We start from the raw sequence: 72,089 nt of genomic DNA, 5'->3' as shown, positions 1-72,089 counted from the left end.
TTTGTACCATTCCTGTGACACTAGTTATAGATTCAGGTGCTTCACTTCAGGTTTAATGTATACCTCTGACCTTCTTATTGACGATGAAACACAGATATTGCGTCGGAACTAAATACAAAAGGCACAATGACGACTTAAGTACAAGAAAACTGAATCTTCTTACTGTCTATGTTTTGAACCATTCCTGTGCCACTAGTTATAGATTCCGATGCTTCAATTCTGCTTTACCGTATTCCTCTGACCTTCTTAGTGACGATGAAACACAGAAACTGCATCGGAATTAAATACAAAAAGCACAATGCCGACTTAAGTACAAGAAAACTGACTCTTCTAACTGTCTATGTTTTGAACCATTCATGTGACACTAGTTATAGATTCCGATGCTTCACTTCAGGTTCACTGTATCCCTCTGACCTTCTTATTGACGATGAAACACAGAAATTGCATCGGAATTAAATACAAAAGGCACAATGCCGGCTTAAGTACAAGAAAACTGACTCTTCTTACTGTTTAAGTTTTGAACCATTCCTGTGACACTAGTTATAGATTCCGATGCTTCACTTCTGGTTTACTGTATCCCTCTGACCTTCTTATTGACGATGAAACACAGAAATTGCATCGGAATTAAATACAAGAGGCACAATGCCGACTTAAGTACAAGAAAACTGACTCTTCTTACTGTCTATGATTTAAACCATTCATGTGACACTAGTTATAGATTCCGATGCTTTACTCAAGCTTTACTGTTTCCCTCAGACCTTCTTATTGACGATGAAACACAGAAATTGCATCGGAATTAAATACAAAAGGCACAATGCCGGCTTAAGTACAAGAAAACTGTCTCTTCTTACTGTCTATGTTTTGAACAATTTCTGTGACACTAGTTATAGATTCCGATGCTTCACTTCTGGTTTACTGTATACCTCTGACCTTCTTATTGACGATGAAACACAGAAATTGCATCGGAATTAAATACAAAAGGCACAATGCCGACTTAAGTACAAGAAAACTGACTCTTCTAACTGTCTATGGTTTGTACCATTCCTGTGACACTAGTAATAGATTCCGATGCTTCACTTCAGGTTTACTGTATCCCTCTGACCTTCTTATTGACGATGAAACACTGAAATTGCATCGGAATTAAATACAAAAAGCACAATGCCGACTTAAGTACAAGAAAACTGACTCTTCTTTCTGTCTTTGCTTTGAACCATTCCTGTGACACTAGCTATAGATTCCGATGCTTTACTCCAGGTTTACTGTATCCCTCTGACCTTCTTATTGACGATGAATCACAGAAATTGCTTCGGAATTAAATACAAATGTCACAATCCTGACTTAAGTACAAGAAAACTGACTCTTCTTACTGTCTACGTTTGGATCCATTCCTGTGACACTAGTTATAGATTCCGATTTTTCACTTCAGGTGTACTGTATCCCTCTGACCTTCTCATTGACGATGAAACATAGAAATTGAATCGGAATTAAATAGAAAAGGAACAATGCCGACTTCAGTACAAGAAAACTGACTCTTCTCACTGTCTGTGTTTCGAACCATTCCTGTGACACTAAATATAGATTCCGATGCTTCACTTCAGGTTTACTGTATCCCTCTGACCTTCTTATTGACGATGAAACACAGAAACTGCATCGGAATAAATACAAAAAGCACAATGCCGACTTAAGTACAAGAAAACTAACTCTTCTAACTGTCTATGTTTTGAACCATTCATGTGACACTAGTTATAGATTCCGATGCTTCACTTCAGGTTCACTGTATCCCTCTGACCTTCTTATTGACGATGAAACACAGAAATTGCATCGGAATTTAATACAAAAAGCACAATGCCGGCATAAGTACAAGAAAACTGACTCTTCTTACTGTTTAAGTTTTGAACCATTCCTGTGACACTAGTTATAGATTCCGATGCTTCACTTCAGGTTTACTGTATCCCTCTGACCTTCGTATTGACGATGAAACACAGAAATTGCATCGGAATTCAATACAAGAGGCACAATGCCGACTTAAGTACAAGAAAACTGACTCTTCTTACTGTCTATGATTTAAACCATTCATGTGACACTAGTTATAGATTCCGATGCTTTACTCCAGCTTTACTGTATCCCTCTGACCTTCTTATTGACGATGAATCACAGATATTGCTTCGGAATTAAATACAAATGTCACAATGCCGACTTAAGTACAAGAAAACTGACTCTTCTTACTGTCTATGTTTTGATCCATTCCTGTGACACTAGTTATAGATTCCGATGCTTCACTTCAGGTGTTCTGTGTCCTTCTGACCTTCTCAATGACGATGAATAATAGAAATTGCATCGGAATTAAATAGAAAAAAAACAATGCCGACTTAAGTACAAGAAACCTGACTCTTCTAACTGTCTATGTTTTGAACCATTCCTGTGACACTAGTTATAGATTCCGATGCTTCACTTCAGGTTTACTGTATCCTTCTGACCCTCTTATTGACGATGAAACACAGAAATTGCATCGGAATTAAATAGAAAAGGCACAATGCCGACTTAAGTACAAGAAAACTGACTCTTCTCACTGTCTATGTTTTGAACCATTCCTGTGACACTAAATATAGATTACGATGCTTCACTTCAGGTTTACTGTATCCCTCTGAGCTTCTTATTGACGATGAAACACAGAAATTGCATCGGAATTAAATACAAAGAGCACAATGCCGACTTAAGTACAAGAAAACTGACTCTTCTGACTGTCTATGTTTTGAACCATTCCTGTGACACTAGTTATAGATTCCGATGCTTCACTTCAGGTTTACTATATCCCTCTGACCTTCTTTTTGACGATGAAACATAGAAATTGCATCGGAATTATATAGAAAAGGAACAATGCCGACTTAAGTACAAGAATACTAACTCTTCTTACTGTCTGTGTTTTGAACCATTCCTGTGACACTAAATATTGATCCCGATGCTTCACTTCAGGTATACTGTATCCCCCTGAGCTTCTTATTGACGATGAAACACAGAAATTGCATCGGAATTAAATACAAAAGGCACAATGCCGACTTATGTACAAGAAAACAGACTCTTCTTACTCTCTTTGTTTTGAACCATTCATGTGACACTAATTATGGATTCCGATGCTTCACTTCAGGTTTACTGTAACCCTCTGACCTTCGTATAGACGATGAAACACAGAAATTGCATCGGAATTAAATAGAAAAGGCCCAATGCCGACTTATGTACAAGAAAACTGACTCTTCTTACTGTCTATGTTTGAACCATTCATGTGACACTAGTTATAGATTCCGACGCTTCACTTCAGGTTTACTGTATCCCTCTGACCCGCTTATTGACGATGAAACACAGAAATTGCATCGGAATTAAATACAAAAGGCACAATGCCGACTTAAGTACAAGAAAACTGACTCTTCTAACTGTCTATGGTTTGTACCATTCCTGTGACACTAGTTATAGATTCAGGTGCTTCACTTCAGGTTTAATGTATACCTCTGACCTTCTTATTGACGATGAAACACAGATATTGCGTCGGAACTAAATACAAAAGGCACAATGACGACTTAAGTACAAGAAAACTGAATCTTCTTACTGTCTATGTTTTGAACCATTCCTGTGCCACTAGTTATAGATTCCGATGCTTCAATTCTGCTTTACCGTATTCCTCTGACCTTCTTAGTGACGATGAAACACAGAAATTGCATCGGAATTAAATACAAAAGGCACAATGCCGACTTAAGTACAAGAAGACTGACTCTTCTTACTGTCTATGTTTTGAACCATTCCTGTGACACTAGTTATAGATTCCGATGCTTCACTTCAGGTTTACTGTATCCCTCTGACCCGCTTATTGACGATGAAACACTGAAATTGCATCGGAATTAAATACAAAAGGCACAATGCCGACTTCAGTACAAGGAAACTAACTCTTCTTACAGTCTATGTTTTGAACCATTCCTGTGACACTAGTTATAGTTACCGATTCATCACTTCAGGTTTACTGTATCCCTCTGACCTTCTTCTTGACGATGAAACATAGAAATTGCATCGGAATTAAACAGAACAGGAAGAATGCTGACTTAAGTACAAGAATACCGACTCTTCTTACTGTCTATGTTTTGAACCATGTCTGTGACACTAGTTATAGATGCCGATGCTTCACTTCAGGTTTACTGTATCCCTCTGACCTTCGTATTGACGATGAAACACAGAAATTGCATCGGAAATTAATAGAAAAGGCACAATGCCGAATTAAGTACAAGAAAACTGACTCTTCTTACTGTCTATGTTTGAACCATTCCTGTGACACTAAATTGTGATTCCGATGCTTCACTTCAGGTTTACAGTATCCCTCTGACCTTCTCATTGACGATGAAACACAGAAATTGCATCGGAATTAAATACAAAAGGCACAATGCCGACTTAAGTACAAGAAAACTGACTCTTCTAACTGTCTATGGTTTGTACCATTCCTGTGACACTAGTAATAGATTCCGATGCTTCACTTCAGGTTTACTGTATCCCTCTGACCTTCTTATTGACGATGAAACACTGAAATTGCATCGGAATTAAATACAAAAGGCACAATGCCGACTTAAGTACAAGAAAACTGACTCTTCTTTCTGTCTTTGCTTTGAACCATTCCTGTGACACTAGCTATAGATTCCGATGCTTTACTCCAGGTTTACTGTATCCCTCTGACCTTCTTATTGACGATGAATCACAGAAATTGCTTCGGAATTAAATACAAATGTCACAATCCTGACTTAAGTACAAGGAAACTGACTCTTCTTACTGTCTACGTTTGGATCCATTCCTGTGACACTAGTTATAGATTCCGATTTTTCACTTCAGGTGTACTGTATCCCTCTGACCTTCTCATTGACGATGAAACATAGAAATTGAATCGGAATTAAATAGAAAAGGAACAATGCCGACTTCAGTACAAGAAAACTGACTCTTCTCACTGTCTGTGTTTCGAACCATTCCTGTGACACTAAATATAGATTCCGATGCTTCACTTCAGGTTTACTGTATCCCTCTGACCTTCTTATTGACGATGAAACACAGAAACTGCATCGGAATAAATACAAAAAGCACAATGCCGACTTAAGTACAAGAAAACTGACTCTTCTAACTGTCTATGTTTTGAACCATTCATGTGACACTAGTTATAGATTCCGATGCTTCACTTCAGGTTCACTGTATCCCTCTGACCTTCTTATTGACGATGAAACACAGAAATTGCATCGGAATTTAATACAAAAGGCACAATGCCGGCATAAGTACAAGAAAACTGACTCTTCTTACTGTTTAAGTTTTGAACCATTCCTGTGACACTAGTTATAGATTCCGATGCTTCACTTCAGGTTTACTGTATCCCTCTGACCTTCGTATTGACGATGAAACACAGAAATTGCATCGGAATTCAATACAAGAGGCACAATGCCGACTTAAGTACAAGAAAACTGACTCTTCTTACTGTCTATGATTTAAACCATTCATGTGACACTAGTTATAGATTCCGATGCTTTACTCCAGCTTTACTGTATCCCTCTGACCTTCTTATTGACGATGAATCACAGATATTGCTTCGGAATTAAATACAAATGTCACAATGCCGACTTAAGTACAAGAAAACTGACTCTTCTTACTGTCTATGTTTTGATCCATTCCTGTGACACTAGTTATAGATTCCGATGCTTCACTTCAGGTGTTCTGTGTCCTTCTGACCTTCTCAATGACGATGAATAATAGAAATTGCATCGGAATTAAATAGAAAAAAAACAATGCCGACTTAAGTACAAGAAACCTGACTCTTCTAACTGTCTATGTTTTGAACCATTCCTGTGACACTAGTTATAGATTCCGATGCTTCACTTCAGGTTTACTGTATCCTTCTGACCCTCTTATTGACGATGAAACACAGAAATTGCATCGGAATTAAATAGAAAAGGCACAATGCCGACTTAAGTACAAGAAAACTGACTCTTCTCACTGTCTATGTTTTGAACCATTCCTGTGACACTAAATATAGATTACGATGCTTCACTTCAGGTTTACTGTATCCCTCTGAGCTTCTTATTGACGATGAAACACAGAAATTGCATCGGAATTAAATACAAAGAGCACAATGCCGACTTAAGTACAAGAAAACTGACTCTTCTGACTGTCTATGTTTTGAACCATTCCTGTGACACTAGTTATAGATTCCGATGCTTCACTTCAGGTTTACTGTATCCCTCTGACCTTCTTATTGTTGATGAAACACAGAAATTACATCGGAGTTAAATACAAAAAGCACAATGCCGACTTAAGTACAAGAAAACTGACTCTTCTTACTGTCAATGTTTCGGACCATTCTTGTGACACTAGTTATAGATTCCGATGCTTCACTTTAGGTTTACTATATCCCTCTGACCTTCTTTTTGACGATGAAACATAGAAATTGCATCGGAATTATATAGAAAAGGAACAATGCCGACTTAAGTACAAGAATACTAACTCTTCTTACTGTCTGTGTTTTGAACCATTCCTGTGACACTAAATATTGATCCCGATGCTTCACTTCAGGTATACTGTATCCCCCTGAGCTTCTTATTGACGATGAAACACAGAAATTGCATCGGAATTAAATACAAAAGGCACAATGCCGACTTATGTACAAGAAAACAGACCCTTCTTACTCTCTTTGTTTTGAACCATTCATGTGACACTAATTATGGATTCCGATGCTTCACTTCAGGTTTACTGTAACCCTCTGACCTTCGTATAGACGATGAAACACAGAAATTGCATCGGAATTAAATAGAAAAGGCCCAATGCCGACTTATGTACAAGAAAACTGACTCTTCTTACTGTCTATGTTTGAACCATTCATGTGACACTAGTTATAGATTCCGACGCTTCACTTCAGGTTTACTGTATCCCTCTGACCCGCTTATTGACGATGAAACACAGAAATTGCATCGGAATTAAATACAAAAGGCACAATGCCGACTTAAGTACAAGAAAACTGACTCTTCTAACTGTCTATGGTTTGTACCATTCCTGTGACACTAGTTATAGATTCAGGTGCTTCACTTCAGGTTTAATGTATACCTCTGACCTTCTTATTGACGATGAAACACAGATATTGCGTCGGAACTAAATACAAAAGGCACAATGACGACTTAAGTACAAGAAAACTGACTCTTCTTACTGTCTATGTTTTGAACCATTCCTGTGCCACTAGTTATAGATTCCGATGCTTCACTTCTGCTTTACCGTATTCCTCTGACCTTCTTAGTGACGATGAAACACAGAAATTGCATCGGAATTAAATACAAAAGGCACAATGCCGACTTAAGTACAAGAAGACTGACTCTTCTTACTGTCTATGTTTTGAACCATTCCTGTGACACTAGTTATAGATTCCGATGCTTCACTTCAGGTTTACTGTATCCCTCTGACCCGCTTATTGACGATGAAACACTGAAATTGCATCGGAATTAAATACAAAAGGCACAATGCCGACTTAAGTACAAGGAAACTAACTCTTCTTACAGTCTATGTTTTGAACCATTCCTGTGACACTAGTTATAGTTACCGATTCATCACTTCAGGTTTACTGTATCCCTCTGACCTTCTTCTTGACGATGAAACATAGAAATTGCATCGGAATTAAATAGAACAGGAAGAATGCTGACTTAAGTACAAGAATACCGACTCTTCTTACTGTCTATGTTTTGAACCATGTCTGTGACACTAGTTATAGATGCCGATGCTTCACTTCAGGTTTACTGTGTCCCTCTGACCTTCGTATTGACGATGAAACACAGAAATTGCATCGGAAATTAATAGAAAAGGCACAATGCCGAATTAAGTACAAGAAAACTGACTCTTCTTACTGTCTATGTTTGAATCATTCCTGTGACACTAAATTGTGATTCCGATGCTTCACTTCAGGTTTACAGTATCCCTCTGACCTTCTCATTGACGATTAAACACAGAAATTGCATCGGAATTGAATACAAAAAGCACAATTCCAACTTAAGTACAAGAAAACTGACTCTTCTTACTGTCTATGTTTTGAACCATTCATGTGACACTAGTTATAGATTCCGATGCTTCACTTCAGGTTTACTGTATCCCTCTGACCTTCTTATTGACGACGAAACACAGAAATCGCATCGGAATTAAATACAAAAGGCACAATGCCTACTTAAGTTCAAGAAAACTGACTCTTCTTACTGTGTAAGTTATGAACCATTCCTGTGACACTAGTTATAGATTCCGATGCTTCACTTCAGGTTTACCGTATCCCTCAGACCTTCTTATTGACGATGAAACACAGAAATTGCATCGGAATTAAATAGAAAAGGCACAATGCCGACTTAACTGCACGAAAACTGACTCTTCTTACTGTCTACGTTTTGAACCATTCCTGTGACACTAGTTAAAGATTCCGATGCTTCACCTCAGGTTTACTGTATCCCTCTGACCTTCTTGTTGACGATGAAACACAGAAATTGCAACGGAATTAAATACAAAACGCACAATGCCGACTTAAGTTCAAGAAAACTGACTCTTCTTACTGTCTATGGTTTGAACCATTCCTGTGACACTAGTTATGGATTCCTATGATTTACTTCAGGTTTACTGTATCCCTCTGACCTTCTTGTTGACGATGAAATACAGAAATTGCATCGGAATTAAATACAAAAGGCACAATGCCGACTTAAGTACAAGAAAACTGACTCTTCTTACTGTCTATGTTTTGAACCATTCCTGTGACACTAGTTATAGTTTCCGATGCTTCACTTCAGGTTTACTGTATCCCTCTGACCTTCTCATTGACGATGAAACATAGAAATTGCATCGGGTATAAATACAAAAGGCACAATGCCGACTTAAGTACAAGAAAACCGACTCTTCTTACTGTCTATGTTTTGAACCATTCCTGCGACACTAGTTATGGTTTCCGATGCTTCACTTCCGGTTTACTGTATCCCTCTGACCTTCTTATTGACAATGAAACACAGAAATAGCTTCGGAATTAAATACGAAAGGCACAATGACGACTTAAGTACAAGATAACTGACTCTTCTTACTGTCTATGTGTTGAACCATTCCTGTGACACTAGTTATAGTTACCGATTCTTCACTTCAGGTTTACTGTATCCCTCTGACCTTCTTATTGACGATGAAACATAGAAATTGCATCGGAATTAAATAGAACAGGAACAATGCCGACTTAAGTAGAAGAATACTGACTCTTCTTACTGTCTATGTTTTGAACCATGTCTGTGACACTAGTTATAGATGCCGATGCTTCACTTCAGGTTTACTGTATCCCTCTGACCTTCGTATTGACGATGAAACACAGAAATTGCATCGGAAATTAATAGAAAAGGCACAATGCTGAATTAAGTACAAGAAAACTGACTCTTCTTACTGTCTATGTTTGAACCATTCCTGTGACACTAAATTGTGATTCCGATGCTTCACTTCAGGTTTACAGTATCCCTCTGACCTTCTCATTGACGATTAAACACAGAACATGCGTCGGAATTGAATACAAAAAGCACAATTCCAACTTAAGTACAAGAAAACTGACTCTTCTTACTGTCTATGTTTTGAACCATTCATGTGACACTAGTTATAGATTCCGATGCTTCACTTCAGGTTTACTGTATCCCTCTGACCATCTTATTGACGACGAAACACAGAAATCGCATCGGAATTAAATACAAAAGGCACAATGCCTACTTAAGTTCAAGAAAACTGACTCTTCTTACTGTCTAAGTTATGAACCATTCCTGTGACACTAGTTATAGATTCCGATGCTTCACTTCAGGTTTACCGTATCCCTCAGACCTTCTTATTGACGATGAAACACAGAAATTGCATCGGAATTAAATAGAAAAGGCACAATGCTGACTTAACTGCACGAAAACTGACTCTTCTTACTGTCTACGTTTTGAACCATTCCTGTGACACTAGTTAAAGATTCCGATGCTTCACCTCAGGTTTACTGTATCCCTCTGACCTTCTTATTGACGATGAAACACAGAAATTGCAACGGAATTAAATACAAAACGCACAATGCCGACTTAAGTTCAAGAAAGCTGACTCTTCTTACTGTCTATGGTTTGAACCATTCCTGCGACACTAGTTATAGTTTCCGATGATTCACTTCCGGTTTACTGTATCCCTCTGACCTTCTTATTGACAATGAAACACAGAAATAGCTTCGGAATTAAATACGAAAGGCACAATGACGACTTAAGTACAAGATAACTGACTCTTCTTACTGTCTATGTGTTGAACCATTCATGTGACACTAGTTATAGATTCCGATGCTTCACTTCATTTTTACTGTATCCCTCTGACCTTCTTATTGACGATGAATCACAGAAATTTCATCGGAATTAAATACAAAAAGCAGAATGTCGACTTAAGTACAAGAAAACTGACTCTTCTTACTGTCTATGTTTTAACCACTCCTGTGACACTAGTTATAGATTCCGATTCTTCACTTCAGGTTTACTGTATCCCTCTGAACTTCTTATGACGAGGAAACACAGATATTGCATCGGAATTAAATACAAAAGGCACAATGCCGACTTAAGGACAAGAAAACTGACTCTTCTTACTGTCTATGTTTTGAACCATTCCAGTGACACTAGTTATAGATTCCGATGCTTCACTTTAGGTTAACTGTATCCCTCTGCCCTTCTTAATGACGATAAAACACAGAAATAGCATCGCAATTAAATACAAAAGGCACAATGCCGACGTAAGTACAAGATAACTGACTCTTCTTACTGTCTATGTGTTGAACCATTCTTGTGACACTAGTTATAGATTCCGATGCTTCACTTCATTTTTACTGTATCCCTCTGACCTTCTTATTGACGATGAAACACAGAAACTGCATCGGAATTAAATTCAAAAAGCAGAATGTCGACTTAAGTACAAGAAAACTGACTCTTCTTACTGTCTATGTTTTAACCACTCCTGTGACACTAGTTATAGATTCCGATTCTTCACTTCAGGTTTACTGTATCCCTCTGCCCTTCTTAATGACGATAAAACACAGAAATAGCATCGCAATTAAATACAAAAGGCACAATGCCGACGTAAGTACAAGATAACTGACTCTTCTTACCTTCTATGCTTTGAACTATTCTGTGACACTAGTTATAGATTCCGATGCTTCACTTCATTTTTACTGTATCCCTCTTACCTTCTTATTGACGGTGAAACACAGATATTGCGTCGGAATTAAATACAAAAGGCACAATGCCTACTTATGTTCAAGAAAACTTACTCTTCTTACTGTCTAGGTTATGAACAATTCCTGTGACACTAGTTATAGATTCCGATGCTTCACTTCAGGTTTACCGTATCCCTCTGACCTTCTTATTGACGATGAAACACAGAAATTGCATCGGAATTAAATAGAAAAGGCGCAATGCCGACTTAACTACACGAAAACTGTTTCTTCTTACTGTCAATGTTTTGAACCATTCCTGTGACACTAGTTAAAGATTCCGATGCTTCACCTCAGGTTTACTGTATCCCTCTGACCTTCTTATTGACGATGAAACACAGAAATTGCAACGGAATTAAATACAAAAGGCACAATGCCGACTTAAGTTCAAGAAAACCGACTGTTCTTATTGTCTATTTTTATAACCATTCCTGTGACACTAGTTATAGATTCCGATGATTCACTTCAGGTTTACTGTATCCCTCTGACCTTCTTATTGACGATGAAACACAGAAATAGCATCGGAGTTAAATACAAAAGGCACAATGCCGACTTAAGTACAAGAAAACTGACTCTTCTTACTGTCTATGTGTTGAACCATTCATGTGACACTAGTTATAGATTCCGATGCTTCACTTCATTTTTACTGTATCCCTCTGACCTTCTTATTGACGATGAATCACAGTAGTTGCATCGGAATTAAATACAAAAGGCACAATGCCGACTTAAGTACAAGAAAACTGTCTCTTCTTACTGACTATGTTTTGAACCATTCCAGTGACACTAGTTATAGATTCCGATGCTTCACTACAGGTTTACTGTATCCCTCTGACCTTCTTGTTGACGTTGAAACACAGAAATTTCAACGGAATTAAATACATAAGGCACAATTCCGACTTAAGTACAAGTAAACTGACTCTTGTTACTGTCTATGTTTTGAACCATTCCTGTGACACTAGTTATAGATTCCGATGCTTCACTTCCCGTTTACAGTATCCCTCTGACCTTCTAATTGACGATGAGACACAGAAATAGCATCGGAATTAAATACAAATGGCACAATGCCGACGTAAGTACAAGAAAACTGACTCTTCTTACTGTCTATGCTTTGAACCATTCCTCTGACACTAGTTATAGATTCCGATGCTTTACTTCCGGTTAACTGTATCCCTCTGACCTTCTTATTGACGATGAAACACAGAAATCGCATCGGAATTAAATACAAAAGGCACAATGCCGACTTAAGTACAAGGTAACTGACTCTTCTTACTGTCTATGTGTTGATCCGTTCATGTGATACTGGTTATAGATTCCGATGCTTCACTTCCGGTTTACTGTATCCCTCTGACCTTGTTATTGACGATGAAACACAGATATTCCATCGGAATTAATTACAAAAAGCACAATGCCGACTTAAGTACAAGAAAACTGACTCTTCTTACTGTCTGAGTTTTGAACCAATTCCTGTGACACTAGATATAGATTCCGATGCTTCACTTCAGCTTTACTGTATCCCTCTGATCTTCTTATTGACGATGAAACACAGAAATTGCATCGGAATTAAATACAAAAGGCACAATGCCGGCTTAAGTACAAGAAAACAGTCTCTTCTTACTGTCTATGTTTTAAACCATTCCTGTGACACTAGTTATAGATTCCGATGCTTCACTTCAAGTTTACTGTATACCTCTGACCTTCTTATTGACGATGAAGCAAAGAAATTGCATCGGAATTAAATACAAAAGGCACAATGCCGACTTAAGTACAAGGATACTGACTCTTCTTACTGTCTATGTTTTGAATTATTCCTGTGACACTGGCTACAGATTCCGATGCTTCACTTCAGGTTTACTGTATCCCTCTGACCTTCTTATTGACGATGAAACATAGATATTGCATCGGAATTAAATACAAAAGGCACAATGCCGACTCAAGTACAAGAAGACTGGCTCTTCTTACTGTCTATGCTTAGAACCTTTCCTGTGGCACTAGTTATGGATTCGAATGCTCGACTTCAGGTTCACTGCCTCCCTCTGACCTTCTTATTGGCGATGAAACACAGAAATTGCATCGGAATTAAATACAAAACGCACAATGCCGACTTAAGTACATGAAAACTGACTCTTGTTACTGTCTATGTTTGAACGATTCCTGTGACACTAGTTATAGATTCCGATGCTTCACTACAGGTTTACTGTATCCCTCTGACCATCTTATTGACGATGAAACACAGATATTGCGTCGTCATTATATACAAAAGGCACAATGCCGACTTAAGTACAAGAAAACTGACTCTCCTTACTGTCTATGTTTTGAACCATTCCTGTGACACTAGTTATAGATTCCGATGCTTCACTTCATCTTTACTGTGTCCCTGTGTCCTTCTTATTGACGATGAAACACACAATTTGCATCGGAATTATATTCAAAAAGCACAATGCCGACTTAAGTACAAGAAATCTGACTCTTCCTTCTGTCTATATTTTGAACTATTCATGTGACACTAGTAATAGATTCCGATGCTTCACTTCAGGTTTACTGTATCCCTCTGACCTTCTTATTGACGATGAAACATAGAAATTGCATCGGACGTAAATACAAAAGGCACAATGCCGACTTAAGTACAAGAAAACTGACTCTTCTTACTGTCTATGTTTTGAACCATTCCTGTGACACTAGTTATAGATTCCGATGCTTCACTTCCGGTTTACTGTAACCCTCTGACCTTCTTATTGACGATGAAACACAGAAATAGCTTCGGAATTAAATACAAAAGGCACAATGCCGACTTAAGTACAAGATAACTGACTCTTCTTACTGTCTATGTGTTGAACCATTCATGTGACACTAGTTATAGATTCCGATGCTTCACTTCATTTTTACTGTATCCCTGTGACCTTCTCATTGACGATGAATCACAGAAATTGAATCGGAATTAAATACAAAAGGCACAATGCCGACTTAAATACAAGAAAACTGACTCTTCTAACTGTCTACGTTTTTATCCACTCCTGTGACACTAGTTATAGATTCCGATGCTTCAATTCAGGTTTACTGTATCCCTCTGACCTTCTTATTGACGAGGAAACACAGAAATTGCATCGGAATTAAATACAAAAGGCACAATGCCGACTTAAGTACAAGAAAACTGACTCTTCTTACTGTCTATGCTTTGAACCATTCCAGTGACACTAGTTATAGATTCCGATGCTTCACTTCAGGTTTACTGTATCCCTCTGACCTTTTTATTGACGTTGAAACACAGAAATTTCAACGGAATTAAATACATAAGGCACAATTCCGACTTACGTACAAGAAAACTGACTCTTCGTACTGTCTATGTTTTGAACCATTCCTGTGACACTAGTTTTAGTTGCCGATTCTTCACTTCAGGTTTACTGCATACCTCTGACCTTCTTATTGTTGATGAAACACAGAAATTTCACCGGAATTAAACACAAAAGGCACAACGCCAACTTAAGTACAAGAAAACTGACTCTTCTAACTGTCTACGTTTTGATCCACTCCTGTGACACTAGTTATAGATTCCGATGCTTCAATTCAGGTTTACTGTATCCCTCTGACCTTCTTATTGACGATGAAACATAGAAATTGCATCGGAATTAGATAGAAAAGGAACAATGCCAACTTAAGTACAAGATTACTGATTCTTCTTAATGTCTATGTTTTGAACCATTCCTATGACACTAGTTATAGATGCCGATGCTTCACTTCTTAGTGACGATGAAACACAGAAATTGCATCGGAATTAAATAGAAAAGGCACAATGCCGACTTTACACGAAAACTGTTTCTTCTTACTGTCAATGTTTTGAACCATTCCTGTGACACTAGTTAAAGATTCCGATGCTTCACCTCAGGTTTACTGTATCCCTGTGACCTCCTTATTGACGATGAAACACAGAAATTGCAACGGAATTAATTACAAAAGGCACAATGCCGACTTAAGTTCAAGAAAACTGACTCTTCATATTGTCTATGTTTTGAACCATTCCTGTAACACTAGTTATAGTTTCCGATGCTTCACTTCATTTTTACTGTATCCCTCTGACCTTCTTATTGACGATGAATCACAGAAGTTGCATCGGAATTAAATACAAAAGGCACAATGCCGACTTAAGTACAAGAAAACTTACTCTTCTTACAGTCTATGTTTTAACCATTCCTGTGACACTAGTTATAGATTCCGATTTTTCACTTCAGGTTTACTGTATCCCTCTGTCCTTCTTATTGACGAGGAAACACAGAAATTGCATCGGAATTTAATACAAAAGGCACAATGCCGACTTGAGTTCAAGAAAACTGACTCTTCTTACTGTCTAAGATTTGAACCATTCCTGTGACACTAGATATAGATTCCGATGCTTCACTTCAGCTTTTCTGTATCCCTCTGACCTTCTTATTGACGATGAAACACAGAAATTTCATCTGAATTAAATACAAAAGGCACAATGCCGTCTTAAGTAGAAGAAAACTGTCTCTTCTTACTGTCTATGTTTTGAACCATTCCAGTGACACTAGTTATAGATTCCGATGCTTCACTTCAAGTTTACTGTATACCTCTGACCTTCTTATTGACGATGAAACACAAAAATTGCATCGGAATTAAATACAAAAGGCACAATGCCGACTTAAGTACAAGAATACTGACTCTTCTTACTGTCTATGTTTTGAACCATTCCTGTGACACTGGCTATAGATTCCGATGCATCACTTCAGGTTTACTGTATCCCTCTGACGTTCTTATTGACGATGGAACACAGAAATTGCATCGGAATTAAATACAAAAGGCACAATGCCGACTTAAGTACAAGAAAACTGACTCATCATATTGGATATGTTTTGAACCATTCCTGTGACAATAGTTGTAGATTATGATGCTTCACTTCAGGTTTACTGTATCCCTCTGACCTTCTTATTGACGATGAAACATAGAAATTGCATCGGAATTAGATAGAAAAGGAACACTGCCGACTTAAGTACAAGATTACTGACTCTTCTTACTGTCTATGTTTTGAACCATTCCTATGACACTAGTTATAGATTCCGATGCTTCAATTCAGGTTTACTGTATCCCTCTGACCTTCTTATTGACGATGAAACATAGAAATTGCATCGGAATTAGATAGAAAAGGAACAATGCCAACTTAAGTACAAGATTACTGATTCTTCTTAATGTCTATGTTTTGAACCATTCCTATGACACTAGTTATAGATGCCGATGCTTCACTTCTTAGTGACGATGAAACACAGAAATTGCATCGGAATTAAATAGAAAAGGCACAATGCCGACTTTACACGAAAACTGTTTCTTCTTACTGTCAATGTTTTGAACCATTCCTGTGACACTAGTTAAAGATTCCGATGCTTCACCTCAGGTTTACTGTATCCCTGTGACCTCCTTATTGACGATGAAACACAGAAATTGCAACGGAATTAATTACAAAAGTCACAATGCCGACTTAAGTTCAAGAAAACTGACTCTTCATATTGTCTATGTTTTGAACCATTCCTGTAACACTAGTTATAGTTTCCGATGCTTCACTTCATTTTTACTGTATCCCTCTGACCTTCTTATTGACGATGTATCACAGAAGTTGCATCGGAATTAAATACAAAAGGCACAATGCCGACTTAAGTACAAGAAAACTTACTCTTCTTACAGTCTATGTTTTAACCATTCCTGTGACACTAGTTATAGATTCCGATTTTTCACTTCAGGTTTACTGTATCCCTCTGTCCTTCTTATTGACGAGGAAACACAGAAATTGCATCGGAATTTAATACAAAAGGCACAATGCCGACTTCAGTTCAAGAAAACTGACTCTTCTTACTGTCTAAGATTTGAACCATTCCTGTGACACTAGATATAGATTCCGATGCTTCACTTTAGCTTTTCTGTATCCCTCTGACCTTCTTATTGACGATGAAACACAGAAATTTCATCTGAATTAAATACAAAAGGCACAATGCCGTCTTAAGTAGAAGAAAACTGTCTCTTCTTACTGTCTATGTTTTGAACCATTCCAGTGACACTAGTTATAGATTCCGATGCTTCACTTCAAGTTTACTGTATACCTCTGGCCTTCTTATTGACGATGAAACACAAAAATTGCATCGGAATTAAATACAAAAGGCACAATGCCGACTTAAGTACAAGAATACTGACTCTTCTTACTGTCTATGTTTTGAACCATTCCTGTGACACTGGCTATAGATTCCGATGCATCACTTCAGGTTTACTGTATCCCTCTGACGTTCTTATTGACGATGGAACACAGAAATTGCATCGGAATTAAATACAAAAGGCACAATGCCGACTTAAGTACAAGAAAACTGACTCATCATATTGGATATGTTTTGAACCATTCCTGTGACAATAGTTGTAGATTATGATGCTTCACTTCAGGTTTACTGTATCCCTCTGACCTTCTTATTGACGATGAAACATAGAAATTGCATCGGAATTAGATAGAAAAGGAACACTGCCGACTTAAGTACAAGATTACTGACTCTTCTTACTGTCTATGTTTTGAACCATTCCTATGACACTAGTTATAGATGCCGATGCTTCACTTCAGGTTTACTGTATCCCTCTGAACTTCTTATTGACGATGAAACACAGAAATTGCATCGGAATTAAATAGAAAAGGCACAATGCCTACTTAAGTTCAAGAAAACTGACTTTTCTTACTGTCTAAATTATGAACCATTCCTGTGACACTAGTTATAGATTCCGATGCTTCACCTCAGGTTTACCGTATCCCTCTGACCTTCTTATTGACGATGAAACACAGAAATTGCATCGGAATTAAATAGAAAAGGCACAATGCCGACTTAACTACACGAAAACTGTTTCTTCTTACTGTCAATGCTTTGAACCATTCCTGTGCCACTAGTTAAAGATTCCGATGCTTCACCTCAGGTTTACTGTATCCCTCTGACCTCCTTATTGACGATGAAACACAGAAATTGCAACGGAATTAAATACAAAAGGCACAATGCCGACTTAAGTTCAAGAAAACTGACTCCTCATATTGTCTATGTTTTGAACCATTCCTGTGACACTAGTTATAGATTCCGATGATTCACTTCCGGTTTACTGTATCCCTCTGACCTTCTTATTGACGATGAAACACAGAAATAGCTTCGGAATTAAATACAAAAGGCACAATGCCGACTTAAGTACAAGATAACTGACTCTTCTTACTGTCTATGTGTTGAACCATTCATGTGACACTAGTTATAGTTTCCGATGCTTCACTTCATTTTTACTGTATCCCTCTGACCTTCTTATTGACGATGAATCACAGAGGTTGCATCGGAATTAAATACAAAAGGCACAATGCCGACTTGAGTTCAAGAAAACTGACTCTTCTTACTGTCTAAGATTTGAACCATTCCTGTGACACTAGATATAGATTCCGATGCTTCACTTCAGCTTTTCTGTATCCCTCTGACCTTCTTATTGACGATGAAACACAGAAATTTCATCTGAATTAAATACAAAAGGCACAATGCTGTCTTAAGTAGAAGAAAACTGTCTCTTCTTACTGTCTATGTTTTGAACCATTCCAGTGACACTAGTTATAGATTCCGATGCTTCACTTCAAGTTTACTGTATACCTCTGACCTTCTTATTGACGATGAAACACAAAAATTGCATCGGAATTAAATACAAAAGGCACAATGCCGACTAAAGTACAAGAAAACTGACTCTTCTTACAGTCTATGATTTGAACCATTCCAGTGACACTAGTTATAGATTCCGATGCTTCACTTCAGGTTTACTGTATCCCTCTGACCTTCTTATTGACGTAGAAACACAGAAATTTCAAAGGAATTACATACATAAGGCACAATTCCGTCTCAAGTACAAGAAAACTGACTCTTGGTACTGTTTATGTTTTGAACCATTCCTGTGACACTAGTTATAGATTCCAATGCTTCACTTCCGGTTTACAGTATCCCTCTGACCTTCTTATTGACGATGAAACACAAAAATAGCATCGGAATTAAATACAAATGGCCAACGCCGACTTATGTACAAGATAACTGACTCTTCTTACTGTCTATGTGTTGAACCATTCATGTGATACTAGTTATAGATTCCGATACGTCACTTCATTTTCACTGTATCCCTCTGACCTTCTTATTGTCGATGAATCACAGAATTTGCATCGGAATTAAATACAAAAGGTACAATGCCGACTTAAATACAAGAAAACTGACTCTTCTTACTGTCTATGTTTTAACCATTCCTGTGACACTAGTTATAGATTCCGATTCTTCACTTAAGGTTTACTGTATCCCTCTGACCTTCTTTTTGACGATGAAACACAGAAATTGCATCGGAATTAAATACAAAAGGCACAATGCCGACTCAAGTACACGAAGACTGGCTCTTCTTACGGTCTATGTTTTGAACCTTTCCTGCGGCACTAGTTATGGATTCGAATGCTCGACTTCAGGTTCACTGCCCCCCTCTGACCTTCTTATTGGCGATGAAACACAGAAATTGCATCGGAATTAAATACAAAGCGCACAATGCCGACTTAAGTACATGAAAACTGACTCTTCTTACTGTCTATGTTTTAACCATTCCTGTGACACTAGTTATAGATTCCGATGCTTCAGTACAGGTTTACTGTATCCCTCTGACCTTGTTATTGACGATGAAACACAGATATTGCGTCGGAATTATATACAAAAGGCACGATGCCAACTGAAGTACAAGAAAACTGACTCTTCTTACTGTCTATGTTTTGAACCATTCCTGTGACGCTAGTTATAGAATCCGATGCTTCACTTCAGGTTTACCGTATCGCTCTGACCTTCTTATTGACGATGAAACACAGAAATTGCATCGGAATTAAATACAAAAGGCACAATGCCGAATTAAGTACAAGAAAACTGACTCTTCTTACTGTCTATATTTTGAACTATTCATGTGACACTAGTAATAGTTTCCGATGCTTCACTTCAGGCTTACTGTATCCCTCTGACATTCTTATTAACGATGAAACACAGAAATTGCATCGGAGTTAAATACAAAAGGCACAATGCCGACTTAAGTACATGAAAACTGACTCTTAATCTGTCTATGTTTTGAACCATTCCTGTGACACTAGTTATAGATTCCGATGCTTCACTTCCGGTTTACTGTATCCCTCTGACCTTCTTATTGACGATGAAACACAGAAATAGCTTCGGAATTAAATACAAAAGGCACAATGCCGACTTAAGTACAAGATAACTGACTCTTCTTACTGTCTATGTGTTGAACCATTCATGTGACACTAGTTATAGATTCGGATGCTTCACTTCATTTTTACTGTATCCCTCTGACCTTCTTATTGACGATGAATCACGGAAGTTGCATCGGAATTAAATACAAAAGGCACAATGCCGACTTAAGTACAAGAAAACTTACTCTTCTTACAGTCTATGTTTTAACCATTCCTGTGACACTAGTTATAGATTCCGATTTTTCACTTCAGGTTTACTGGATCCCTCTGTCCTTCTTATTGACGAGGAAACACAGATATTGCATCGGAATTAAATACAAAAGGCACAATGCCGACTTAAGTACAAGAAAACTGACTCTTCTTACTGTCTATGATTTGAACCATTCCAGCGACACTAGTTATAGATTTCGATGCTTCACTTCAGGTTTACTGTATCCCTCTTACCTTCTTATTGACGTTGAATCACAGAAATTCCAACGGAATTAAATACATAAGGCACAATTCCGACTTAAGTACAAGAAAACTGACTCTTGTTACTGTCTATGTTTTGAACCATTCCTGTGACACTAGTTATAGTTTCCGATCATTCACTTCCGGTTTACAGTATCCCTCTGACCGTCTTATTGACGATGAAACACAGAAATAGCATCGGAATTAAATACAAGTGGCACAATGCCGACTTAAGTACAAGATAACTGACACTTCTTACTGTCTATGTGTTGAACCATTCATGTGACACTAGTTATAGATTCCGATACTTCACTTCATTTTTACTGTATCCCTCTCACCTTCCTATTGAAGATGAATCACAGAAATTGCATCGGAATTAAATACAAAAGGTACAATGTCGACTTAAATACAAGAAAACTGACTCTTCTTACTGTCTATGTTTTAACCATTCCTGTAACACTAGTTATAAATTCCGATTCTACACTTAAGGTTTACTGTATCCCTCTGTCCTTCTTGTTGACGACGAAACACAGAAATTGCATCGGAATTTAATGCAAAAGGCACAATGCCGACTTAAATACAAGAAAACTGACTCTTCTTACTGTCTATGTTTTGAACCATTCCTGTGACACTAGGTATAGATTCCGATGCTTTACTTCCGGTTTACTGTATCCCTCTGACCTTCTTATTGACGATAAAACACAGAAATAGCATCGGAATTAAATACAAAAGGCACAATGCCGACTTAAGTACAAGATAACTGACTCTTCTTACTGTCTATGTGTTGAACCATTCATGTGACACTGGTTATAGATTCCAATGCTTCCGTTCCGGTTTACTGTATCCCTCTGACCTTGTTATTGACGATGAAACACAGATATTCCATCGGAATTAAATACAAAAAGCACAATGCCGACTTAAGTACAAGAAAACTGACTCTTCTTACTGTCTAAGTTTTGAACCATTTCTGTGACACTAGATATAGATTCCGATGCTTCACTTCAGCTTTACTGTATCCCTCTGACCTTCTTATTGACGATGAAACACAGAAATTGCATCGGAATTAAATACAAAAGGCACAATGCCGACTCAAGTACAAGAAGACTGGCTCTTCTTACTGTCTATGTTTTGAACCTTTCCTATGGCACTAGTTATGGATTCAAATGCTCGACTTCAGCTTCACTGCCTCCCTCTGACCTTCTTATTGGCGATGAAACATAGAAATTGCATCGGAATTAAATATAAAACGCACAATGCCGACATAAGTACATGAAAACTGACTCTTCTTACTGTCTATGTTTGAACCATTCCTGTGACACTAGTTATAGATTCCGATGCTTCACTACAGGTTTACTGTATCCCTCTGACCTTCTTATTGACGATGAAACACAGAAATTGCATCGGAATTAAATAGAAAAGGCACAATGCCTACTTAAGTTCAAGAAAACTGACTCTTCTTACTGTCTAAATTATGAACCATTCCTGTGACACTAGTTATAGATTCCGATGCTTCACCTCAGGTTTACCGTATCCCTCTGACCTTCTTATTGACGATGAAACACAGAAATTGCATCGGAATTAAATAGAAAACGCACAATGCCGACTTAACTACACGAAAACTGTTTCTTCTTACTGTCAATGTTTTGAACCATTCCTGTGCCACTAGTTAAAGATTCCGATGCTTCACCTCAGGTTTACTGTATCCCTCTGACCTCCTTATTGACGATGAAACACAGAAATTGCAACGGAATTAAATACAAAAGGCACAATGCCGACTTAAGTTCAAGAAAACTGACTCCTCATATTGTCTATGTTTTGAACCATTCCTGTGACACTAGTTATAGATTCCGATGATTCACTTCCGGTTTACTGTATCCCTCTGACCTTCTTATTGACGATGAAACACAGAAATTGCTTCGGAATTAAATACAAAAGGCACAATGCCGACTTAAGTACAAGATAACTGACTCTTCTTACTGTCTATGTGTTGAACCATTCATGTGACACTAGTTATAGTTTCCGATGCTTCACTTCATTTTTACTGTATCCCTCTGACCTTCTTATTGACGATGAATCACAGAGGTTGCATCGGAATTAAATACAAAAGGCACAATGCCGACTTAAGTACAAGAAAACTTACTCTTCTTACAGTCTATGTTTTAACCATTCCTGTGACACTAGTTATAGATTCCGATTTTTCACTTCAGGTTTACTGTATCCCTCTGTCCTTCTTATTGACGAGGAAACACAGAAATTGCATCGGAATTAAATACAAAAGGCACAATGCCGACATAAGTACAAGAAAACTGACTCTTCTTACAGTCTATGATTTGAACCATTCCAGTGACACTAGTTATAGATTCCGATGCTTCACTTCAGGTTTACTGTATCCCTCTGACCTTCTTATTGACGTTGAAACACAGAAATTTCAAAGGAATTACATACATAAGGCACAATTCCGTCTCAAGTACAAGAAAACTGACTCTTGGTACTGTTTATGTTTTGAACCATTCCTGTGACACTAGTTATAGATTCCAATGCTTCACTTCCGGTTTACAGTATCCCTCTGACCTTCTTATTGACGATGAAACACAAAAATAGCATCGGAATTAAATACAAATGGCATAATGCCGACTTATGTACAAGATAACTGACTCTTCTTACTGTCTATGTGTTGAACCATTCATGTGATACTAGTTATAGATTCCGATACGTCACTTCATTTTCACTGTATCCCTCTGACCTTCTTATTGTCGAGGAATCACAGAAATTGCATCGGAATTAAATACAAAAGGTACAATGCCGACTTATATACAAGAAAACTGACTCTTCTTACTGTCTATGTTTTAACCATTCCTGTGACACTAGTTATAGATCCCGATGCTTCACTACAGGTTTACTGTATCCCTCTGACCTTCTTATTGACGATGAAACACAGATATTGCGTCGGAATTATATACATAAGGCACAATTCCGTCTCAAGTACAAGAAAACTGACTCTTCTTACTGTCTATGTTTTGAACCATTCCTGTGACGCTAGTTATAGAATCCGATGCTTCACTTCAGGTTTACTGTATCCCTCTGACCTTCTTATTGACGATGAAACACAGAAATAGCTTCGGAATTAAATACAAAAGGCACAATGCCGACTTAAGTGCAAGATAACTGACTCTTCTTACTGTCTATGTGTTGAACCATTCATGTGACACTAGTTATAGATTCGGATGCTTCACTTCATTTTTACTGTATCCCTCTGACCTTCTTATTGACGATGAATCACATGAGTTGCATCGGAATTAAATACAAAAGGCACAATGCCGACTTAAGTACAAGAAAACATACTCTTCTTACAGTCTATGTTTTAACCATTCCTGTGACACTAGTTATAGATTCCGATTTTTCACTTCAGGTTTACTGTATCCCTCTGTCCTTCTTATTGACGAGGAAACACAGATATTGCATCGGAATTAAATACAAAAGGCACAATGCCGACTTAAGTACAAGAAAACTGACTCTTCTTACTGTCTATGTTTTGAACCATTCCAGCGACACTAGTTATAGATTTCGATGCTTCACTTCAGGTTTACTGTATCTCTCTTACCTTCTTATTGACGTTGAATCACAGAAATTCCAAAGGAATTAAATACATAAGGCACAATTCCGACTTAAGTACAAGAAAACTGACTCTTGTTACTGTCTATGTTATGAACCATTCCTGTGACACTAGTTATAGTTTCCGATGCTTCACCTCCGGTTTACAGTATCCCTCTGACCTTCTTATTGACGATGAAACACAGAAATAGCATCGGGATTAAATACAAGTGGCACAATGCCGACTTAAGTACAAGATAACTGACACTTCTTACTGTCTATGTGTTGAACCATTCATGTGACACTAGTTATAGATTCCGATACTTCACTTCATTTTTACTGTATCCCTCTCACCTTCCTATTGAAGATGAATCACAGAAATTGCATCGGAATTAAATACAAAAGGTACAATGTCGACTTAAATACAAGAAAACTGACTCTTCTTACTGTCTATGTTTTAACCATTCCTGTAACACTAGTTATAAATTCCGATTCTTCACTTAAGGTTTACTGTATCCCTCTGTCCTTCTTGTTGACGACGAAACACAGAAATTGCATCGGAATTTAATGCAAAAGGCACAATGCCGACTTAAATACAAGAAAACTGACTCTTCTTACTGTCTATGTTTTGAACCATTCCTGTGACACTAGGTATAGATTCCGATGCTTTACTTCCGGTTTACTGTATCCCTCTGACCTTCTTATTGACGATAAAACACAGAAATAGCATCGGAATTAAATACAAAAGGCACATTGCCGACTTAAGTACAAGATAACTGACTCTTCTTACTGTCTATGCGTTGAACCATTCATGTGACACTGGTTATAGATTCCAATGCTTCCGTCCCGGTTTACTGTATCCCTCTGACCTTGTTATTGACGATGAAACACAGATATTCCATCGGAATTAAATACAAAAAACACAATGCCGACTTAAGTACAAGAGAACTGACTCTTCTTACTGTCTAAGTTTTGAACCATTTCTGTGACACTAGATATAGATTCCGATGCTTCACTTCAGCTTTACTGTATCCCTCTGACCTTCTTATTGACGATGAAACACAGAAATTGCATCGGAATTAAATAAAAAAGGCACAATGCCGACTCAAGTACAAGAAGACTGGCTCTTCTTACTGTCTATGTTTTGAACCTTTCCTATGGCACTAGTTATGGATTCAAATGCTCGACTTCAGCTTCACAGCCTCCCTCTGACCTTCTTATTGGCGATGAAACACAGAAATTGCATCGGAATTAAATATAAAACGCACAATGCCGACATAAGTACATGAAAACTGACTCTTCTTACTGTCTATGTTTGAACCATTCCTGTGACACTAGTTATAGATTCCGATGCTTCACTACAGGTTTACTGTATCCCTCTGACCTTCTTAGTGACGATGAAACACAGATATTGCGTCGGAATTATATACAAAAGGCACGATGCCAACTGAAGTACAAGAAAACTGACTCTTCTTACTGTCTATGTTTTGAACCATTCCTGTGACACTAGTTATAGACTCCGATGCTTCACTTCAAGTTTACTGTATACCTCTGGCCTTCTTATAGACGATGAAACACAGAAATTGCATCGGAGTTAAATACAAAAGGCACAATGCCGACTTAAGTACAAGAATACTGACTCTTCTAACTGTCTATGTTTTGAACCATTCCTGTGACACTGGCTATAGATTCCGATGCTTCACTTCAGGTTTACTGTATCCCTCTGACCTTCTTATTGACGATGGAACACAGAAATTGCATCGGAATTAAATACAAAAGGCACAATGCCGACTTAAGTACAAGAAAACTGACTCATCATACTGGATATGTTTTGAACCATTCCTGTGACAATAGTTGTAGATTATGATGCTTCACTTCAGGTTTACTGTATCCCTCTGACCTTCTTATTGACGATGAAACACAGAAATTGCATCGGAATTAAATAGAAAAGGCACAATGCCGACTTAAGTACAAGAAGACTGACTCTTCTTACTGTTTATGTTTCGAACCATTCCTGTGACACTAGTTATAGATTCCGATGCTTCACTCAAGGTTTACTGCATCCCTTGGACCTACTTATTGACGATGAAACACAGAAATTGCATCGGAATTGATAACAGAAGGCACAATGGCGACTTAAGTACAAGAAAACTGACTCTTCTTACTGTCTATGTTTTGAACCGTTCATGTGACATTAGTTATAGATTCCGATGCTTCGCTTCAGGTTTACTGTATCCCTTGGACCTTCTTATTGACGTCGAAACACAGAATTTGCATCGGAATTAAATTCAAAAAGCACAATGCCGACTTAAGTACAAGAAAACTGACTCTTCTTACTGTGTATGATTTGAACCATTCCTGTGACACTAGTTATAGATTCCGATGCTTCACTTCAGGTTTACTGTATCCCTCTGACCTTATATTGACGATGAAACACAGAAATTGGATCGGAATTAAATACAAATGGCTCAATGCCGACTTAAGTACAAGAAGACTGTCTCATCTTACTCTCTATGTTTTGAACCATTCCTGTGACACTAGTTATAGATTCCGATGCGTCACCTCAGCTTTACTGTATCCCTGTGACCTTCTTTTTGACGATGAATCACAGAAATTGCATCGGAATTAAATACAAAAGGCACAATGCCGACTCAAGTACAAGAAGACTGGCTCTTCTTACTGTCTATGTTTTGAACCTTTCCTGTGGCACTAGTTATGGATTCAAATGCTCGACTTCAGCTTCACTGCCTCCCTCTGACCTTCTTATTGACGATGAAACACAGATATTGCGTCGGAATTATATACAAAAGGCACGATGCCGACTTAAGGACAAGAAAACTGACTCTTCTTACTGCCTATGTTTTGAACCATTCCTGTCACACTAGTTATGGATTCGGATGCTCGACATCAGGTTCACTGCCTCCCTCTGAACTTTTTATTGGCGGTGAAACACAGTAATTGCATCGGAATTAATTACAAAAGGAACAATGCCGACTTAAGTACAAGAAAACTGACTCTTCTTACTGTCTATGTTTGAACCATTCCTGTGACACTAGTTATAGATTCCGATGTTTAACGTCAGGTTTACTGTATCCCTCTGACCTTCTTATAGACGATGTAACACAGATATTGCATCGGAATTAAATACAAAAGGCACAATGCCGACTTAAGTACAAGAAAACTGACTCTTCTTACTGGCTCTGTTTCGAACCATTCCTGTGACACTAGTTATAGATTCCGATGCTTCACTTCAGGTTTACTGTATCCATCTGTCCTTCTTATTGACGAGGAAACACAGAAATTGCATCGGAATTAAATACAAAAGGCACAATGCCGACTTAAGTACAAGAATACTGACTCTTCTTACTGTCTATGTTTGAACCACTCCTGTGACACTAGTTATAGATTCCGATGCTTCACTTCAGGTTTACTGTATCCCTCTGACCTTCTTATTGACGATGAAACACAGAAACTTCATCGGAATTAAATACAAAGGGCACAATTAAGACTTAAGTACAAGATAACTGACTCTTATTACTGTCTATGTTTTGAACCATTCCTGTGACACTAGTTATAGGTTCCGATGTTTCACTTCAGGTTTATCGTATCCCTCTGACCTTCTTATTGACGATGAAACAAATAAATTGCATCGGAATTAATTAGAAAAGGCACAATGCCGACTTAAGTACACGAAAATTGACTCTATTACTGTCTATGTTTTGAACCATTCCTGTGACACTAGTTATAGATTCCGATGCTTCACCTCAGGTTTACTGTATCCCTCTGACCTTCGTATTGACTAAGAAACACAGAAATTGCAAGGGAATTAAATACAAAAGGCACAACGCCGACTTAAGTACAAGAAATCTGACTCTTCTTACTCTCTATGTTTGAACCATTCCTGTGACACTAGTTATAGATTCCGATGCTTCACTTCAGGTTTACTGTATCCCTCTGACCTTCTTATTGTCGATGAAACACAGAAAGTGCATCGGAATTAAATACAAAAAGCACAATGCCGACATAAGTACAAGAAAACTGACTCTTCTTAGTGTCTAAGTTTTGAACCATTCCTGTGACACTAGTTATGGATTCCGATGCTTCACTTCAGCTTTACTGTATCCCTCTGACCTTCTTATTGACGATGAAACACAGAAATTGCATCGGAATTAAATACAAAAGGCACAATGCCGACCCTAGTACAAGAAGACTGGCTCTTCTTACTGTCTATGTTTTGAACCTTTCCCGTGGCACTTGTTATGGTTTCGGATGCTCGACTTCAGGTTCACTGCCTCCCTCTGACCTTCTTATTGGCGATGAAACACAGAAATTGCATCGGAAATAAATATTAAACGCACAATGCCGACTTAAGTACATGAAAACTGACTATTCTTACTGTCTATGTTTTGAACCACTCCTGTGACACTAGTTATAGATTCCGATACTACACTTCAGGTTTACTGTATCCCTCTGACCTTCGTATTGACGATGAAACACAGAAATAGCATCGGAATTAAATACAAAAGGCACGATGCCAACTTAAGTACATGAAAACTGACTCTTCTTACTGTCTATGTTTTGAACCATTCCTGTGACACTAGTTATAGATTCCGATGCTTCACTACAGGTCTACTGTATCCCTCTGACCTTCGTATTGACGATGAAACACAGATATTGCGTCGGAATTATATACAAAAGGCACGATGCCAACTTAAGTACAAGAAAACTGACTGTTCTTACTGTCTATGTTTTGAACCATTTCTGCGACGCTAGTTATAGATTCCGATGCTTCACTTCAGGTTTACTGTATTCCTCTGACCTTCTTATTGACGATGAAACACAGAAATTTTATCGGAATTAAATACAAAAGGCACAATGCCGACTAAAGTACAGGAAAACTTACTCTCCTTACTGTCTATGCTTTGAACCATTCCTGTGACACTAGTTATAGATTCCGATGCTTCACTTCTGAATTACTGTATCCCTCTGACCTTCTTATTGACGATGAAACACAGAAATAGCATCGGAATTAAAAAAAACGCACAATGCCGAATTAAGTACAAGATAACTGACTCTTCTTACTGTCTATGAGTTGAACCATTCATGTGACACTAGTTATAGATTCCGATGCTTCACATCAGGTTTACTGTATCCCTCTGACCCTCTTATTGACGATGTATCACAGAAATTGCATCGGAATTAAATACAAAAGGCACAATGCCGACTTAAGTACAAGGAAAAACTGACTCCTCTTACTGTCTATGTTTTAACCATTCCTGTGACACTAGTTATAGATTCCGATGCTTCACTTCAGGTTTACTGTATCCCTCTGACCTTCTTATTGACGATGAAACACAGAAATTTCATCGGAATTAAATACAAAGGGCACAATTAAGACTTAAGTACAAGATAACTGACTCTTGTTACTGTCTATGGTTTGAACCATTCCTGTGACACTAGTTATAGGTTCCGATGTTTCACTTCAGGTTTGCCGTATCCCTCTGACCTTCTTATTGACGATGAAACACAGAAATTACATCGGAATTAAATAGAAAAGGCACAATGCCGACTTAGGTACCCGAAAATTGCCTCTTCTTACTGTCTATGTTTTGAACCATTCCTGTGACACTAGTTATAGATTCCGATGCTTCACCTCAGGTTTACTGTATCCCTCTGACCTTCGTATTGACTAAGAAACACAGAAATTGCAACGGAATTAAATACAAAAGGCACAATGCCGACTTAAGTACAAGAAATCTGACAGTTCTTACTGTCTATGTTTGAATAATTCCTGTGACACTAGTTATAGATTCCGATGCTTCACTTCAGGTTTACTGTATCCCTCTGACCTTCATATTGACGATGAAACACAGAAAGTGCATCGGAATTAAATACAAAAAGCACAATGCCGACATAAGTACAAGAAAACTGACTCTTCTTAGTGTCTAAGTTTTGAACCATTCCTGTGACACTAGTTATGGATTCCGATGCTTCACTTCAGCTTTACTGTATCCCTCTGACCTTCATATTGACGATGAAACACAGAAATTGCATCGGAATTAAATACAAAAGGCACAATGCCGACCCTAGTACAAGAAGACTGGCTCTTCTTACTGTCTATGCTTTGAAAATTCCCGTGGCACTAGTTATGGTTTCGGATGCTCGACTTCAGGTTCAGTGCCTCCCTCTGACCTTCTTATTGGTGATGAAACACAGAAATTGCATCGGAATTAAATACAAAACGCACAATGCCGACTTAAGTACATGAAAACTGACTATTCTTACTGTCTATGTTTTGAACCACTCCTGTGACACTAGTTATAGATTCCGATGCTACACTTCAGGTTTACTGTATCCCTCTGACCTTCTTATTGACGATGAAACACAGAAATTGCATCGGAATTAAATACAACAGGCACGATGCCAACTTAAGTACATGAAAACTGACTCTTCTTACTGTCTATGAATTGAACCATTCCTGTGACACTAGTTATAGATTCCGATGCTTCACTACAGGTCTACTGTATCCCTCTGACCTTCGTATTGACGATGAAACACAGATATTGCATCGGAATTATATACAAAAGGCACGATGCCAACTTAAGTACAAGAAAACTGACTCTTCTTACTGTCTATGTTTTGAACCATTCCTGCGACGCTAGTTATAGATTCCGATTCTTCACTTCAGGTTTACTGTATCCCTCTGACCTTCTTATTGACGATGAAACACAGAAATTGCATCGGAATTAAATACAAAAGGCACAATGCCGACTTAAGTACAAGAAAACTGACTCTCCTTACCGTCTATGTTTGAACCATCCCTGTGACACTAGTTATAGATTCCGATGCTTCACTTCAGGTTTACTGTATCCCTGTGACCTTCTTATTGACGATGAAACACAGAATTTGCATCGGAATTAAATTCAAAAAGCACAATGCCGACTAAAGTACAAGAAAACTGACTCTTCTTACTGTCTATGTTTTGTACCATTCCTGTGACAGAAGTTATAGATTCTGATGCTACACTTCAGGTTTACAGTATCCCTCTGACCTTATATTGACGACGAAAGACAGAAATTGCATCGGAATGAAATACAAAAGGCTCCATGCCGACTTAAGTACAAGAAGACTGTCTCATCTTACTCCCTATGTTTTGAACCATTCCTGTGACACTAGTTATAGATTCCGATGCTTCACTTCAGCTTTACTGTATCCCTGTGACCTTCTTATTGACGATGAAACACAGAAATTGCATCGGAATTAAATACAAAAGGCACAATGCCGACTCAAGTACAAGAAGATTGGCTCTTCTTACTGTCTACGTTTTGAACCTTTCCTGTGACACTAGTTATGGATTCGGATGCTCGATTTCAGGTTCACTGCCTCCCTCTGACCTTCTTATTGGCGATGAAACACAGAAATTGCATCGGAATTAAATACAAAACGCACAATGCCGACTTATGTACTTGAAAACTGACTCTTCTTACTGTCTATGTTTTGAACCATTCCTGTGACACTAGTTACAGATTCCGATGCTTCACTACAGGTTCACTGTATCCCTCTGACCGTCTTATTGACGATGAAACACAGATATTGCGTCGGAATTATATACAAAAGGCACGATGCCGACTTAAGTATAAGAAAACTGACTCTTCTTACTGTCTATGTTTTGAACCATTCCTGTGACGCTAGTTATAGATTCCGTTGCTTCACTTCAGGTTTACTATATCTCTCTGACCTTCTTACTGACGATGAAACACAGAAATTGCATCGGAATTAAATACAAAAGGCACAATGCCGACTTAAGTACAAGAAAACTGACTCTCCTTACCGTCTATGTTTTGAACCATCCCTGTGACACTAGTTATAGATTCCGATGCTTCACTTCAGCTTTACTGTATCCCTGTGACCTTCTTATTGACGATGAAATACAGAATTTGCATCGGAATGAAATTCAAAAAGCACAATGCCGACTAAAGTACAAGAAAACTGACTCTTGTTAATGTCTATGTTTTGTACCATTCCTGTGAGAGAAGTTATAGATTCTGATGCTTCACTTCATTTTTACTGTATCCCTCTGACCTTATATTGACGACGAAACACAGAAATTGCATCGGAATGAAATACAAAAGGCTCAATGCCGACTTAAGTACAAGAAGACTGTCTCTTCTTACTCTCTATGTTTTGAACCATTCCTGTCACACTAGTTATGGATTCCGATGCTTCACTTTAGCTTTACTGTATCCCTGTGACCCTCTTAATGACGATGAAACACAGAAATTGCTTTGGAATTAAATACAAAAGGCACAATGCCGACTCAAGTACAAGAAGATTCGCTCTTCTTACTGTCTATGTTTTGAACCTTTCCTGTGGCACTAGTAATGGATTCGGATGCTCGACTTCAGGTTCACTGCCTCCCTCTGACCTTCTTATTGGCGATGAAACACAGAAATTGCATCGGAATTAAATACAAAACGCACGATGCCGACTTAAGTACAAGAAAACTGACTCTAATTACTGTCTATGTTTTGAACCATTCCTGTGACGCTAGTTATAGATTCCGATGCTTCACTTCAGGTTTACTGTATCCCTCTGACCTTCTTATTGACGATGAAACACAGAAATTGCATCGGAATTAAATACAAAAGGCACAATGCCGACTTAAGTGCAAGAAAACTGACTCTCCTTACTGTCTATGATTTGAACCATTCCTGTGACACTAGTTATAGATTCCGATGCTTCACTTCCGGTTTACTGTATCCCTCTGACCTTCTTATTGACGATGAAACACAGAAATAGCATCGGAATTAAATACAAAAGGCACAATGCCGACTTAAGTACAAGATAACTGACTCTTCTTACTGTCTACGTACTAAACCATTCATGTGACACTAGTTATAGATTCCGATGAATCACTTCAGGTTTACTGTATCCCTCTGACCTTCTTATTGACGATGAAACACAGATATTGCGTAGGAATTATATACAAAAGGCACGATGCCGACTTAAGTACAAGAAAACTGACTCTTCTTACTGTCTATGCTTTGAACCATTCCTGTGACGCTAGTTATAGATTCCGATGGTTCACTTCAGGTTTACTGTATCCCTCTGACCGTCTTATTGACGATGAAACACAGAAATTGCATCGGAATTAAATGCAAAAGGCACAACGCCGACTTAAGTACAAGAAAACTGACTCTCCTTACTGTCTATGCTTTGAACCATTCCTGTGACACTAGTTATAGATTCCGATGCTTCACTTCAGCTTTACTGTATCCCTGTGACCTTCTTATTGACGATGAAACACAGAATTTGCATCGGAATTAAATTCAAAAAGCACAATGCCGACTAAAGTACAAGAAAACTGTCTCTTCTTACTGTCTATGTTTTCTACCATTCCTGTGACACAAGTTATAGAATCTGATGCTTCACTTCAGGTTTACTGTATCCCTGTGACGTTATATTGACGACGAAACACAGAAATTGCATCGGAATGATATACAAAAGGCTCAATGCCCACTTAAATACAAGAAGACTGTCTCATCTTACTCTCTATGTTTTGAACCATTCCTGTGACACTAGTTATAGATTCCGATGCTTCACTTCAGCTTTACTGTATCCCTGTGACCTTCTTATTGACGATGAAACACAGAAATTGCATCGGAATTAAATACAAATGGCACAATTCCGACTCAAGTATAAGAAGACTGGCTCTTCTTACTGTCTATGTTTTGAACCATTCCTGTGACACTAGTTATAGATTCCGATGCTTTACTTCAGGTTTACTGTATCCCTCTGCCCTCCTTATTGTCGATGAAACACAGAAATTGCACCGGAATGAAATACAAAAGGCACAATGCCGACTCAAGTACAAGAAGATTGGCTCTTCTTACTCTCTATGTTTTGAACCTTTCCTGTGACACTAGTCATGGATTCGGATGCTCGACTTCAGGTTCACTGCCTCCCTCTGACCTTCTTATTGGCGATGAAACACAGAAATTGCATCGGAATTAAATACAAAACTCACAATCCCGACTTATGTACTTGAAAACTGACTCTTCTTACTGTCTATGTTTTGAACCATTCCTGTGACACTAGTTATAGATTCCGATGCTTCACTACAGGTTTACTGTATCCCTCTGACCTTCTTATTGACGATGAAACACAGATATTGCGTCGGAATTATATACAAAAGGCAAGATGCCGACTTAATTACAAAGAAAAACTCACTCTTCTTACTGTCTATGTTTTAACCATTCCTGTGACACTAGTTAAAGATTCCGATGCTTCACTTCAGGTTTACTGTATCCATCTGCCCTTCTTATTGACGAGGAAACACAGAAATTGCATCGGAATTAAATACAAAAGGCACAATAGCGACTTAAGTACAAGGAAACTGACTCTTCTTACTGTCTATGTTTTGAACCATTCCTGTGACACTAGTTATAGATTCCGATGCTTCACTTCAGGTTTACTGTATCCCTCTGACCTTCTTATTGACGATGAAACACAGAAATTTCATCGGAATTAAATACTAAGGGCACAATTAAGACTTAAGTACAAGATAACTGACTCTTGTTACTGTCTATGTTTTGAACCATACCTGTGACACTAGTTATAGATTCTGATGTTTCACTTCAGGTTTACCGTATCCCTCTGACCTTCTTATTGACGATGAAACACAGAAATTGCATCGGAATTAAATACAAAAGGCACAATGCCGACTTAAGTACAAGAAAGCTGACTCTCCTTACTGTCAATGTTTTGAACCATTCCTGTGACACTAGTTATAGATTCCGATGCTTCACTTCCGGTTTACTGTATCCCTCTGACCTTCTTATTGACGATGAAACACAGAAATAGCATCGGAAATAAATACAAAAGGCACAATGAAGACCTAAGTACAAGATAACTGACTCTTCTTACTGTCTATGAGTTGAACCATTCATTTGACACTAGTAATAGATTCCGATGCCTCACTTCAGGTTTACTGTATCCCTCTGACCTTCTTATTGACGATGAAACACAGATATTGCGTAGGAATTATATACAAAAGGCACGATGCCGACTTAAGTACAAGAAAACTGACTCTTCTTACTGCCTATGTTTGAACCAGTCCTGTGACGCTAGTTATAGATTCCGATGCTTCACTTCAGGTTTACTGTATCCCTCTGACCTTCTTATTGACGATGAAACATAGAAATTGCATCGGAATTAAATACAAAAGGCCCAATGCCGACTTATGTACAAGAAAACTGACTCTTCTTACTGTCTATGTTTTGAACCATTCCTGTGACACTAGTTATAGATTCCGATGCTTCACTTCAGGTTTACTGTATCCCTCTGACCTTCTTATTGACGATGAAACACAGAAACTTCATCGGAATTAAATACAAAGGGCACAATTAAGACTTAAGTACAAGATAACTGACTCTTATTACTGTCTATGTTTTGAACCATTCCTGTGACACTAGTTATAGGTTCCGATGTTTCACTTCAGGTTTATCGTATCCCTCTGACCTTCTTATTGACGATGAAACAAATAAATTGCATCGGAATTAAATAGAAAAGGCACAATGCCGACTTAAGTACACGAAAATTGACTCTATTACTGTCTATGTTTTGAACCATTCCTGTGACACTAGTTATAGATTCCGATGCTTCACCTCAGGTTTACTGTATCCCTCTGACCTTCGTATTGACTAAGAAACACAGAAATTACAAGGGAATTAAATACAAAAGGCACAACGCCGACTTAAGTACAAGAAATCTGACTCTTCTTACTCTCTATGTTTGAACCATTCCTGTGACACTAGTTATAGATTCCGATGCTTCACTTCAGGTTTACTGTATCCCTCTGACCTTCTTATTGTCGATGAAACACAGAAAGTGCATCGGAATTAAATACAAAAAGCACAATGCCGACATAAGTACAAGAAAACTGACTCTTCTTAGTGTCTAAGTTTTGAACCATTCCTGTGACACTAGTTATGGATTCCGATGCTTCACTTCAGCTTTACTGTATCCCTCTGACCTTCTTATTGACGATGAAACACAGAAATTGCATCGGAATTAAATACAAAAGGCACAATGCCGACCCTAGTACAAGAAGACTGGCTCTTCTTACTGTCTATGTTTTGAACCTTTCCCGTGGCACTAGTTATCGTTTCGGATGCTCGACTTCAGGTTCACTGCCTCCCTCTGACCTTCTTATTGGCGATGAAACACAGAAATTGCATCGGAAATAAATATAAAACGCACAATGCCGACTTAAGCACATGAAAACTGACTATTCTTACTGTCTATGTTTTGAACCACTCCTGTGACACTAGTTATAGATTCCGATGCTACACTTCAGGTTTACTGTATCCCTCTGACCTTCGTATTGACGATGAAACACAGAAATTGCATCGGAATTAAATACAAAAGGCACGATGCCAACTTAAGTACATGAAAACTGACTCTTCTTACTGTCTATGTTTTGAACTATTCCTGTGACACTAGTTATAGATTCCGATGCTTCACTACAGGTCTACTGTATCCCTCTGACCTTCGTATTGACGATGAAACACAGATATTGCGTCGGAATTATATACAAAAGGCACGATGCCAACTTAAGTACAAGAAAACTGACTGTTCTTACTGTCTATGTTTTGAACCATTTCTGCGACGCTAGTTATAGATTCCGATGCTTCACTTCAGGTTTACTGTATTCCTCTGACCTTCTTATTGACGATGAAACACAGAAATTTTATCGGAATTAAATACAAAAGGCACAATGCCGACTAAAGTACAGGAAAACTTACTCTCCTTACTGTCTATGCTTTGAACCATTCCTGTGACACTAGTTATAGATTCCGATGCTCCACTTCTGGTTTACTGTATCCCTCTGACCTTCTTATTGACGATGAAACACAGAAATAGCATCGGAATTAAAAAAAACGCACAATGCCGAATTAAGTACAAGATAACTAACTCTTCTTACTGTCTATGAGTTGAACCATTCATGTGACACTAGTTATAGATTCCGATGCTTCACATCAGGTTTACTGTATCCCTCTGACCCTCTTATTGACGATGTATCACAGAAATTGCATCGGAATTAAATACAAAAGGCACAATGCCGACTTAAGTACAAGGAAAAACTGACTCCTCTTACTGTCTATGTTTTAACCATTCCTGTGACACTAGTTATAGATTCCGATGCTTCACTTCAGGTTTACTGTATCCCTCTGACCTTCTTATTGACGATGAAACACAGAAATTTCATCGGAATTAAATACAAAGGGCACAATTAAGACTTAAGTACAAGATAACTGACTCTTCTTACTGTCTATGGTTTGAACCATTCCTGTGACACTAGTTATAGATTCCGATGTTTCACTTCAGGTTTGCCGTATCCCTCTGACCTTCTTATTGACGATGAAACACAGAAATTGCATCGGAATTAAATAGAAAAGGCACAATGCCGACTTAGGTACACGAAAATTGCCTCTTCTTACTGTCTATGTTTTGAACCATTCCTGTGATACTAGTTATAGATTCCGATGCTTCACCTCAGGTTTACTGTATCCCTCTGACGTTCGTATTGACTAAGAAACACAGAAATTGCAACGGAATTAAATACAAAAGGCACAATGCCGACTTAAGTACAAGAAATCTGACAGTTCTTACTGTCTATGTTTGAATAATTCCTGTGACACTAGTTATAGATTCCGATGCTTCACTTCAGCTTTACTGTATCCCTCTGACCTTCATATTGACGATGAAACACAGAAATTGCATCGGAATTAAATACAAAAGGCACAATGCCGACCCTAGTACAAGAAGACTGGCTCTTCTTACTGTCTATGCTTTGAAAATTCCCGTGGCACTAGTTATGGTTTCGGATGCTCGACTTCAGGTTCAGTGCCTCCCTCTGACCTTCTTATTGGCGATGAAACACAGAAATTGCATCGGAATTAAATACAAAACGCACAATGCCGACTTAAGTACATGAAAACTGACTATTCTTACTGTCTATGTTTTGAACCACTCCTGTGACACTAGTTATAGATTCCGATGCTACACTTCAGGTTTACTGTATCCCTCTGACCTTCTTATTGACGATGAAACACAGAAATTGCATCGGAATTAAATACAACAGGCACGATGCCAACTTAAGTACATGAAAACTGACTCTTCTTACTGTCTATGTTTTGAACCATTCCTGTGACACTAGTTATAGATTCCGATGCTTCACTACAGGTCTACTGTATCCCTCTGACCTTCGTATTGACGATGAAACACAGATATTGCGTCGGAATTATATACAAAAGGCACGATGCCAACTTAAGTACAAGAAAACTGACTCTTCTTACTGTCTATGTTTTGAACCATTCCTGCGACGCTAGTTATAGATTCCGATTCTTCACTTCAGGTTTACTGTATCCCTCTGACCTTCTTATTGACGATGAAACACAGAAATTGCATCGGAATAAAATACAAAAGGCACAATGCCGACTTAAGTACAAGAAAACTGACTCTCCTTACCGTCTGTGTTTGAACCATCCCTGTGACACTAGTTATAGATTCCGATGCTTCACTTCAGGTTTACTGTATCCCTGTGACCTTCTTATTGACGATGAAACACAGAATTTGCATCGGAATTAAATTCAAAAAGCACAATGCCGACTAAAGTACAAGAAAACTGACTCTTCTTACTGTCTATGTTTTGTACCATTCCTGTGACAGAAGTTATAGATTCTGATGCTACACTTCAGGTTTACAGTATCCCTCTGACCTTATATTGACGACGAAAGACAGAAATTGCATCGGAATGAAATACAAAAGGCTCCATGCCGACTTAAGTACAAGAAGACTGTCTCATCTTACTCCCAAAGTTTTGAACCATTCCTGTGACACTAGTTATAGATTCCGATGCTTCACTTCAGCTTTACTGTATCCCTGTGACCTTCTTATTGACGATGAAACACAGAAATTGCATCGGAATTAAATACAAAAGGCACAATGCCGACTCAAGTACAAGAAGATTGGCTCTTCTTACTGTCTATGTTTTGAACCTTTCCTGTGACACTAGTTATGGATTCGGATGCTCGACTTCAGGTTCACTGCCTCCCTCTGACCTTCTTATTGGCGATGAAACACAGAAATTGCATCGGAATTAAATACAAAACGCACAATGCCGACTTATGTACTTGAAAACTGACTCTTCTTACTGTCTATGTTTTGAACCATTCCTGTGACACTAGTTATAGATTCCGATGCTTCACTACAGGTTCACTGTATCCCTCTGACCGTCTTATTGACGATGAAACACAGATATTGCGTCGGAATTATATACAAAAGGCACGATGCCGACTTAAGTATAAGAAAACTGACTCTTCTTACTGTCTATGTTTTGAACCATTCCTGTGACGCTAGTTATAGATACCGATGCTTCACTTCAGGTTTACTGTATCTCTCTGACCTTCTTACTGACGATGAAACACAGAAATTGCATCGGAATTAAATACAAAAGGCACAATGCCGACTTAAGTACAAGAAAACTGACTCTCCTTACCGTCTATGTTTTGAACCATCCCTGTGACACTAGTTATAGATTCCGATGCTTCACTTCAGCTTTACTGTATCCCTGTGACCTTCTTATTGACGATGAAATACAGAATTTGCATCGGAATAAAATTCAAAAAGCACAATGCCGACTAAAGTACAAGAAAACTGACTCTTGTTACTGTCTATGTTTTGTACCATTCCTGTGATAGAAGTTATAGATTCTGATGCTTCACTTCATTTTTACTGTATCCCTCGGACCTTATATTGACGACGAAACACAGAAATTGCATCGGAATGAAATACAAAAGGCTCAATGCCGACTTAAGTACAAGAAGACTGTCTCATCTTACTCTCTATGTTTTGAACCATTCCTGTCACACTAGTTATAGATTCCGATGCTTCACTTTAGCTTTACTGTATCCCTGTGACCTTCTTAATGACGATGAAACACAGAAATTGCATTGGAATTAAATACAAAAGGCACAATGCCGACTCAAGTACAAGAAGATTCGCTCTTCTTACTGTCTATGTTTTGAACCTTTCCTGTGGCACTAGTAATGGATTCGGATGCTCGACTTCAGGTTCACTGCCTCCCTCTGACCTTCTTATTGGCGATGAAACACAGAAATTGCATCGGAATTAAATACAAAACGCACGATGCCGACTTAAGTACAAGAAAACTGACTCTAATTACTGTCTATGTTTTGAACCATTCCTGTGACGCTAGTTATAGATTCCGATGCTTCACTTCCGGTTTACTGTATCCCTCTGACCTTCTTATTGACGATGAAACACAGAAATAGCATCGGATTTAAATACAAAAGGCACAATGCCGACTTAAGTACAAGATAACTGACTCTTCTTACTGTCTACGTATTAAACCATTCATGTGACACTAGTTATAGATTCCGATGCCTCACTTCAGGTATACTGTATCCCTCTGACCTTCTTATTGACGATGAAACACAGATATTGCGTAGGAATTATATACAAAAGCCACGATGCCGACTTAAGTACAAGAAAACTGACTCTTCTTACTGTCTATGTTTTGAACCATTCCTGTGACGCTAGTTATAGATTCCGATGCTTCACTTCAGGTTTACTGTATCCCTCTGACCGTCTTATTGACGATGAAACACAGAAATTGCATCGGAATTAAATGAAAAAGGCACAACGCCGACTTAAGTACAAGAAAACTGACTCTCCTTACTGTCTATGTTTTGAACCATTCCTGTGACACTAGTTATAGATTCCGATGCTTCACTTCAGCTTTACTGTATCCCTGTGACCTTCTTATTGACGATGAAACACAGAATTTGCATCGGAATTAAATTCAAGAAGCACAATGCCGACTAAAGTACAAGAAAACTGTCTCTTCTTACTGTCTACGTTTTCTACCATTCCTGTGACACAAGTTATAGAATCTGATGCTTCACTTCAGGTTTACTGTATCCCTGTGACGTTATATTGACGACGAAACACAGAAATTGCATCGAAATGATATACAAAAGGCACAATGCCTACTCAAGTACAAGAAAATTGGCTCTTCTTACTCTCTATGTTTTGAACCATTCCTGTGACACTAGTTATAGATTCCGATGCTTCACTTCAGCTTTACTGTATCCCTGTGACCTTCTTATTGACGATGAAACACAGAAATTGCATCGGAATTAAATACAAATGGCACAATTCCGACTCAAGTATAAGAAGACTGGCTCTTCTTACTGTCTATGTTTTGAACCATTCCTGTGACACTAGTTATAGATTCCGATGCTTTACTTCAGGTTTACTGTATCCCTCTGCCCTCCTTATTGTCGATGAAACACAGAAATTGCACCGGAATGAAATACAAAAGGCACAATGCCGACTCAAGTACAAGAAGATTGGCTCTTCTTACTCTCTATGTTTTGAACCTTTCCTGTGACACTAGTTATAGATTCCGATGCTTCACTACAGGTTTACTGTATCCCTCTGACCTTCTTATTGACGATGAAACACAGATATTGCGTCGGAATTATATACAAAAGGCAAGATGCCGACTTAATTACAAAGAAAAACTGACTCTTCTTACTGTCTATGTTTTAACCATTCCTGTGACACTAGTTAAAGATTCCGATGCTTCACTTCAGGTTTACTGTATCCATCTGCCCTTCTTATTGACGAGGAAACACAGAAATTGCATCGGATTTAAATACAAAAGGCACAATAGCGACTTAAGTACAAGGAAACTGACTCTTCTTACTGTCTATGTTTTGAACCATTCCTGTGACACTAGTTATAGATTAAGATGCTTCACTTCAGGTTTACTGTATCCCTCTGACCTTCTTATTGACGATGAAACACAGAAATTTCATCGGAATTAAATACTAAGGGCACAATTAAGACTTAAGTACAAGATAACTGACTCTTGTTACTGTCTATGTTTTGAACCATACCTGTGACACTAGTTATAGATTCTGATATTTCACTTCAGGTTTACCGTATCCCTCTGACCTTCTTATTGACGATGAAACACAGAAATTGCATCGGAATTAAATACAAAAGGCACAATGCCGACTTAAGTACAAGAAAGCTGACTCTCCTTACTGTCAATGTTTTGAACCATTCCTGTGACACTAGTTATAGATTCCGATGCTTCACTTCCGGTTTACTGTATCCCTCTGACCTTCTTATTGACGATGAAACACAGAAATAGCATCGGAATTAAATACAAAAGGCACAATGAAGACCTAAGTACAAGATAACTGACTCTTCTTACTGTCTATGAGTTGAACCATTCATTTGACACTAGTAATAGATTCCGATGCCTCACTTCAGGTTTACTGTATCCCTCTGACCTTCTTATTGACGATGAAACACAGATATTGCGTAGGAATTATATACAAAAGGCACGATGCCGACTTAAGTACAAGAAAACTGACTCTTCTTACTGCCTATGTTTGAACCAGTCCTGTGACGCTAGTTATAGATTCCGATGCTTCACTTCAGGTTTACTGTATCCCTCTGACCTTCTTATTGACGATGAAACATAGAAATTGCATCGGAATTAAATACAAAAGGCCCAATGCCGACTTATGTACAAGAAAACTGACTCTTCTTACTGTCTATGTTTTGAACCATTCCTGTGACACTAGTTATAGATTCCGATGCTTCACTTCAGGTTTACTGTGCCCTCTGACGATCTTATTGACGATAAAACACAGAAATTGCAACGGAATTAAATACAAAAGGCACAATGCCGACTTAAGTACAAGAAAACTGACTCTTCTTAGTGTCTATGTTTTGAACAATTCCTGTGACACTGGCTATAGATTCCGATGCTTCACTTCAGGTTTACTGAATCCCTTTGACCTTCTTATTGACGATGGAACACAGAAATTGCATCGGAATTAAATACAAAAGGAACAATGCCGACTTAAGTACAAGAAAACTGACTCATCTTAATAGATATGTTTTGAACCATACCTGTGACACTAGTTATAGATTCCGATGCTTCACTTCAGCTTTACTGTATCCCTCTGACCTTCTTATTGGCGATGAAACACAGAAATTGCATCGGAATTGAATACAAAAGGTACAATGCCGACTTAAGTACAAGAAAACTGTCTCTTCTTACTCTCTATGTTTTGAACCATTCCTGTGACACTAGTTACAGATTCCGATTCTTCACTTAAGGTTTACTGTATCCCTCTGACCTGATATTGACGATGAAACACAGAAATTGCACCGGAATTAAATACAAATGGCTCAATGCCGACTTAAGTACAAGAAGACTGTCTCATCTTACTCTCTATGTTTTGAACCATTCCTGTGACACTAGTTATAGATTCCGATGCTTCACTTCAGCTTTACTGTATCCCTGTGACCTACTTATTGACGATGAAACACAGAAATTCGATCGAAATTAAATATAAAAGGCACAATTCCGACTCAAGTACAAGAAGACTGGCTCCTCTTACTGTCTATGTTTTGAACCATTTCTGTGACACTAGTTATAGATTCCGATGCTTTACGTCAGGTTTACTGTATCCCTCTGACCTCCTTATTGTCGATGAAACACAGAAATTGCATCGGAATTAAATACAAAAGGCCTAATGCCGACTCAAGTACAAGAAGACTGGCTCTTCTTACTGTCTATGATTTGAACCTTTCCTGTGGCACTAGTTATGGATTCGGATGCTCGACTTCAGGTTCACTGCCTCCCTCTGACCTTCTTATTGGCGATGCAACACAGAAATTGCATCGGAATTAAATACAAAACGCACAATGCCGACTTAAGTACATGAAAATTGACTCTTCTTACTGTCTATGTTTTGAACCATTCCTGAGACACTAGTTATAGATTCCGATGCTTCACTTCCGGTTTACTGTATCCCTCTGACCTGCTTATTGACGATGAAACAGCGAAATAGCATCGGAATTGAATACAAAAGGCACAATGCCGACTTAAGTGCAAGATAACTGACTCTTCTTACTGTCTATGAGTTGAACCATTCATGTGACACTAGTTATAGATTCGGATGCTTCACATCAGGTTTACTGTATCCCTCTGACCTTCTTATTGACGATGAATCACAGAAATTGTATCGGAATTAAATATAAAAGGTACAATCCCGACTTAAGTACAAGGAAAAACTGACTCTTCTTACTGTCTACGTTTTAACCATTCCTGTGACACTAGTTATAGATTCCTATGCTTCAATTCAGGTTTACTGTATCCCTCTGACCTTCTTATTGACGATGAAACACAGAAATTTCATCGGAATTAAATACAAAGGGCACAATTAAGACTTAAGTACAAGATAACTGACTCTTGTTACTGTCTATGGTTTGAAACATTCCTGTGACACTAGTTATAGATTCCGATGTTTCACTTCAGGTTTACCGTATCCCTCTGACCTTCTTATTGACGATGAAACACAGAAATTGCATCGGAATTAAATAGAAAAGGCACAATGCCGACTTAAGTACACGATAATTGACTCTTCTTACAGTCTATGTTTTGAACCATTCCTGTGACACTAGTTATAGATTCCGATTATTCACTTCAGGTTTACTGTATCCCTCTGACCTCCTTATTGTCGATGAAACACAGATATTGCATCGGAATTAAATACAAAAGGCACTATTCCGACCCAAGTACAAGAAGTCTGGCTCTTCCTACTGTCTATGATTTGAACCATTCCTGTCACACTAGTTATGGATTCGGATGCTCGACTTCAGGTTCACTGCCTCCCTCTGAACTTTTTATTGGCGGTGAAACACAGTAATTGCATCGGAATTAAATACAAAAGGAACAATGCCGATTTAAGTACAAGAAAACTGACTCTTCTTACTGTCTATGTTTTGAACCATTCCTGTGACACTAGTTATAGGTTCCGATGTTTCACTTCAGGTTTACCGTATCCCTCTGACCTTCTTATTGACGATGAAACACAGAAATTGCATCGGAATTAAATAGAAAAGGCACAATGCCGACTTAAGTACACGAAAATTGACTCTTCTTACTGTCTATGTTTTGAACCATTCCTGTGACACTAGTTATAGATTCCGATGCTTCACCTCAGGTTTACTGTATCCCTCTGACCTTCGTATTGACTAACAAACACAGAACTTGCAACGGAATTAAATACAAAAGGCACAATGCCGATTTAAGTACAAGAAATCTGACTCTTCTTACTGTCTATGTTTGAACCATTCCTGTGACACTAGTTATAGATTCCGATGCTTCACTTCAGGTTTACTGTATCCCTCTGACCTTCTTATTGATGATGAAACACAGAGAGTGCATCGGAATTATATACAAAAAGCACAATGCCGACATAAGTACAAGAAAACTGACTCTTCTTAGTGTCTAAGTTTTGAACCATTCCTGTGACACTATTTATGGATTTCGATGCTTCACTTCAGCTTTACTGTATCCCTCTGACCTTGTTATTGACGATGAAACACGGAAATTGCATCGGAATTAAATACAAAAGGCACAATGCCGACTCTAGTACAAGAAGACTGGCTCTTCTTACTGTCTATGTTTTGAACCTTTCCTGTGGCACTAGTTATGGATTCGGATGATCGACTTCAGGTTCACTGCCTCCCTCTGACCTTCTTATTGGCGATGAAACACAGAAATTGCATCGGAATTAAATACAAAACGCACAATGCCGACTTAATTACAAGAAAACTGACTCTTCTTACTGTCTATGTTTTGAACCATTCCTGTGACAGGAGTTATAGATTCTGATGCTTCACTTCAGGTTTACTGTATCCCACTGACCATATATTGACGACGAAACACAGATATTGCATCGGAATGAAATACAAAATGCTCAATGCCGACTTAAGTACAAGAAGACTGTCTCATCTTACTCTCTATGTTTTGAACCATTCCTGTGACGCTAGTTATAGATTCCGATGCTTCACTTCAGGTTTACTGTATCCCTGTGACCTTCTTATTGACGATGAAACACAGATATTGCATCGGAATTAAATAGAAAAGGCACAATGCCGACTTAAGTACACGAAAATTGACTCTTCTTACTGTCTATGTTTTGAACCATTCCTGTGACACTAGTTATAGATTCCGATGCTTCACCTAAGGTTTACTGTATCCCTCTGACCTTCGTATTGACTAAGAAACACAGAAATTGCAACGGAAATAAATACAAAAGGCCCAATGCCGACTCAAGTACAAGAAATGTGACTCTTCTTACTGTCTATGTTTGAACCATTCCTGTGACACTAGTTATAGATTCCGATGCTTCACTTCAGGTTTACTGTATCCCACTGACCTTCTTATTGATGATGAAACACAGAACGTGCATCGGAATTAAATACAAAAAGCACAATGCCGACATAAGTACAAGAAAACTGACTCATCTTAGTGTCTAAGTTTTGAACCATCCCTGTGACACTAGTTATGGATTCCGATGCTTCACTTCTGCTTTACTGTATCCCTCTGACCTTCTTATTGACGATGAAACACAGAAATTGCATCGGAATTAAATACAAAAGGCTCAATGCCGACTCTAGTACAAGAAGACTGGCTCTTCTTATTGTCTATGTGTTAAACCTTTCCTGTGGCACTAGTTATGGATTCGGATGCTCGAGTTCAGGTTCACTGCCTCCCTCTGACTTTCTTATTGGCGATGAAACACAGAAATTGCATCGGAGTTAAATACAAATCGCACAATGCCGACTTAAGTACAAGAAAACTGACTCTTCTTACTGTCTATGATTTGAACCATTCCTGTGACGCTAGTTATAGATTCCGATGCTGCACTTCAGGTTTACTGTATCCCTCTGACCTTCTTATTGACGATGAAATACAGAAATTGCATCGGAATTAAATAGAAAAGGCACAATGCCGACTTAAGTACAAGAAAACTGACTCTCCTTACTGTCTATGTTTATGAACCATTCCTGTGACACTAGTTATAGATTCCGATGCTTCACTTCCGGTTACTGGTTCCCTCTGACCTTCTTATTGATGATGAAACACAGAAAGTGCATCGGAATTAAATACAAAAGGCACAATGCCGACATAAGTACAAGAGGACTGACTCTTCTTAGTGTCTAAGTTTTGAACCATTCCTCTGACACTAGTTATGGATTCCGATGCTTCACTTCAGCTTTACTGTATCCCTCTGACCTTCTTATTGACGATGAAACACAGAAATTGCATCGGAATTAAATACAAAAGGCACAATGCCGACTCTAGTACAAGAAGACTGGCTCTTCTTACTGTCTATGCTTTGAACCTTTCCTGTGGCACTAGTTATGGATTCGGATGCTCGACTTCAGGATCACTGCCTCCCTCTGACCTTCTTATTGGCGATGAAACACAGAAATTGCGTCGGAATTAAATACAAAACGCACAATGCCGACTTAAGTACAAGAAAACTGACTCTCCTTACTGTCTATGTTTTGAACCATTCCTGTGACACTAGTTATAGATTCCGATGCTTCACTTCAGCTTTACTGTATCCCTGTGACCTTCTTATTGACGATGAAACACAGAATTTGCATCGGAATTAAATTCAAAAAGCACAATGCCGAATAAAGTACAAGAAAACTGACTCTTCTTACTGTCTATGTTTTGTACCATTCCTGTGACACAAGTTATAGATTCTGATGCTTCACTTCAGGTTTACTGTATCCCTCTGACCTTATATTGACGACGAAACACAGTAATTGCATCGGAATGAAATACAAAAGGCTCAATGCCGACTTAAGTACAAGAAGACTGTCTCATCTTACTGTCTATGTTTTGAACCATTCCTGTGACACTAGTTATAGATTCCGATGCTTCACTTCAGCTTTACTGTATCCCTGTGACCTTCTTATTGACGATGAAACACAGAAATTGCATCGGAATTAAATACAAAAGGCACAATTCCGACTCAAGTACAAGAAGACTGGCTCTTCTTACTGTCTACGTTTTGAACCATTCCTGTGACACTAGTTATAGATTCCGATGCTTTACTTCAGTTTTACTGTATCCCTCTGACCTCCTTATTGTCGATGAAACACATAAATTGCATCGGAATTAAATACAAAAGACACAATGCCGACTCAAGTACAAGAAGATTGGCTCTTCTTACTGTCTATGTTTTGAACCTTTCCTGTGACACTAGTTATGGATTCGGATGCTCGACTTCAGGTTCACTGCCTCCCTCTGACCTTCTTATTGGCGATGAAACACAGAAATTGCATCGGAACTAAATACAAAACGCACAATGCCGACTTATGTTTTTGAAAACTGACTCTTCTTACTGTCTATGTTTTGAACCATTCCTGTGACACTAGTTATAGATTCCGATGCTTCACTACAGGTTTACTGTATCCCTCTGACCTTCTTATTGACGATGAAACACAGATATTGCTTCGGAATTATATACAAAAGGCACGATGCCGACTTAATTACAAGGAAAAACTGACTCTTCTTACTGTCTATGTTTTAACCATTCCTGTGACACTAGTTATAGATTCCGATGCTTCATTTCAGGTTTACTGTATCCATCTGCCCTTCTTATTGACGAGGAAACACAGAAATTGCATCGGAATTAAATACAAAAGGCACAATGGCGACATAAGTACAAGGAAACTGATTCTTCTTACTGTCTATGTTTTGAACCATTACTGTGACACTAGTTATAGATTCCGATGCTTCACTTCAGGTTTACTGTATCCCTCTGACCTTCTTATTGACGATGAAACACAGAAATAGCATCGGAATTAAATACAAAGGGCACAATTAAGACTTAAGTACAAGATAACTGACTCTAGTTACTGTCTATGATTTGAACCATACCTGTGACACTAGTTATAGATTCTGATGTTTCACTTCAGGTTTACCGTATCCCTCTGACCTTCTTATTGACGATGAAACACAGAAATTGCATCGGAATTAAATACAAAAGGCACAATGCCGACTTAAGTACAAGAAAACTGACTCTCCTTACTGTCTATGATTTGAACCATTCCTGTGACACTAGTTATGGATTCCGAAGCTTCACTTCCGGTCTACTGTATCCCTCTGACCTTCTTATTGACGATGAAACACAGAAATAGCATCGGAATTAAATCCAAAGGCACAATGCCGACTTAAGTACAAGATAACTGACTCTTCTTACTGTCTATGAGTTGAACCATTCATGTGACACTAGTTATAGATTCCGATGCCTCACTTCAGGTTTACTGTATCCCTCTGACCTTCTTATTGACGATGAAACACAGATATTGCGTAGGAATTATATACAAAAGGCACGATGCCGACTTAAGTACAAGAAAAGTGACTCTTCTTACTGTCTATGATATGAACCATTCCTGTGACGCTAGTTATAGATTCCGATGCTTCACCTCAGGTTTACTGTATCCCTCTGACCTTCCTATTGACGATGAAACACCGAAATTGCATCGGAATTAAATACAAAAGGCACAATGCCGACTTAAGTACAAGAAAACTGACTCTCCTTACTGTCTATGCTTTGAACCATTCCAGTGACACTAGTTATAGATTCCGATGCTTCACTTCAGCTTTACTGTATCCCTGTGACCTTCTTATTGACGATGAAACACAGAATTTGCATCGGAATTAAATTCAAAAAGCACAATGCCGACTAAAGTACAAGAAAACTGACTCTTCTTACTGTCTATGTTTTGTACCATTCCTGTGACACAAGTTATAGATTCTGATGCTTCACTTCAGGTTTACTATATCCCTCTGACCTTATATTGACGATGAAACACAGAAATTGCATCGTAATGAAATACAAAAGGCTCAATGCCGACTTAAGTACAAGAAGACTCTCTCATCTTACTCTCTATGTTTTGAACCATTCCTGTGACACTATTTATAGATTCCGATGCTTCACTTCAGCTTTACTGTATCCCTGTGTCCTTCTTATTGACGATGAAACACAGGAATTGCATCGGAATTAAATACAAAAGGCACAATGCCGACTCAAGTACAAGAAGATTGGCTTTTCTTACTGTTTATGTTTTGAACCTTTCCTGTGACACTAGTTATGGATTCGGATGCTCGACTTCAGGTTCACTGCCTCCCTCTGACCTTCTTATTGGCGATGAAACACAGAAATTGCATCGGAATTAAATACAAAACGCACAATGCCGACTTATGTACTTGAAAACTGACTCTTCTTACTGTCTATGTTTTGAACCATTCCTGTGACACTAGTTATAGATTCCGATGCTTCACTACAGGTTTACTGTATCCCTCTGACCTTCTTATTCACGATGAAACACAGATATTGCGTCGGAACTATATACCAAAGGCACGATGCCGACTTAAGTACAAGAAAACTGACTCTCCTTACTGTCTATGTTTGAACCATTCCTGTGACACTAGTTATAGATTCCGATGCTTCACTTCCGGTTTACTGGTTCCCTCTGACCTTCTTATTGATGATGAATCACAGAAAGTGCATCGGAATTAAATACAAAAGGCACAATGCCGACTCTAGTACAAGAAGACTGGCTCTTCTTACTGTCTATGTTTTGAACCTTTCCTGTGGCACTAGTTATGGATTCGGATGCTCGACTTCAGGTTCACTGCCTCCCTCTGACCTTCTTATTGGCGATGAAACACAGAAATTGCGTCGGAATTAAATACAAAACGCACAATGCCGACATAAGTACAAGAAAACTGACTCTCCTTACTGTCTATGTTTTGAACCATTCCTGTGACACTAGCTATGGATTCCGATGCTTCACTTCCGGTTTACTGTATCCATCTGACCTTCTTATTGACGATGAAACACAGAAATAGCATCGGAATTAAATCCAAAGGCACAATGCCGACTTAAGTACAAGATAACTGACTCTTCTTGTTGTCTATGAGTTGAACCATTCATGTGACACTAGTTATAGATTCCGATGCCTCACTTCAGGTTTACTGTATCCCTCTGACCTTCTTATTGACGATGAAACACAGATATTGCGTAGGAATTATATACAAAAGGCACGATGCCGCCTTAAGTACAAGAAAAGTGACTCTTCTTACTGTCTATGATATGAATCATTCCTGTGACGCTAGTTATAGATTCCGATGCTTCACCTCAGGTTTACTGTATCCCTCTGACCTTCTTATTGACGATGAAACACCGAAATTGCATCGGAATTAAATACAAAAGGCACAATGCCGACTTAAGTACAAGAAAACTGACTCTCCTTACTGTCTATGCTTTGAACCATTCCAGTGACACTAGTTATAGATTCCGATGCTTCACTTCAGCTTTACTGTATCCCTGTGACCTTCTTATTGACGATGAAACACAGAATTTGCATCGGAATTAAATTCAAAAAGCACAATGCCGACTAAAGTACAAGAAAACTGACTCTTCTTACTGTCTATGTTTTGTACCATTCCTGTGACACAAGTTATAGATTCTGATGCTTCACTTCAGGTTTACTATATCCCTCTGACCTTATATTGACGATGAAACACAGAAATTGCATCGTAATGAAATACAAAAGGCTCAATGCCGACTTAAGTACAAGAAGACTCTCTCATCTTACTCTCTATGTTTTGAACCATTCCTGTGACACTAGTTATAGATTCCGATGCTTCACTTCAGCTTTACTGTATCCCTGTGACCTTCTTATTGACGATGAAACACAGGAATTGCATCGGAATTAAATACAAAAGGCACAATGCCGACTCAAGTACAAGAAGATTGGCTTTTCTTACTGTTTATGTTTTGAACCATTCCTGTGACACTAGTTATGGATTCGGATGCTCGACTTCAGGTTCACTGCCTCCCTCTGACCTTCTTATTGGCGATGAAACACAGAAAATGCATCGGAATTAAATACAAAACGCACAATGCCGACTTATGTACTTGAAAACTGACTCTTCCTACTGTCTATGTTTTGAACCATTCCTGTGACACTAGTTCTAGATTCCGATGCTTCACTACAGGTTTACTGTATCCCTCTGACCTTCTTATTGACGATGAAACACAGATATTGCGTCGGAATTATATACAAAAGGCACGATGCCGACTTAAGTACAAGAAGACTGACTCTTCTTACTGTCTATGTTTTGAACCATTCCTGTGACGCTAGTTATAGATTCCGATGCTTCACTTCAGGTTTACTGAAGCCCTCTGACCTTCTTATTGACGATGAAACACAGATATTGCGTAGGAATTATATACAAAAGGCACGATGCCGACTTAAGTACAAGAAAAGTGACTCTTCTTACTGTCTATGATATGAACCATTCCTGTGACGCTAGTTATAGATTCCGATGCTTCACCACAGGTTTACTGTATCCCTCTGACCTTCTTATTGACGATGAAACACCGAAATTGCATCGGAATTAAATACAAAAGGCACAATGCCGACTTAAGTACAAGAAAACTGACTCTCCTTACTGTCTATGCTTTGAACCATTCCTGTGACACTAGTTATAGATTCCGATGCTTCACTTCAGCTTTACTGTATCCCTGTGACCTTCTTATTGACGATGAAACACAGGAATTGCATCGGAATTAAATACAAAAGGCACAATGCCGACTCAAGTACAAGAAGATTGGCTTTTCTTACTGTTTATGTTTTGAACCATTCCTGTGACACTAGTTATTTATTCGGATGCTCGACTTCAGGTTCACTGCCTCCCTCTGACCTTCTTATTGGCGATGAAACACAGAAAATGCATCGGAATTAAATACAAAACGCACAATGCCGACTTATGTACTTGAAAACTGACTCTTCCTACTGTCTATGTTTTGAGCCATTCCTGTGACACTAGTTATAGATTCCGATGCTTCACTACAGGTTTACTGTATCCCTCTGACCTTCTTATTGACGATGAAACACAGATATTGCGTCGGAATTATATACAAAAGGCACGATGCCGACTTAAGTACAAGAAAACTGACTCTTCTTACTGTCTATGTTTTGAACCATTCCTGTGACGCTAGTTATAGATTCCGATGCTTCACTTCAGGTTTACTTAAGCCCTCTGACCTTCTTATTGACGATGAAACACAGAAATTGCATCGGAATTAAATACAAAAGGCACAATGCCGGCTTAAGTACAGGAAAACTGACTCTCCTTACTGTCTATGTTTTGAACCATTCCTGTGACACTAGTTATAGATCCGATGCTTCACTTCCGGTTTACTGTATCCCTCTGACCTTCTTATTGACGATAAAACACAGAAATAGCATCGGAATTAAATACAAAAGGCACAATGCCGACTTAAGTACAAGATAACTGACTCTCCTTACTGTCTATGAGTTGAACCATTCATGTGACACTAGTTATAGATTCCGATGCCTCACTTCAGGTTTCTGTATCCCTCTGACCTTCTTATTGACGATGAATTATAGAAATTGCATCGGAATTAAATACAAAAGGAACAATGCCGACTTAAGTACAAGAAAACTGACTCTTCTTACTGCCTATGTTTTAAACCTTTCCTGTGACACTAGTTATGGATTCGGATGCTCGACTTCAGGTTCACTGCCTCCCTCTGACCTTCTTATTGGCGATGAAACACAGAAATTGCATCGGAATTAAATACAAAACGCACAATGACGACTCATGTACTTGAAAACTGACTCTTCTTACTGTCTATGTTTTGAACCATTCCTGTGACACTAGTTATAGATTCCGATGCTTCACCACAGGTTTACTGTATCCCTCTGACCTTCTTATTGACGATGAAACACAGATATTGCGTCGGAACTATATACAAAAGGCACGATGCCGACTAAAGTACAAGAAAACTGACTCTTCTTACTGTCTATGTTTTGAACCATTCCTGTGACGCTAGTTATAGATTCCGATGCTTCACTTCAGGTTTACTGTATCCCTCTGACCTTATATTGACGACGAAACACAGAAATTGCATCGGAATGAAATACAAAAGGCTCAATGCCGACTTAAGTACAAGAAGACTGTCTCATCTTACTGTCTATGTTTTGAACCATTCCTGTGACACTAGTTATAGATTCCGATGCTTCACTTCAGCTTTACTGTATCCCTGTGACCTTCTTATTGACGATGAAACACAGAAATTGCATCGGAATTAAATACAAAAGGCACAATTCCGACTCAAGTACAAGAAGACTGGCTCTTCTTACTGTCTACGTTTTGAACCATTCCTGTGACACTAGTTATCGATTCCGATGCTTTACTTCAGTTTTACTGTATCCCTCTGACCTCCTTATTGTCGATGAAACACATAAATTGCATCGGAATTAAATACAAAAGGCACAATGCCGACTCAAGTACAAGAAGATTGGCACTTCTTACTGTCTATGTTTTGAACCTTTCCTGTGACACTAGTTATGGATTCGGATGCTCGACTTCAGGCTCAATGCCTCCCTCTGACCTTCTTATTGGCGATGAAACACAGAAATTGCATCGGAATTAAATACAAAACGCACAATGCCGACTTATGTTCTTGAAAACTGACTCTTCCTACTGTCTATGTTTTGAACCATTCCTGTGACACTAGTTATAGATTCCGATGCTTCACTACAGGTTTACTGTATCCCTCTGACCTTCTTATTGACGATGAAACACAGATATTGCGTCGGAATTATATACAAAAGGCACGATGCCGACTTAAGTACAAGAAGACTGACTCTTCTTACTGTCTATGTTTTGAACCATTCCTGTGACGCTAGTTATAGATTCCGATGCTTCACTTCAGGTTTCCTGAAGCCCTCTGACCTTCTTATTGACGATGAAACACAGATATTGCGTAGGAATTATATACAAAAGGCACGATGCCGACTTAAGTACAAGAAAAGTGACTCTTCTTACTGTCTATGATATGAACCATTCCTGTGACGCTAGTTATAGATTCCGATGCTTCACCACAGGTTTACTGTATCCCTCTGACCTTCTTATTGACGATGAAACACCGAAATTGCGTCGGAATTAAATACAAAAGGCACAATGCCGACTTAAGTACAAGAAAACTGACTCTCCTTACTGTCTATGCTTTGAACCATTCCTGTGACACTAGTTATAGATTCCGATGCTTCACTTCAGCTTTACTGTATCCCTGTGACCTTCTTGTTGACGATGAAACACAGGAATTGCATCGGAATTAAATACAAAAGGCACAATGCCGACTCAAGTACAAGAAGATTGGCTTTTCTTACTGTTTATGTTTTGAACCATTCCTGTGACACTAGTTATGGATTCGGATGCTCGACTTCAGGTTCACTGCCTCCCTCTGACCTTCTTATTGGCGATGAAACACAGAAAATGCATCGGAATTAAATACAAAACGCACAATGCCGACTTATGTACTTGAAAACTGACTCTTCCTACTGTCTATGTTTTGAACCATTCCTGTGACACTAGTTATAGATTCCGATGCTTCACTACAGGTTTACTGTATCCCTCTGACCTTCTTATTGACGATGAAACACAGATATTGCGTCGGAATTATATACAAAAGGCACGATGCCGACTTAAGTACAAGAAAACTGACTCTTCTTACTGTCTATGTTTTGAACCATTCCTGTGACGCTAGTTATAGATTCCGATGCTTCACTTCAGGTTTACTTAAGCCCTCTGACCTTCTTATTGACGATGAAACACAGAAATTGCATCGGAATTAAATACAAAAGGCACAATGCCGGCTTAAGTACAGGAAAACTGACTCTCCTTACTGTCTATGTTTTGAACCATTCCTGTGACACTAGTTATAGATCCGATGCTTCACTTCCGGTTTACTGTATCCCTCTGACCTTCTTATTGACGATAAAACACGGAAATAGCATCGGAATTAAATACAAAAGGCACAATGCCGACTTAAGTACAAGATAACTGACTCTCCTTACTGTCTATGAGTTGAACCATTCATGTGACACTAGTTACAGATTCCGATGCCTCACTTCAGGTTTCTGTATCCCTCTGACCTTCTTATTGACGATGAATTATAGAAATTGCATCGGAATTAAATACAAAAGGCACAATGCCGACTTAAGTACAAGAAAACTGACTCTTCTTACTGCCTATGTTTTAAACCTTTCCTGTGACACTAGTTATGGATTCGGATGCTCGACTTCAGGTTCACTGCCTCCCTCTGACCTTCTTATTGGCGATGAAACACAGAAATTGCATCGGAATTAAATACAAAACGCACAATGACGACTCATGTACTTGAAAACTGACTCTTCTTACTGTCTATGTTTTGAACCTTTCCTGTGACACTAGTTATAGATTCCGATGCTTCACCACAGGTTTACTGTATCCCTCTGACCTTCTTATTGACGATGAAACACAGATATTGCGTCGGAACTATATACAAAAGGCACGATGCCGACTAAAGTACAAGAAAACTGACTCTTCTTACTGTCTATGTTTTGAACCATTCCTGTGACGCTAGTTATAGATTCCGATGCTTCACTTCAGGTTTACTGTATCCCTCTGACCTTATATTGACGACGAAACACAGAAATTGCATCGGAATGAAATACAAAACGCACAATGCCGACTTATGTACTTGAAAACTGACTCTTCCTACTGTCTATGTTTTGAGCCATTCCTGTGACACTAGTTATAGATTCCGATGCTTCACTACAGGTTTACTGTATCCCTCTGACCTTCTTATTGACGATGAAACACAGATATTGCGTCGGAATTATATACAAAAGGCACGATGCCGACTTAAGTACAAGAAAACTGACTCTTCTTACTGTCTATGTTTTGAACCATTCCTGTGACGCTAGTTATAGATTCCGATGCTTCACTTCAGGTTTACTTAAGCCCTCTGACCTTCTTATTGACGATGAAACACAGAAATTGCATCGGAATTAAATACAAAAGGCACAATGCCGGCTTAAGTACAGGAAAACTGACTCTCCTTACTGTCTATGTTTTGAACCATTCCTGTGACACTAGTTATAGATCCGATGCTTCACTTCCGGTTTACTGTATCCCTCTGACCTTCTTATTGACGATAAAACACAGAAATAGCATCGGAATTAAATACAAAAGGCACAATGCCGACTTAAGTACAAGATAACTGACTCTCCTTACTGTCTATGAGTTGAACCATTCATGTGACACTAGTTATAGATTCCGATGCCTCACTTCAGGTTTCTGTATCCCTCTGACCTTCTTATTGACGATGAATTATAGAAATTGCATCGGAATTAAATACAAAAGGAACAATGCCGACTTAAGTACAAGAAAACTGACTCTTCTTACTGCCTATGTTTTAAACCTTTCCTGTGACACTAGTTATGGATTCGGATGCTCGACTTCAGGTTCACTGCCTCCCTCTGACCTTCTTATTGGCGATGAAACACAGAAATTGCATCGGAATTAAATACAAAACGCACAATGACGACTCATGTACTTGAAAACTGACTCTTCTTACTGTCTATGTTTTGAACCATTCCTGTGACACTAGTTATAGATTCCGATGCTTCACCACAGGTTTACTGTATCCCTCTGACCTTCTTATTGACGATGAAACACAGATATTGCGTCGGAACTATATACAAAAGGCACGATGCCGACTAAAGTACAAGAAAACTGACTCTTCTTACTGTCTATGTTTTGAACCATTCCTGTGACGCTAGTTATAGATTCCGATGCTTCACTTCAGGTTTACTGTATCCCTCTGACCTTATATTGACGACGAAACACAGAAATTGCATCGGAATGAAATACAAAAGGCTCAATGCCGACTTAAGTACAAGAAGACTGTCTCATCTTACTGTCTATGTTTTGAACCATTCCTGTGACACTAGTTATAGATTCCGATGCTTCACTTCAGCTTTACTGTATCCCTGTGACCTTCTTATTGACGATGAAACACAGAAATTGCATCGGAATTAAATACAAAAGGCACAATTCCGACTCAAGTACAAGAAGACTGGCTCTTCTTACTGTCTACGTTTTGAACCATTCCTGTGACACTAGTTATCGATTCCGATGCTTTACTTCAGTTTTACTGTATCCCTCTGACCTCCTTATTGTCGATGAAACACATAAATTGCATCGGAATTAAATACAAAAGGCACAATGCCGACTCAAGTACAAGAAGATTGGCACTTCTTACTGTCTATGTTTTGAACCTTTCCTGTGACACTAGTTATGGATTCGGATGCTCGACTTCAGGCTCAATGCCTCCCTCTGACCTTCTTATTGGCGATGAAACACAGAAATTGCATCGGAATTAAATACAAAACGCACAATGCCGACTTATGTTCTTGAAAACTGACTCTTCCTACTGTCTATGTTTTGAACCATTCCTGTGACACTAGTTATAGATTCCGATGCTTCACTACAGGTTTACTGTATCCCTCTGACCTTCTTATTGACGATGAAACACAGATATTGCGTCGGAATTATATACAAAAGGCACGATGCCGACTTAAGTACAAGAAGACTGACTCTTCTTACTGTCTATGTTTTGAACCATTCCTGTGACGCTAGTTATAGATTCCGATGCTTCACTTCAGGTTTCCTGAAGCCCTCTGACCTTCTTATTGACGATGAAACACAGATATTGCGTAGGAATTATATACAAAAGGCACGATGCCGACTTAAGTACAAGAAAAGTGACTCTTCTTACTGTCTATGATATGAACCATTCCTGTGACGCTAGTTATAGATTCCGATGCTTCACCACAGGTTTACTGTATCCCTCTGACCTTCTTATTGACGATGAAACACCGAAATTGCGTCGGAATTAAATACAAAAGGCACAATGCCGACTTAAGTACAAGAAAACTGACTCTCCTTACTGTCTATGCTTTGAACCATTCCTGTGACACTAGTTATAGATTCCGATGCTTCACTTCAGCTTTACTGTATCCCTGTGACCTTCTTGTTGACGATGAAACACAGGAATTGCATCGGAATTAAATACAAAAGGCACAATGCCGACTCAAGTACAAGAAGATTGGCTTTTCTTACTGTTTATGTTTTGAACCATTCCTGTGACAATAGTTATGGATTCGGATGCTCGACTTCAGGTTCACTGCCTCCCTCTGACCTTCTTATTGGCGATGAAACACAGAAAATGCATCGGAATTAAATACAAAACGCACAATGCCGACTTATGTACTTGAAAACTGACTCTTCCTACTGTCTATGTTTTGAACCATTCCTGTGACACTAGTTATAGATTCCGATGCTTCACTACAGGTTTACTGTATCCCTCTGACCTTCTTATTGACGATGAAACACAGATATTGCGTCGGAATTATATACAAAAGGCACGATGCCGACTTAAGTACAAGAAAACTGACTCTTCTTACTGTCTATGTTTTGAACCATTCCTGTGACGCTAGTTATAGATTCCGATGCTTCACTTCAGGTTTACTTAAGCCCTCTGACCTTCTTATTGACGATGAAACACAGAAATTGCATCGGAATTAAATACAAAAGGCACAATGCCGGCTTAAGTACAGGAAAACTGACTCTCCTTACTGTCTATGTTTTGAACCATTCCTGTGACACTAGTTATAGATCCGATGCTTCACTTCCGGTTTACTGTATCCCTCTGACCTTCTTATTGACGATAAAACACAGAAATAGCATCGGAATTAAATACAAAAGGCACAATGCCGACTTAAGTACAAGATAACTGACTCTCCTTACTGTCTATGAGTTGAACCATTCATGTGACACTAGTTACAGATTCCGATGCCTCACTTCAGGTTTCTGTATCCCTCTGACCTTCTTATTGACGATGAATTATAGAAATTGCATCGGAATTAAATACAAAAGGCACAATGCCGACTTAAGTACAAGAAAACTGACTCTTCTTACTGCCTATGTTTTAAACCTTTCCTGTGACACTAGTTATGGATTCGGATGCTCGACTTCAGGTTCACTGCCTCCCTCTGACCTTCTTATTGGCGGTGAAACACAGAAATTGCATCGGAATTAAATACAAAACGCACAATGACGACTCATGTACTTGAAAACTGACTCTTCTTACTGTCTATGTTTTGAACCTTTCCTGTGACACTAGTTATAGATTCCGATGCTTCACCACAGGGTTTACTGTATCCCTCTGACCTTCTTATTGACGATGAAACACAGATATTGCGTCGGAACTATATACAAAAGGCACGATGCCGACTAAAGTACAAGAAAACTGACTCTTCTTACTGTCTATGTTTTGAACCATTCCTGTGACGCTAGTTATAGATTCCGATGCTTCACTTCAGGTTTACTGTATCCCTCTGACCTTATATTGACGACGAAACACAGAAATTGCATCGGAATGAAATACAAAAGGCTCAATGCCGACTTAAGTACAAGAAGACTGTCTCATCTTACTGTCTATGTTTTGAACCATTCCTGTGACACTAGTTATAGATTCCGATGCTTCACTTCAGCTTTACTGTATCCCTGTGACCTTCTTATTGACGATGAAACACAGAAATTGCATCGGAATTAAATACAAAAGGCACAATTCCGACTCAAGTACAAGAAGACTGGCTCTTCTTACTGTCTACGTTTTGAACCATTCCTGTGACACTAGTTATCGATTCCGATGCTTTACTTCAGTTTTACTGTATCCCTCTGACCTCCTTATTGTCGATGAAACACATAAATTGCATCGGAATTAAATACAAAAGGCACAATGCCGACTCAAGTACAAGAAGATTGGCACTTCTTACTGTCTATGTTTTGAACCTTTCCTGTGACACTAGTTATGGATTCGGATGCTCGACTTCAGGCTCAATGCCTCCCTCTGACCTTCTTATTGGCGATGAAACACAGAAATTGCATCGGAATTAAATACAAAACGCACAATGCCGACTTATGTTCTTGAAAACTGACTCTTCCTACTGTCTATGTTTTGAACCATTCCTGTGACACTAGTTATAGATTCCGATGCTTCACTACAGGTTTACTGTATCCCTCTGACCTTCTTATTGACGATGAAACACAGATATTGCGTCGGAATTATATACAAAAGGCACGATGCCGACTTAAGTACAAGAAGACTGACTCTTCTTACTGTCTATGTTTTGAACCATTCCTGTGACGCTAGTTATAGATTCCGATGCTTCACTTCAGGTTTACTGAAGCCCTCTGACCTTCTTATTGACGATGAAACACAGATATCGCGTAGGAATTATATACAAAAGGCACGATGCCGACTTAAGTACAAGAAAAGTGACTCTTCTTACTGTCTATGTTATGAACCATTCCTGTGACGCTAGTTATAGATTCCGATGCTTCACCACAGGTTTGCTGTATCCCTCTGACCTTCTTATTGACGATGAAACACCGAAATTGCATCGGAATTAAATACAAAAGGCACAATGCCGACTTAAGTACAAGAAAACTGACTCTCCTTACTGTCTATGCTTTGAACCATTCCTGTGACACTAGTTATAGATTCCGATGCTTCACTTCAGCTTTACTGTATCCCTGTGACCTTCTTATTGACGATGAAACACAGGAATTGCATCGGAATTAAATACAAAAGGCACAATGCCGACTCAAGTACAAGAAGATTGGCTTTTCTTACTGTTTATGTTTTGAACCATTCCTGTGACACTAGTTATGGATTCGGATGCTCGACTTCAGGTTCACTGCCTCCCTCTGACCTTCTTATTGGCGATGAAACACAGAAAATGCATCGGAATTAAATACAAAACGCACAATGCCGACTTATGTACTTGAAAACTGACTCTTCCTACTGTCTATGTTTTGAACCATTCCTGTGACACTAGTTATAGATTCCGATGCTTCACTACAGGTTTACTGTATCCCTCTGACCTTCTTATTGACGATGAAACACAGATATTGCGTCGGAATTATATACAAAAGGCACGATGCCGACTTAAGTACAAGAAAACTGACTCTTCTTACTGTCTATGTTTTGAACCATTCCTGTGACGCTAGTTATAGATTCCGATGCTTCACTTCAGGTTTACTTAAGCCCTCTGACCTTCTTATTGACGATGAAACACAGAAATTGCATCGGAATTAAATACAAAAGGCACAATGCCGGCTTAAGTACAGGAAAACTGACTCTCCTTACTGTCTATGTTTTGAACCATTCCTGTGACACTAGTTATAGATCCGATGCTTCACTTCCGGTTTACTGTATCCCTCTGACCTTCTTATTGACGATAAAACACAGAAATAGCATCGGAATTAAATACAAAAGGCACAATGCCGACTTAAGTACAAGATAACTGACTCTCCTTACTGTCTATGAGTTGAACCATTCATGTGACACTAGTTACAGATTCCGATGCCTCACTTCAGGTTTCTGTATCCCTCTGACCTTCTTATTGACGATGAATTATAGAAATTGCATCGGAATTAAATACAAAAGGCACAATGCCGACTTAAGTACAAGAAAACTGACTCTTCTTACTGCCTATGTTTTAAACCTTTCCTGTGACACTAGTTATGGATTCGGATGCTCGACTTCAGGTTCACTGCCTCCCTCTGACCTTCTTATTGGCGATGAAACACAGAAATTGCATCGGAATTAAATACAAAACGCACAATGACGACTCATGTACTTGAAAACTGACTCTTCTTACTGTCTATGTTTTGAACCTTTCCTGTGACACTAGTTATAGATTCCGATGCTTCACCACAGGTTTACTGTATCCCTCTGACCTTCTTATTGACGATGAAACACAGATATTGCGTCGGAACTATATACAAAAGGCACGATGCCGACTAAAGTACAAGAAAACTGACTCTTCTTACTGTCTATGTTTTGAACCATTCCTGTGACGCTAGTTATAGATTCCGATGCTTCACTTCAGGTTTACTGTATCCCTCTGACCTTATATTGACGACGAAACACAGAAATTGCATCGGAATGAAATACAAAAGGCTCAATGCCGACTTAAGTACAAGAAGACTGTCTCATCTTACTGTCTATGTTTTGAACCATTCCTGTGACACTAGTTATAGATTCCGATGCTTCACTTCAGCTTTACTGTATCCCTGTGACCTTCTTATTGACGATGAAACACAGAAATTGCATCGGAATTAAATACAAAAGGCACAATTCCGACTCAAGTACAAGAAGACTGGCTCTTCTTACTGTCTACGTTTTGAACCATTCCTGTGACACTAGTTATCGATTCCGATGCTTTACTTCAGTTTTACTGTATCCCTCTGACCTCCTTATTGTCGATGAAACACATAAATTGCATCGGAATTAAATACAAAAGGCACAATGCCGACTCAAGTACAAGAAGATTGGCACTTCTTACTGTCTATGTTTTGAACCTTTCCTGTGACACTAGTTATGGATTCGGATGCTCGACTTCAGGCTCAATGCCTCCCTCTGACCTTCTTATTGGCGATGAAACACAGAAATTGCATCGGAATTAAATACAAAACGCACAATGCCGACTTATGTTCTTGAAAACTGACTCTTCTTACTGTCTATGTTTTGAACCATTCCTGTGACACTAGTTATAGATTCCGATGCTTCACTACAGGTTTACTGTATCCCTCTGACCTTCTTATTGACGATGAAACACAGATATTGCTTCGGAATTATATACAAAAGGCACGATGCCGACTTAATTACAAGGAAAAACTGACTCTTCTTACTGTCTATGTTTTAACCATTCCTGTGACACTAGTTATAGATTCCGATGCTTCATTTCAGGTTTACTGTATCCATCTGCCCTTCTTATTGACGAGGAAACACAGAAATTGCATCGGAATTAAATACAAAAGGCACAATGGCGACTTAAGTACAAGGAAACTGACTCTTCTTACTGTCTATGTTTTGAACCATTACTGTGACACTAGTTATAGATTCCGATGCTTCACTTCAGGTTTACTGTATCCCTCTGACCTTCTTATTGACGATGAAACACAGAAATAGCATCGGAATTAAATACAAAGGGCACAATCAAGGCTTAAGTACAAGATAACTGACTCTTGTTACTGTCTATGTTTTGAACCATACCTGTGACACTAGTTATAGATTCTGATGTTTCACTTCAGGTTTACCGTATCCCTCTGACCTTCTTATTGACGATGAAACACAGAAATAGCATCGGAATTAAATACAAAAGGCACAATGCCGACTTAAGTACAAGAAAACTGACTCTCCTTACTGTCTATGATTTGAACCATTCCTGTGACACTAGTTATGGATTCCGATGCTTCACTTCCGGTTTACTGTATCCCTCTGACCTTCTTATTGACGATGAAACACAGAAATAGCATCGGAATTAAATCCAAAGGCACAATGCCGACTTAAGTACAAGATAACTGACTCTTCTTACTGTCTATGAGTTGAACCATTCATGTGACACTAGTTATAGATTCCGATGCCTCACTTCAGGTTTACTGTATCCCTCTGACCTTCTTATTGACGATGAAACACAGATATTGAGTAGGAATTATATACAAAAGGCACGATGCCGACTTAAGTACAAGAAAAGTGACTCTTCTTACTGTCTATGATATGAACCATTCCTGTGACGCTAGTTATAGATTCCGATGCTTCACCTCAGGTTTACTGTATCCCTCTGACCTTCTTATTGACGATGAAACACAGAATTTGCATCGGAATTAACTTCAAAAAGCACAATGCCGACTAAAGTACAAGAAAACTGACTCTTCTCACTGTCTATGTTTTGTACCATTCCTGTGACACAAGTTATAGATTCTGATGCTTCACTTCAGGTTTACTATATCCCTCTGACCTTATATTGACGATGAAACACAGAAATTGCATCGTAATGAAATACAAAAGGCTCAATGCCGACTTAAGTGCAAGAAGACTCTCTCATCTTACTCTCTATGTTTTGAACCATTCCTGTGACACTAGTTATAGATTCCGATGCTTCACTTCAGCTTTACTGTATCCCTGTGACCTTCTTATTGACGATGAAACACAGGAATTGCATCGGAATTAAATACAAAAGGCACAATGCCGACTCAAGTACAAGAAGATTGGCTTTTCTTACTGTTTATGTTTTGAACCATTCCTGTGACACTAGTTATGGATTCGGATGCTCGACTTCAGGTTCACTGCCTCCCTCTGACCTTCTTATTGGTGATGAAACACAGAAAATGCATCGGAATTAAATACAAAACGCACAATGCCGACTTATGTACTTGAAAACTGACTCTTCCTACTGTCTATGTTTTGAACCATTCCTGTGACACTAGTTATAGATTCCGATGCTTCACTACAGGTTTACTGTATCCCTCTGACCTTCTTATTGACGATGAAACACAGATATTGCGTCGGAATGATATACAAAAGGCACGATGCCGACTTAAGTACAAGAAGACTGACTCTTCTTACTGTCTATGTTTTGAACCATTCCTGTGACGCTAGTTATAGATTCCGATGCTTCACTTCAGGATTACTGAAGCCCTCTGACCTTCTTATTGACGATGAAACACAGAAATTGCATCGGAATTAAATACAAAAGGCACAATGCCGGCTTAAGTACAGGAAAACTGACTCTCCTTACTGTCTATGTTTTGAACCATTCCTGTGACACTAGTTATAGATCCGATGCTTCACTTCCGGTTTACTGTATCCCTCTGACCTTCTTATTGACGATAAAACACAGAAATAGCATCGGAATTAAATACAAAAGGCACAATGCCGACTTAAGTACAAGATAACTGACTCTCCTTACTGTCTATGAGTTGAACCATTCATGTGACACTAGTTATAGATTCCGATGCCTCACTACAGGTGTCTGTATCCCTCTGACCTTCTTATTGACGATGAATCATAGAAATTGCATCGGAATTAAATACGAAAGGCACAATGCCGACATAAGTACAAGAAAACTGACTCTTCTTACTGCCTATGCTTTGAACCTTTCCTGTGACACTAGTTATGGATTCGGATGCTCGACTTCAGGTTCACTGCCTCCCTCTGACCTTCTTATTGGCGATGAAACACAGAAATTGCATCGGAATTAAATACAAAACGCACAATGACGACTCATGTACTTGAAAACTGACTCTTCTTACTGTCTATGTTTTGAACCATTCCTGTGACACTAGTTATAGATTCCGATGCTTCACTACAGGTTTACTGTATCCCTCTGACCTTCTTATTGACGATGAAACACAGATATTGCGTCGGAACTATATACAAAAGGCACGATGCCGACTTAAGTACAAGAAAACTGACTCTTCTTACTGTCTATGTTTTGAACCATTCCTGTGACGCTAGTTATAGATTCCGATGCTTCACTTCAGGTTTACTGTATCCCTCTGACCTTCTTATTGACGATGAAACACAGAAATTGCATCGGAATTAAATACAAAAGGCACAATGCCGACTTAAGTACAAGAAAACTGACTCTCCTTACTGTCTATGTTTTGAACCATTCCTGTGACACTAGTTATAGATTCCGATGCTTCACTTCCGGTTTACTGTATCCCTCTGACCTTCTTATTGATGATGAAACACAGAAAGTGCATCGGAATTAAATACAAAAAGGACAATGCCGACATAAGTACAAGCAAACTGACTCTTCTTAGTGTCTAAGCTTTGAACCATTCCTGTGACACTAGTTATGGATTCCGATGCTTCACTTCAGCTTTACTGTATCCCTCTGACCTTCTTATTGACGATGAAACACAGAAATTGCATCGGAATTAAATACAAAAGGCACAATGCCGACTCTAGTACAAGAAGACTGGCTCTTCTTACTGTCTATGTTTTGAACCTTTCCTGTGGCACTAGTTATGGATTCGGATGCTCGACTTCAGGTTCACTGCCTCCCTCTGACCTTCTTATTGGCGATGAAACACAGAAATTGCATCGGAATTAAATACAAAACGCACAATGCCGACTTAAGTACAAGAAAACTGACTCTCCTTACTGTCTATGTTTGAACCATTCCTGTGACACTAGTTATAGATTCCGATGCTTCACTTCAGCTTTACTGTATCCCTGTGACCTTCTTATTGACGATGAAACACAGAATTCGCATCGGAATTAAATTCAAAAAGCACAATGCCGAATAAAGTACAAGAAAACTGACTCTTCTTACTGTCTATGTTTTGTACCATTCCTGTGACACAAGTTATAGATTCTGATGCTTCACTTCAGGTTTACTGTATCCCTCTGACCTTATATTGACGACGAAACACAGAAATTGCATCGGAATGAAATACAAAAGGCTCAATGCCGACTTAAGTACAAGAAGACTGTCTCATCTTACTCTCTATGCTTTGAACCATTCCTGTGACACTAGTTATAGATTCCGATGCTTCACTTCAGCTTTACTGTATCCCTGTGACCTTCTTATTGACGATAAAGCACAGAAATTGCATCGGAATTAAATACAAAAGGCACAATTCCGACTCAAGTACAAGAAGACTGGCTCTTCTTACTGTCTATGATTTGAACCATTCCTGTGACACTAGTTATAGATTCCGATGCTTTACTTCAGGTTTACTGTATCCCTCTGACCTCCTTATTGTCGATGAAACACAGAAATTGCATCGGAATTAAATACAAAAGGCACAATGCCGACTCAAGTAGAAGAAGATTGGCTCTTCTTACTGTCTATGTTTTGAACCTTTCCTGTGACACTGGTTATGGATTCGGATGCTCGACTTCAGGTTCACTGCCTCCCTCTGACCTCCTTATTGGCGATGAAACACAGAAATTACATCGGAATTAAATACAAAAGGCACAATGCCGACTTATGTACTTGATAACTGACTCTTCTTACTGTCTATGTTTTGAACCATTCCTGTGACACTAGTTATAGATTCCGATGCTTCACTACAGGTTTACTGTATCCCTCTGACCTTCTTATTGACGATGAAACACAGATATTGCTTCGGAAATATATACAAAAGGCACGATGCCGACTTAATTACAAGGAAAAACTGACTATTCTTACTGTCTATGTTTTAACCATTCCTGTGACACTAGTTATAGATTCCGATGCTTCATTTCAGGTTTACTGTATCCATCTGCCCTTCTTATTGACGAGGAAACACAAAAATTGCATCGGAATTAAATACAAAAGGCACAATGGCGAGTTAAGTACAAGGAAACTGACTCTTCTTACTGTCTATGCTTTGAACCATTACTGTGACACTAGTTATAGATTCCGATGCTTCACTTCAGGTTTACTGTATCCCTCTGACCTTCTTATTGACGATGAAACACAGAAATAGCATCGGAATTAAATACAAAGTTCACAATTAAGTCTTAAGTACAAGATAACTGACTCTTGTTACTGTCTATGTTTTGAACCATACCTGTGACACTAGTTATAGATTCCGATGCTTCACTTCAGCTTTACTGTATCCCTGTGACCTTCTTATTGACGATGAAACACAGAATTTGCATCGGAATTAAATTCAAAAAGCACAATGCCGACTAAAGTACAAGAAAACTGACTCTTCTTACTGTCTATGTTTTGTACCATTCCTGTGACACAAGTTATAGATTCTGATGCTTCACTTCAGGTTTACTGTATCCCTCTGACCTTATATTGACGATGAAACACAGAAATTGCATCGTAATGAAATACAAAAGACTCAATGCCGACTTAAGTACAAGAAGACTCTCTCATCTTACTCTCTATGTTTTGAACCATTCCTGTGACACTAGTTATAGATTCCGATGCTTCACTTCAGCTTTACTGTATCCCTGTGACCTTCTTATTGACGATGAAACACAGGAATTGCATCGGAATTAAATACAAAAGGCACAATGCCGACTCAAGTACAAGAAGACTGGCTTTTCTTACTGTTTATGTTTTGAACCATTCCTGTGACACTAGTTATGGATTCGGATGCTCGACTTCAGGTTCACTGCCTCCCTCTGACCTTCTTATTGGCGATGAAACACAGAAAATGCATCGGAATTAAATACAAAACGCACAATGCCGACTTATGTACTTGAAAACTGACTCTTCCTACTGTCTATGTTTTGAACCATTCCTGTGACACTAGTTATAGATTCCGATGCTTCACTACAGGTTTACTGTATCCCTCTGACCTTCTTATTGACGATGAAACACAGATATTGCGTCGGAATTATATACAAAAGGCACGATGCCGACTTAAGTGCAAGAAAACTGACTCTTCTTACTGTCTATGTTTTGAACCATTCCTGTGACGCTAGTTATAGATTCCGATGCTTCACTTCAGGTTTACTGAAGCCCTCTGACCTTCTTATTGACGATGAAACACAGAAATTGCATCGGAATTAAATACAAAAGGCACAATGCCGGCTTAAGTACAGGAAAACTGACTCTCCTTACTGTCTATGTTTTGAACCATTCCTGTGACACTAGTTATAGATCCGATGCTTCACTTCCGGTTTACTGTATCCCTCTGACCTTCTTATTGGCGTAAAAACACAGAAATAGCATCGGAATTAAATACAAAAGGCACAATGCCGACTTAAGTACAAGATAACTGACTCTCCTTACTGTCTATGTTTTGAACCATTCCTGTGACACTAGTTATAGATTCCGATGCTTCACTTCCGGTTTACTGTATCCCTCTGACCTTCTTACTGATGATGAAACACAGAGAGTGCATCGGAATTAAATACAAAAAGCACAATGCCGACATAAGTACAAGAAAACTGACTCTTCTTAGTGTCTAAGTTTTGAACCATTCCAGTGACACTAGTTATGGATTCCGATGCTTCACTTCAGCTTTACTGTATCCCTCTGACCTTCTTATTGACGATGAAACACAGAAATTGCATCGGAATTAAATACAAAAGGCACAATGCCGACTCTAGTACAAGAAGACTGGCTCTTCTTACTGTCTATGTTTTGAACCTTTCCTGTGGCACTAGTTATGGATTCGGATGCTCGACTTCAGGTTCACTGCCTCCCTCTGACCTTCTTATTGGCGATGAAACACAGAAATTGCATCGGAATTAAATACAAAACGCACAATGCCGACTTAAGTACAAGAAAACTGACTCTCCTTACTGCCTATGTTTTGAACCATTCCTGTGACACTAGTTATAGATTCCGATGCTTCACTTCAGCTTTACTGTATCCCTGTGACCTTCTTATTGACGATGAAACACAGAATTTGCATCGGAATTAAATTCAAAAAGCACAATGCCGAATAAAGTACAAGAAAACTGACTCTTCTTACTGTCTATGTTTTGTACCATTCCTGTGACACAAGTTATAGATTCTGATGCTTCACTTCAGGTTTACTGTATCCCTCTGACCTTATATTGACGACGAAACACAGAAATTGCATCGGAATGAAATACAAAAGGCTCAATGCCGACTTAAGTACAAGAAGACTGTCTCATCTTACTCTCTATGTTTTGAACCATTCCTGTGACACTAGTTATAGATTCCGATGCTTCACTTCAGCTTTACTGTATCCCTGTGACCTTCTTATTGACGATAAAGCACAGAAATTGCATCGGAATTAAATACAAAAGGCACAATTCCGACTCAAGTACAAGAAGACTGGCTCTTCTTACTGTCTATGTTTTGAACCTTTCCTGTGACACTAGTTATGGATTCGGATGCTCGACTTCAGGTTCACTGCCTCCCTCTGACCTTCTTATTGGCGATGAAACACAGAAATTGCATCGGAATTAAATACAAAACGCACAATGCCGACTTATGTACTTGAAAACTGACTCTTCTTACTGTCTATGTTTTGAACCATTCCTGTGACACTAGTTATAGATTCCGATACTTCACTACAGGTTTACTGTATCCCTCTGACCTTCTTATTGACGATGAAACACAGATATTGCTTCGGAAATATAAACAAAAGGCACGATGCCGACTTAATTACAAGGAAAAACTGACTCTCCTTACTGTCTATGTTTTAACCATTCCTGTGACACTAGTTATAGATTCCGATGCTTCATTTCAGGTTTACTGTATCCATCTGCCCTTCTTATTGACGAGGAAACACAGAAATTGCATCGGAATTAAATACAAAAGGCACAATGGCGACTTAAGTACAAGGAAACTGACTCTTCTTACTGTCTATGTTTGTACCATTACTGTGACACTAGTTATAGATTCCGATGCTTCACTTCAGGTTTACTGTATCCCTCTGACCTTCTTATTGACGATGAAACACAGAAATTTCATCGGAATTAAATACAAAGGGCACAATTAAGACTTAAGTACAAGATAACTGACTCTTGTTACTGTCTATGTTTTGAACCATACCTGTGACACTAGTTATAGATTCTGATGTTTCGCTTCATGTTTACCGTATCCCTCTGACCTTCTTATTGAGGATGAAACACAGAAATTGCATCGGAATTAAATACAAAAGGCACAATGCCGACTTAAGTACAAGAAAACTGACACTCCTTACTGTCTATGTTTTGAACCATTCCTGTGACACTAGTTATGGATTCCGCTGCTTCACTTCCGGTTTACTGTATCCCTCTGACCTTCTTATTGGCGATGAAACACAGAAACAGCATCGGAATTAAATCCAAAGGCACAATGCCGACTTAAGTACAAGATAACTGACTC

This window comes from Schistocerca piceifrons, unplaced genomic scaffold (genome assembly GCF_021461385.2).
Source record: "Schistocerca piceifrons isolate TAMUIC-IGC-003096 unplaced genomic scaffold, iqSchPice1.1 HiC_scaffold_1544, whole genome shotgun sequence".
Taxonomy (NCBI): Eukaryota; Metazoa; Arthropoda; class Insecta; order Orthoptera; family Acrididae; genus Schistocerca; species Schistocerca piceifrons.
This window is presented reverse-complemented; position numbering follows the sequence as displayed.